Genomic DNA, 72089 nt, shown 5'->3' on the forward strand with positions numbered 1-72089 from the left:
TTAGCAAAATCGGTATCTCGTTTGTTTTTAAATGCAATAAGTTTTTTATGTATTATTAGCGGTTGCTTTATCCCTTCAGATTTTATTCCTGGTGGTGGTTTTATTATGGTGTGATACCAGTGGAGGCCGGTGAAAATTTTAAGTGGGGGTGCTGCATGTTAAAAAATTGCTTTTTTAACATGTAAAGTTCGTGGTGAGGATGAAAAAATATTTCATCCTCACCACGAACAAACACCAATAATAAGTTTTGTATCAATAGCAATGACAAGTGCAAACGAATATCGGCTTTAAATCGCAGTGCATTTGTTTCGTGTAACGATAATTGAAAAAATATAATTCTTTTCATATTTTCAACAGTGACGCTCGTCATAATTCAGCCATGTATCTATAATAAATAAATAATTATGTTATTTTAGCAAAATAAAATAAGATTTACAAAAAATAGTTCACCACACACACGCACCAATAATAAACGTTTCATATCTCACAGAAATAAGGCGCGTAAGCTTACTAAAAATACACTGCCGTTTGAGCAGTTACAGTTGGGAATGACGTAACGGCAATGGCAAGAGCAAACGAATAGCGGCATTAGATCGCAGTGCATTTGTTTCGTAATCTAAAGCGTTAATCGAACAATTACAATTATTAACTATTCAATCAATGTCGAAACATAAGCTGTAACCTTTAACATGATGTATTGCATTTATATAATGTTGTAAGCATTGTTATTATTTATACAAACAAAACAAACAAAATTTAATTTTTTCATTTTTTCCTTGGGGGTGCTGCAGTGTCGCAGTGCTTATGCGCGGGCCGCCACTGGGTGATACTGTTATCGTTAATAGTTGTTTTTATTTAAGAGTTGTATTAAATACTGTGGGTGGAATAACATTTAGGGAATCCCGTTCCACTGATCTGAAGACCAAACATTCAAAACCACGTCAGGATTCTGACAAGCAGAGTGGTAGTCTCACACCCAGTAAAGAAAGGCATCTTCCACCTTAAATATGACATCATTCTGGTTTATCTGTTCAGTATGGCCATTTCAGGAACAACGGTTTGTGGGGTCTTGTGATCTCCTACTATCATTCTCCATACGAGATCGCTGCGATTTGCCCCTTTACCAATCATCTCTTCACCAGTTCAGGACCTTTGCCATCGCTCTTAGCACAGTTTCCTCGAAATTTACGGAGCTCATCAACAGTCAACTTCCTGACACGTCAGCTTACCATTAAATCTTGACCATTGATACGCATTCGACTCTCTTGATCCACACTGGAGCATGTAACCAACGATAGTTACCTGTGGACACAAGCCACGTGTTCAAAGACCGATAATGTTGACATTTCCGGGTAATTTTATTGGGCCTGGTAGAAAACCACAGAGCGAACCATGTTTTATGGTTTGCCTTGCAGGTTCTGTCAGTTTCTTCTCAGTTCATTCAGTATAGATCAAAATGGACAGCTTCAAATTTCGCCACTTATGCCTGGGTAATTCAGGACTCCATATTTTCACCCACATTCTTCCTCCTCTGCATTGATGACTTTCTCTTCAATCTCAGCGATCTATGCTTCATGATCTTTCATAAACAATGATTTCACAGCATTCTCCAGAGCACGATCAGTAAATTTTATACTAGCAAGACAAAGACTAACTTCATTCAAGATAGATCTCCCTTATCTCTCTATATCTTTTGAAACTACTTAAATCTCCACAGGATTAGATTCCTATTCTAAGGTTCACTTATATCTCTAGCCTCTCCGAGCACAACACATTGCAGCGACTTGTCGTAGCCTCCAAAAAACATTATTATTATTTGGCACCTCCAGGGAGTCCAAAGACTCATCGAGGGAGAGCGTGCCAACAGCATCGAACGATTGACCCTTCCAACTACTAGCCGAGCTCAAACTTGCTTCACTTTGGTGCGCTTTTATCTGTACAACTGCTGATCTACAAAATGCACATATCTAACCAATCTTAGAATCCAATTCTCCAAATTTTGCGTGGGACCAGAAATATTACTAAAATTTTTCTTCTTTCAGAAGTGCATCTAGGTCCACTTCAATCACTTACTCAAGCTTTCTTCTGCTGCCTTATGTCTTTGAGATATACTTTTTTTTTATATAGCTATTCTTATAGGTGATGCGCCAACGAACTGGCCACCATCATTCCTTCACTCTTCTCTCAGCATAAACATCGGTCATTCGAAGTCTAGCTAACAACAATATCTTTTATCCTCCCATCTAGCTCTCCCCTGGAATAGTCTTCTCGACATTGTTTGCATTAACCATACACATGAGATGTCTCTAACAACTCCTACACAGAGTGTAATAAAATGTAAAACAGGTATCCTATTATGAGTGGATTCTCTGTGACATGATGTCTAAGTTATCTACTGGGTATCTAAGTTTGCTTGTATTGTCATTGTAATTCCTATCCTAATTAGCAGTCTATGTAGAAGAGGACACAGTAATCATCATCCCGTCCAATATTACTGCACCAAACAAAGATGTGATAGCACGTGTGATAATAATCTGCTCGGAAATGAACGGTCATCTTGAGTATAAATGAATAAAACTTGGACTGCAACTCATAATTATGAGTGTACTGGAAATTATGTTGCAGGTTTAAAGCTAATTTTGAATGTCTAACCGTTAGTGCAGCGTAATAAAGTCGGGTTGATGCAAAACAAACGGATTTGTTGGCGTTCCAAAAAACTTAATATTTTTTCTCTCTTTAAGATCAGTTTAGGAAATTAAATTCTCAGTAAACACATACTTCGAAATTAATTAACAGCAGAGTACCAGTTTTTTTTTTTTTAAACATTTTACTTCATTTTCGAAAAGAAAAAGTGGACAAAATGCATTATAAATCTTTTGATTTCAATATATTTATTTACTGGAATAACAAAACAGTAGGAGAGCGGAAATAAGTTGTTTTGGATATGTTTGAACCGCAACTAGTAGAACCATGAACCGAATCCGCATGCATTTATCTTACGCACCCAGTCCCCAAGCGCATGGGAAGACTAAATTGATATTTTCACAAAACAGCCTCTGCTGTGAATACTCCCCATAATTACAGTCTTCCGGACAATAGCAATGAGTAGTGACAAGCCAAATGAGGTGAAAACACCCATTTACTCCTTCCCAGTATTTGGATTCCACAACATGACAAACGCATCACGTCCGACATGCTTGGTGTAGCATCAGATAATCCCAGTAGAAAACCATACAACGTAGACATAGTTGGGATGTCATTCGAGATATACTGCTTGTTGCAGATTATAAAACAAAATAATATTTTTTTTTCTAGGCGATAAGATCTTATCATGATATGAAGTATCTACTCAGAGTGCGTACCTTCAAAGGGAGATCCGGAAGACTGCAGATTGTCGTCAACTGTCTTGTATGGTCTGCTTACCCATCAATTATCCTATGGTTTAAAATTGAGAAGTTTCCTCCATATAACAGGAGAAAGGGTTATCTATATTTTTTTTAATTAATCAAGCAAGCAAACTGTGGCAGATTTAATTAGAAATTAGACAGGCCCCAAATTTCTGACAACAGGTGATTGCGGAACAAATTATCATCATGGCATCGAATTAGTTATTTCGTGAAATTTTTTACGTTTTTTTTTTTTTTACTCTACCAGGAGGCAATTTATTTCTACATGCTCCATTGCATACAATGCATGTATTACATGTAGTTTCCACTACTGATTAACATGTATATTTCCAATTTTGTATCAATATTCATATTACATCTACAGTATATGTACATATTCCGACCTTTACATCCATATTTATATATACATGTATTTACACTATATAATTCATACAATATCAGTCATTTATGTTACTTTACAATGACTGATAGTTGATCTTATTAGCAAATTTAATTAGTTCTGAGTAATACTTTTCGATAAGTCTCTGTTTTGACACCAGAAGTAATGACGTGTTGCATTAGGGGCATCCGGATGGAGTCCAGTAGCTGACAGTCGTAAAGTATGTGGTCAACAGTCTGTTGAAGGTGTAGACTGCAGATGCATGATGGTGATTCCAGGATATGGAATCTGTGTAAGTAGTGCCTAAGTTTTCCATGTCCCGTTAGTAGCGTGGTTAAACTTGGAGAAATGGCGTGTTTTTTTTTCAGCCGGAGTCTGTTTCTGATGCTAGGAAAAAATTCTTTTTGTTGTTGATCCGTTTTTTGATGTTTTCCATTCTTCTTCCATTCTGCTGGGTGAACTTGATTTCCCCGAACTTGGGGAAATCAAGTTCACCCAGCAGAACTTGATTTCCCCATCCCGATAGAGTGAGATTCCAAACTAGCTTTCTTGTCTGTTCTATTAACGCTATATGGTTGTTCTGGTTTTTTATGCCGTCTATAGTGCTTCTACTGTCGCTGTAAATTACTGCTGTCTTTTGATGAGAGGTGTTGACTTCTAATTCCTGGAGATATGTAAGTGAATGAACTATAGTAAGTTGTTCTGTTTGGTTGTTGGAACAGAAAGGATGCAGTCTAAAGCAGCGTTCTTGTATAATGGATTGCCTGTTTTAGGCAATGAAAGAACAGCCGACATTCCCTCCGCTTTTGCTTCCGTCAGTGTATATATGGAATTCGTCACTTTCAGCGCTTTCCTTCTCCTTAATATTATGCGTGTGTCAAACGTGGCAGCAAATTTACTGCTAGTTTGCTATTCGGCAAATTCTTGCGAAACCTTACATAAAAGTATTTATTTTTCGCGAAACTCCCATGAATTTTTTTCAGAAAAAAATTATCGGAAAGGAACGATGATAATGAACTGTTACTGTAAAATACTTTAATAAAAATAAATAAAAAAAAACACACGATACATAATATTCCAAATATAACAGAGTGACATAATTGTTTTAGAAATAAGTTAATTTAATAACCCCCCCCCTAGAAACTACATCTAATACGTGTTATACATGTATTGGTAACCCTCCCTTACAAGTTTTCATGGAACCCCAGGGTTCCGCGGAACATTTTAAGAAACACGGGTGTAGACTACAATGAGAAGATGATTTGTTCAATCAGCAGAAGTGTATCCAAGTGATCTTAGCTGTTAGTCATCTACAAAAAGTAAATAAAGTTTCTTGATTTTTATTGATTCATTTAGTAGTATTCTTTCTCCTTATATTTCCGCGTTCTCACAATTCTCATTTTGCCACTTGATGACATTTTTTTTTTTCTGTAGTTAGTTCTTCCTGTTGCTTCTTAAACCATTCTTCGCATGATCTTTAACGACACGTGCTTATTAGTTCACGAGGAACTTTTCAACATACTTGGTATGTTGAGAAGTTCCACAAGTTTCAAGTACCATATATGGGATACTTTAAAACATTGGACCAAAATGAGTATTATCATTGAAAACAAGTTCACCACTCCACACCATCTTCCATTGCTCAGTCATTTACTATTTTCTTCAGACTGTAGTCAACTACCAAGTTTAGATTTTTGTTCTGAAACTTGTTTTCGAGCCAACATTTCCGTAAATCCATTCCTGCTTTTGTTTCACATTCATTAATAACTATGACAGAAAAATGAATAAAGTTGATCAGTTAATTACAAGATTCCTGTCAAGTTCAAATATTAAGCTCAGATAAAGAAACTGAATTATAAGATAACTCATCGTAATTATGGTTTCCCCTTCGTTGAGCACTAAAATAAAGCCTGTTTGACGTTTGTCGGTTATTTTCATCACTTATTTCACGCATCGCTTATTTCGAATAAATTATTCTGGATTTGGAATTTTATTTTGTTAGTATTATACAAGGAACAATCACTCGACCCTCGAAGTCAAAATTTTCTGCTTCCAAACTAGACTTTGGAAGCAAAATCAATAGATCAGCAACTACTTGAGTTTTACTGGGGGGGGGGGGGGGGGGGTTTCGCTCGTTATGTTACACGCAACTCGTCCCCTAAAAAAGTTTAATTGTAATAGTACGGAATTATATAAGCATTGTAATTACCTTGAAATAGTTTTCTGTCTTTCATTTCAATGTGCCGTCTCATATATTAATATAAACTTGAGATGAAACCGTTCGCGATTCAGTTTATAACAAAAAAAAAAAAAAAATCGATACAGTCTCAGTATTACGAGTGCAGTAACATTTGTCAATGCAAATGTCTTAATTAGGTCATGGGGAGCGAAATCAATATTTATATGTCACATTCATCACAAAGGAAAAGCACATCTACTGGCGTTTAATGTAGGGCACTGGTTTAAATGTTCCAACCCACAAGATGTAGGCATAGCCTCCGTCTCTGAATTTCATCTGATGGCTATAATCCCGAGGGATAGTAACACCATGTTTTGTTGCCAATATTCCATCATACTCATCGACGTAGGTTAACTCACTTATCTGTTGTAGACGGCATCTTCTCCTAAATTAGCATGCAAGATCTATTTTTCGGTTTTAACATCGAACCGAAAAAAATAAACGTGATTGTTATTGTGTGTGTGTGTGTGTGTGTGTGTGTGTGTGTGTGTGTGTGTGTGTGTGTGTGTGTGTGTGTGTGTGTGTGTGTGTGTGAACATTTAAGTAACACATTCGCTGTAAGTGCAGTGCTGATTATGAAAGAAAGAAAACAGTAACACAGATACATTTGAAAACAATCTGTATTTACAAAATGCGAATGTACATAACTGAGACAGAAGTAACAACCTGTGAAACAGTGTCATCTCCACACCAAGCAACATAAATATAAAAACAGATACATAAGGAATGTGCTGTTAGTAGAAGTTTTAAAATAACTACAAGAGCATGCATTAAATAACTGCCAAAGGTCAAGTATAATTACTGTGCTGAATATCAAATAACCCCGATCTGCGTTAAAATGAGAAACCGGTAGAGTTAGAGTGTGTACGCCTTCACACCAAAATCTTATGTTAATAAAATACAAAACTAGAAATTAGAATAGCTAAATTTTACCTGCTTTGCAAATTGCTTTAAGTATTTATGTTTATCATTTCTAGAGCTTCAGAAGGATCACATTTCCTGGAAAAACGGGAATAGGATAATTTTCCAAAATAGATAATTTAAACTGCTACCATTAATTTGAACCACAAACTTCAGACTACACTTGTACAGAACTCGTCTATGGACAAACAGTGCACTGCCTACATCTGATTTCTTTACAATAACAGTGAAAAAAAAAAAAAGCACACTTTTCCAAATGATTTCATGAAGTCTAAATGTGACTAGAAATATAACTGGCCAGCAGCACAAATAAAGAATATATATATTCTTCAACCACGCCTCAAAAATACAGTAATTCATAAAATATTCTGTACGAAAATGGTATGTATATATTTTTTACTTTTAATGCAGAAAATCATTCACTATCCAATATTAAGAAAGTTATCATTTTAATATATAAACATCATTCTTATTCCTTAGTAAACGGACTAGATCATTTAGCCTAAATTTAACATAACTACTGTCCGACCAGATGCGAGAACCCTGGCTGGCAGATTGCCAAGAAGAGCCAATTCATGTTGAAGGGGAGAAAGGGATGAGGCGATGAAGAAATTTGTCATCAACACGAGAAATCACGTGCTTTATACATACAATTTTCCAACTGTTGTACAAGCAAAATAGCTACCACTTTAAAAACTAGAATTCTCATAAAAGACTCATTTTCCGGCGTGTAATTAAAAAACACTCATATTACCCTATTATCAGAATGGATTCGCCTTCTTCTGACATGCGCTGAAGTGTCGAGGGGTCTCGCATGTGGTCGGACAGTAGCTGGACATAAAGGGAAAATGAGGGCATGTCCTCCTTTTATAGGTAACCATATGAATAATTTATTAATTTTTTTAAAATTTAAAACTAAGTTAATTTCAAGTATACTTTAGCTATTCTTAAAGTTATTATGGTTTATTTATAATTTGCAATTCTCAATGGAAAGAACAAAAATTTAAACATATATTTATAATGAAAAGCATCAGTAATCATATCTTCTTGTCGATAACACATTTTAAGGTATCCACTGCGCTAATTATTCCAAGCATTGGTGTAGTAGTTTTTCATCATTGGCCATCAAACCAAAATTCTATACAAAGCATTTAATGTGATCTAAGAAAAAAAACCTCTTTGTACAAGGATGTGTAATTGAAGTGTAATATGGCATGTATTTTAATTTTTCAAACAACAAGTCGATCAAAATTTGTATTTCTCGGGTTTCTGTATGTCACAAGTATGCCAAGAATCCTCGCAGTCGGAAGAAACGATATTTACGATTTCAGAGCACGCACTAATTGCACTGCACTTCTAGAAATATTTTTCTAATCGTTAATTTATAAGTAAGCTGAGATATCCATCTAAAACTCTCTGTAAGAATCAGATAATAGGAATAACTGCTGAATTTAATAGAATTAAATATATGCTAACACTTTTATTTATTTTTTTTACAATTACTATATGTTTAATATTATGATTTCAACTCCTTCAACAACAATCAGCTAAGCCTTGGAAGCTAGAAGTCATATCAGCAGACGAATCACAAAAGCGCATTCTATTATCTCAATGATATCTAAAATACCACTAAATTTTAACGTTTTGCTAGCCGCTCTCATCGTACAGTTATTTACAAACAAGATACAAAATCATGCCGATATACAACGGATAATCGTTGCTCAAAATTAACACGCCGTTAATTGAATTCAATCCATCCAAGAAGCGCTACTAGACGCAAACCCGTCGTATCTTGTTATCTAATGTGGTTGATAAAGACCGTTCTTTTTACTAATTAAGAACTTACGCATTGAGAAGTATAAGGTGTTTCCATTAAACTTCAGACAATATAACAACTACTGAGACACTCCAGTTACATACAACAGGAAGAAATCAGTTACCAAAACTTAATCGAATTAAATTACTTTAGGAATCTGTTTCTTTCTTTCTTTCTTTTTTTTTCCATTGAGAATAAGCAGAGAAGAACAAAACGGATTAATTGCTTATACCTCCATAATATTTTGAAAAAAAAAAAAAAAAAACGAGAACGAAGCAGCAATTCTGAGAGGGAAAAAAAAGTATTATGCTCTCATAAACGATAGCCCAACGAACAGTAACGTCAAGATAAATTAGGTCAAAGGCAACGTAATAATTACCCCATAATAAATAGACGGAACTTCGTTCATGGTTTTAGAAACAAAAGAAATCCTTTTGTGTTTCTTATATATGTTGAGCAAGTTCACAAGCCGGTTTTAGGATGAGTAAATGAATGCCAATCCCGTTAAAAGGTCAATGTATTATTCGAAATATAAGAGACAATTTTTTTTTTTTTTTTGTCTAGATCCGAGTTTCTAACTGCTCTGTGGATTTCGAGGATTAGGAGTGAGTTACTGCAAACGATCTCCACCAACGCTATACTTAACGTAACGTAATAAGATATTTTTTTTTTTTTTTTGTAAACTGATGGCAAAAAACCGACAATACATTTTATTTATACATGAGTAAAATAATAGCAAAGAATATATACTAATTTTATACTAGTATATCATAAAATTTCTTTATGAACACTTGATATTCTTTCCAAGGTATTTAAGCAACAAATAGCCTCAATTTTCAAAAAACAAACCAACAACAGCGTTCCTGTATCTCTCAATTTAAAGAGCCACTGGTAGGAACAATGTACTTTTCGCAGCTATTTAGTACAAGCATAATGAGAAAACCGATAGAATGATGATGTATCTGCATGTCAACTTAGAAAGCCACAATGCAAGGATGAAGCTGTCTTACAGTTTGATTTCTGTAGATAAAAAAGGCACAGTTAGTAAGCTCATTAGTGCAAATATGGCAGCTCTGAATCATTCATTTGCCGATCAGTTTTGCAGTGAAAATGACTGTTTCAACGACGCTTATGATATTTTCAGCAGCATGAAAAGAAAAAAAAGTTAATATCTATTTCTAAAGTTACAAAAAAAATCTTTTTTGTAACTTTGTACCGTATTCAACATTTTTTTAAAAATTTTTTTAAATGATTTTTCATATAATTTAACGTCAACAATATAATCTAAGAAATTCAAAACTGATCAGGATTAGAAACATGAATTTGACATTTAAGAATATCCGTTAAGTATTGTGGGCCATCTTTAAGTTGCTACCTACGCACATAAAACATACGCGACGCATGCGATTATGAAAGAAATTCAAAAGCAGACGATAAATAGAAAGATAAATGGAAAACATAAAATATAACGCAAATCAGAATTTCACAACTGATTCAAAACTATATCTAAAAGAAATAATTCTCATGAATTCAAACGAACACCTTTAAAATATTTATGATTATAAAAACGCAATGTTTTGCCCATAATTATGCTAAATAAAGAAAAATTAGTTAATAAACCAATAACTTTAATGAGTTCACAATACATATTAGAACTAAATTCGGAAAGTTTGTGTTTTTACAGTTTTCTAACGAGTAATTCACGAGTAGTTTATTAGGCAATAAATTTTAACATCTAAAGACACGTTTAACTACAGATAGTAAACGATTTTGTTACTCAACAAACAGGTTTTAAAGCTTAAACAACACACACACACATGCACGCACGCACAAACTGAATAAAAGCCTACGCTGCAAAAAAAAAAAAAAAAAAAAAAAAAACTAACGTACCACAAAACGCATGCTGCGTAAGTGGAACAACTCAAAGACGAGAAAGAGATAGAGAGACGAAATTCAATGCATATTCAATGAGTTGTGGAGAAAATTTTCAATACACTGTGAATAAATTTATTTACTCACCCTGAATAACGCCAAAATGTCACGGGTTCTGTACGAAATTCGCTCTAACACGTTGAGAAATATCTTCTCCCTCACACACATTATCAACTCCACTGTGTACATACACGCGCACGACTCAATTCGTTGCATTTTGCAACAACAAATTTCGAATTCACCGAGCGTAAAATATTAATATACATGTACATCATGATGCATTTCATGTCGTTCTAATAAGTAAAAATGTTCAACTATATATCTAATATTTACCAGTTCCTACAAATGTAATTTAAGGAGTAGGCATAACAATTTATAATTACTGTCGAAAGCGTTGCTCAAAACATTTTAAACAGTTAATGGGGAATAAATGCATTACAAGCTTTTTGAAGAACAAAAGCGTAAGTGGAATTTTTCTATTGCAGTATTAGAATTATTATAAGATCACTTCAGACATAATTATGAGCTTTCTTTAAGTGATCTTTAAAAGTGTTTCAAAAGAATTGGATTATATATATAGTAAAAATTTATCTAATAAGAGTTGAACGTGCACTTTGTACTAAAAGCCTTTTATAGTGCTTCTACAGGAATGTAAATCGGACGTGTCTGAATTGCACTCATTATAATGCAGGTCAAATGTGATTGTGACACCATTAAAAGGGAATGTGAAACTGCAAAGGAGTCCAACCTTTTTCAGGCATGGGTGCCCAACTAGAAGCGACTAGTGCGGGGCCATGTCAGCCTATCGAAAATTGCAGGACGGTAGATGTAGCCGAAGAAAACTGGCAACCGAATGCACAAAAATAAAGGACAAAATCATTCTTGGTTTAATTTAAAAATAATCTTGGATTGGTTAAAAAAAAAGTGTCAAATTGTAATTCGAGCTATCTGCTACTATTGCGTTGCAAAAAAATAATAGTGATCTGGTATTATATACTCTCGACTTACCAAATAAATAAATAAAACGGAATCCTATAACCCTGCTCTAGAAATTAAACAGAATATTTTATGCCACTCTTAGTTACCACTAAGAAAATATGGTGGCGTCATACCAGCAATAGAAATCATTTATCTTTTAAAAGTCACCACACGAGTGGGGAAACCTCGTATAGTGCATCGGTTGCATCCTATCCTGCTACATCTACTGGAAGCCAGGCTATGCTACTTTCCCATTCATATTTTATGTTTCCTCTTTAAAAAAAAAAAAAGAAAAAAAAAAAAAAGAAAGAAAACACCCGAATCAACGAAATATCGTAAATAAAAGAAACTGAACACAAAATAAAAAAAAAATTCTTGATTTATGTTTATAAGATATTTTATAGTAAACAATCTTACAACATATTCTTAGATTTTTTAAAATTAACTTTTATTCTGTGTTCAGTTTCTTTTATTTACGATATTTCGTTGATTCAGGTTTTTTATTCATTTCATAAAATATTCTATCTTGCTTACTATATAAAACAAAAAAGCAAACAGCCTTTAAAAATATCAGGTAACATTTAGTAAGCGTTCATTCTCATTCGTTCTCGATGTGTTTGGCTAGAAGAATATGAGTAATCATAAGAATAAATAATGCAAACTGATTTTTTGCTGCATTAGCCATATGTGAAATTTTAGCGCGCTTAAAATTGCATATTTTATGTATTAATACGAGATTTACGTAATTATGTGCGTCATCATACAAGTGAGATCGGTGATTAACAATACGAACAAGCATTCTATTTTCGACATTTTTTTAAAAATTAATAATGATCCCCTTTCAACAAGATTACTGCACAGCCTGTCCGTATCTAAATTTAGGTTTAAATCTTTCTTTTATGACTAATGAATAAAATGATGTTTAGATTTCTTCTTTTTTTTTTTTTTTTTTTTTTTTGAAGAATTAATTTGTTGTTTAAGTATTCAGTGAAGAGTAAAAAAAAAAGGCCTTTCTTAAACTAGCAAGATAAATAATGTTTACCCTAAGAAATGGCTGTCCTAAAGATTGTAAAATAAGATAACTGCGAGACATGTCTCGCAGTCTAATATACTTAATGGAAGAAAAGAAATATCGATGTTAAATTTCCTAAGTGTCGTTTAATTCGAATTATAAATAACAAGAAATGGATAATATGAGTTGAGAAGCTGCAATATTTCCATACGTATAACAGAATGGTTTTAATTTCGTCTAAAATTTACAAAAACTAGATAACATGTTCTGCAGATTGATATAAATAACGGAAAGAAAGAAAAATAGATTTTTAGGTCACGTTTTGAAGTTGCTACGTTTCATCACAAGTTGTTTGCATGCATTAAGGGTCAGCTCTGAAATACGATTCAGCTTTACAGCTACACTGGCTTGTTGTACAAATGAGAGTGACAAATAAGATCTCATTTCAGCGATCCACATTTGAGTGCGTTGACTCCACAAGCTGAAGGTTCAAAGTTTGGTATCTCTAGCGGGATTTTCGAATTAGTAAAGTCCCCTATTCATTGATAATTTAAAGATAAATGATGTGCCAGTTAAGGAATGCTAATCTTAAACACTGCCTGTTTTTTAATGGCGATGAAACACCCATAAAAGTTTTTTTTTCTTTTTAAATCTCAACGACGAGTTCGTGTCAGTAAACTACTTCGTGAGGAATAGTTCAACGTGTAACTCTCCACGAATAGTAGTTACTCCTTCTACACAGCAGTATATTCAAAACGTAACACCTGGAAAAATGCGTAAATTTCGCTTGGGAATAAACATTAAAAATTGGCACGTTCCAGCAGCTATCAAAACGACGATGCAAAAACAACAGTTGATTACATCATCTACCGCCAGCGATAAGAAATGCGATTGCCAACGTTATCTAAGACTTGTGAGTACGATGACATCGTTCAAGTCAAGTCTTTTGATTTTTTTTTTTTCTCTTCAAGAAAAAGAAAATCGTAGGAGAAAGAGGAGATGTGAAAAGGAAATCTGGAAGAGGAAGAGAGAGAGAGTATCTACAGAGAAGTAGGAATGCCACTTGAAGCGATTGTTACTACTGTTAAATCGGAAGACTACAACAAATGAATTGAAACATCAGTGGAATGTTGATGGAGCAGTCAAAGCAAGTAATGCTTCTGTTAGACAGCAACTCACAAAGAGCAACTTGAAAGTCGATAAAAAAAAAAAGTAAATGTTTCTCGTGAATTGAAGTTCAACTTATATGGCTGGGGAAACAATTCCAGAAGACCTAGACCTGGTGAGGCGTTTTATCAAAGCGGTTTGAAGAATAGGCAAAATTTCCTGCTTCCAGACGATTCGGTGTTTCTATTTCTAGTAAATGTCCATTATATTTCCTCCAAAAAACCAATGTCAGTGGCTAAGTCAACATCCTGAAAAGGTTACTGTCGTCCATATTGAAGTTTTGTGCCTTTGAGGATGCCTTTTTTTCAGGATGACACTGCAGCATGTCGTTGAGCTAAGCAGGTCAGAATTACTTGATACAATCTCAATGATTACTAACTAGAAGTGCAGGTTATTTTCGCATTTCCTCTAACATCCAATTTCCCAGGTAAAATAATACTTGTTACAGAGGCAAAACATCAAAATGCTGCAGTGGCCTGGCAATAGCCAGAATTCTGATATTCGATGAGTAGGGCAATAAAGAAGGCAACAAGTAAAAGATAAATGCCGGAAAATAATACTTGTAGCATCACGAACTCAATGCGGGAATTAGAAGCAAGCTAATTACTGCAGTAATTAATACAGAAGTCGATCCTACAGGATATTGAGTAAACAACAAACACTTCTGCTACATTCCCATTTTCAAGATGAATTTCATAGCCCGGTCCCACTTACTGGAAGCCTAAAGCAGCTTGAAAGAAGTTCGAACATCCTGTTCCATAGACCAAACATCGAATTCTGTAAAAACCAAATGAAACATTATACATATAGACTAAAAATCCCTAACTCACCTATGGTCCAAGTGTACTAAGTTTGCGACACACACCCTGCGTTCAGTACTGCTCATATAATACGGAAAATGCCGGTCACTTGGGGTTGCATGTTGTAATACTGCTTTAGGGCGAGTTAGCCGGTCTCATCCAGAAGCATTGTCTCATTGAGACCTCAGGTCTTTCAACCAAAGAACAATCACTGTTTCCAAGTGAGCTACGGAGACGAGATTAATACAGTAAACAGTTTATTATTATTATTTAATACTACAGAACATTTCATTAAGAGTAACTTTTATTAAGACTGTCGTGTAACATATTTTGACGCTGGTATTAAATAAGTGAACAAAATCTGAAGCTAATAGCATAGCATGAGCCGTAACAAACAAACATCTATGAAAGTTCCTGTATGACTGATGTCCAATTACGCTTTCTAAAAGATAGTAAGATTGTAAGACTAAATTACATGATAAATGAACGCATTTATGTAATACTGACATAAAAAAGTAAATATTTTTATGCATGCATTTTGCAGCACAAATGCATGATATTGGTTTAATCGATGATTTAAAAATTCTGCTCTGAACTACTATAAACGATGGCTATTGTCCAAAGGATATGCGTATATTATCTCAGCATGAATTTAAGAACAAAATATATTATCTCAGCATGAATTTAAGAACATAAAATAACATTAATAACTAGCCTCCGTATGGCAATCGGAAGGATGACGAGACCTCAGTCTTCTGGTCGAAAACAAACAAACTAGGTTTTTTGCGATAATATCAAGACATAAGAACCCTCTATGAAGTTATTGTCAACCTAAGGTGAGCGACTTTGTCGTTGTCAATAAGGGAATAGAAGTCTCTCCCCCCCCCCCGCCCCACTACCCGGGAAACTGTGCTTTTTCTTTCCACAGAAGAAGCAAACCGGATGACAATAACGCACGCAACTAAAACAGAAAGAGATAAAAATACATTTAATAGGTGTAATGAAGTTGAACGGAGTGTGAAGTAGCCTCTCGGGATGAGTTCATAGGATTACACGGAGGGACCTGAGAGCAGTAATAATATTAACATTCAGGTAGGACTTATATAAGCGTATATTGCAATGAATTATGGGAACGAGCGTTAATTTTTTTAAATTCGCAAATAAATGTTATGCAAAAAATTCTCTCCTAGAATCAGTTTTCTTTTCTTCAAAAGCTAAAATTTTAAGCCTTTGCACATGTCGCTGTGAAGCCTGTTTATAACGGGTACAAAGGTGTTATAGAGAATAAACATACCTCTGTATAAAATATAATCGTTTGGCCTAGTTTACAGTAATTCAGGTACTAAAAAACGAAGAGTGTGCGGTTGATTCTTACTCTACACAGGTGAGAAATCTATTTGCTTCGGGATTTAATATTCTCCGCCTGCTAAATGGTACCAGCTCGGTAAAACATCTCTGGAAAATGAAAAGCACTTATTTTCATTCCTTATCTAATGAAACGAATGTGTTCCAAGATAAAAGTTGCAATCTGTTCACGGAATCTAAAATCATTAGGTACTGCTTTAAATTTAGAAACATAAATTGAGTGACCTTCAACCGCTATATAAGAATACATAGCATGGCTTGCTAGAACTGCTTCATTCCAAGAACTGCCAAGGTTTTTTCTTTGTTCTTTATTTCTTCACAGTGCTTAATATTCTGAAAAGATATGCGATTACTTTGATAACTCCAACGCATATTAGAGATGCTATTTATACAATCCAGGCAACAAAATACAAAAATGTAGGGAAAAAAATTATTACATTAGTAACATTATTTTCTTTAGTAAAGATTTACGCATATCTGTCAGTTCTTAGTCAACCTTTCTTGACTGATATGCAGTAATCATCCCGCAGTACCTAACAGCAGGTCTCCCTTAATGCCCAAGACCTGCTCAGATCGGCTTTTGTAAACATAATTTTGAGGATAAGACGGTTAATCTTATGCCTAAATATATATTTTGGCATAAGATTATGTGTAAATTGCAAGTGCTTTCGGTTTCTCTGGATGGGGGAAGGGGTAAAAAATCCTGCTACAACCGTATTATACCGGCTAATTAACCATAAACGGGAAAAGCCCTGATAAAAGGTTCTTTGCAACTTAGACGGGACTCGAACCCATGTCTTTCCAACTAATTTCATCAAAACTAACCGAGCTGTGATGGCTCTGTACCAATATGCATGAATTTTTCTCCCCATTTTTAAATTATTCAAAGTGAATTAATTTATCTTTCCCATTCACACACACATTCATGTCATATTAATAAAGAGGTTATTAAGTTTATCAATAATCCTCCATTTGGTTTATTGATGGATGGATTAATATAATGAGACCAATAATATACAAAAAGTTAAATATTGAAATAAGCTTAAATAAAAATATTCAAATAAGCTTACTGATTTACATTCATTAAAATACTAAACAGTAAGTAAAATGAAGTAAAGAACCCAGAAAAAAACCTAAATATTATGATAAAAATGAAGGTTAATAGATTAATAATAAATCAAAGCCAATTTATTTATTATTAATATAATATTGCATTGCATCTCTTATTGTGATTTTTATTACTACATTTAACATTCTGGATGGCTGAGTGGTTAATGTACCACTTTCCAACCAACAGGTTGGAGAGTAATTGTCTTTAGGTGGGAAATGAACTTCATTCCCCAGCATGAGACCACCATCCCCCCACATAATGAAAGCCTGAAGTGACTTGGATCTCTAGAAAAGGGTTTCTAGATTATGTATAAAATAAATAAAAAGACAAAAATAAAATTAAATTAAAAAAATGATAAAAATTCCTTAGTCCATACTAATGCAGTATAGTATTATGACCTTTTGTGGTTGGACTCACTTAAAAAAAATATCTGTATTAATTCTTGTGAAACAACTAATTAGATCATGCAATTTATTAGCATTATTAGTATTATAATTATTATTTTCAACAACATTGAAAATTATTATTTGAATCATACATGTAAAAAAGCAACCTATTACTTTCCTTAAATAATTTTACTACAATAAAATTCATTGAAAGCAGATTCAATAAACACAAGTCCATGCACCTTATCAGCAAAGGACAAATGTTAGTAGCAAATGTTTTCATTTATTTATGGTACAAAGATTAACTATTTGAAATGTATAATAACGTGATTGTGAAAAATCGCTAATTTCAACTTAAAAACAGTTTAAATATGTTCATTAAATTATCTTTCAGGATAATAAAATTAGTTTAATCCTTTATCCAAGTGTGAGCAAACAAAGTTTGCGCCTGAAGTATCTTCAGGACTAGGGTAAAGTGATACAACACCAGGGCAACTCTTTGCAAAGGTGGAGAAAGCTACCAACACTCCTAACTCAGTATCTCCTATAATGCAAAACACATCTCCTTGCGGATATGTCTAATGTTATGCATTAAAGGAAGGGCCACTACCCAGACTAGTTTCGACCTTTATTGAGGTCTCTTCAGTGGGAGCCAGGCCCTAGTGGAAATACCAGGCAGAAGCATTAGCAGGTCATCTCTACCTATAGGAGTTGCCAAATGGTGTGCCACCCTTTTTTAATAAATTACTCTGGATTTATTATACTCTAACCAAGTGAAAAAATAAACTTTCAACATCTTTCTCTAAATCCAGAGTAATTTATTAAAAAAGGGTGGCACACCATTTGGCAACTCCTATAGGTAGAGATGACCTGCTAATGCTTCTGCCTGGTATTTCCACTAGGGCCTGGCTCCCACTGAAGAGACCTCAATAAAGGTCAAAACTAGTCTGGGTAGTGGCCCTTCCTTTAATGCATAACATTAGACATATCCGCAAGGAGATGTGTTTTGCATTATAGGAGATACTGAGTTAGGAGTGTTGGTAGCTTTCTCCACCTTTGCAAAGAGTTGCCCTGGTGTTGTATCACTTTACCCTAGTCCTGAAGATACTTCAGGCGCAAACTTTGTTTGCTCACACTTGGATAAAGGATTAAACTAATTTTATTATACTCTAACCAAGTGAAAAAATAAACTTTCAATATCTTTCAGGATACTGTTAGTAATACATATAAATAAATAGACAATAAAAAAAAAGATAAATATTTAATCGGTTGTGTATCGATTTGGATGCAACAAAACCCAAGCCTAATTTCTTCAAAAATATGAGTTTAAGTCAAAAGTCTAAAGTCTTTTTATTCCCCAAAGAGAGTAGGCAGAAATCTTCTAGCCCCATCTTTTAGAAATCAATATCATTATCCATCCTTAGTTGTCACCAGATAGCTGAACTCAAAGTTATTTGATTCACTACCCTGCTTATTTGAGGCCTAAAATACTTGTATTTCTTTCTTTATTAAAGAAAATCACATATTTCATAAGTTTGAAGTACCAAAAACTTTTTTGTATGAATATACAAAAAAAAGTCAGTTACTTAAATCAAAAACACAGAAAAATTTGTCACTCAATGAATTATTAATTTTCATCTACTGAGTTACTGCTTCTTTTCATCTACTGAGTTACATACAAGATTTTTTTTTTTCTTGGAAGAAGAACAGAGGTAAGTAAGTTACTGATGAAGCATACACTTTACTATTTAATGCTGTATTTAATTAAAGCAGATAAAACATTTGAAATTAAATCCTTTCAATCTTAGGGGAAATCTTCGGAAATGGCAAGAACTAACTTAATATGTTGCAAATAATTTAAAGCATCTTTAGATTACAAATAAAATAAACTGTTGCTACTGTGAGAATTTAGAAGAGTAAAACCAACTTGCAAAAAAAAAAAAAAAGAAGCTGATTAGCAACAGAAACTAAAGAAGGCAGCTTAAGTAATGTAATGTAATGGAAAATAAAGAAAGCAAGCCATGATTAATTAAATACCACATATTTAAAAGTCCTAAAGCATTTAGAGGCCTCAAAATGCCAATACACTTAAAAATTAATAACTTAGTTAAGTATAAGCCAACAGCCAAATCAGATTGAATACACTGGTTCTTATTCAATTATCAAACTAAAGCAGTATTGGTTTGATCAATACTTGTAAAAGTACTATCTGGAAACACTCACTACTGCTTCTTTGTTATTAGCCACCACTCTCTTATCTACATGCTATGAATTAAAAAAAAAAGTGGCAAATGATTTTAATCCTATGGGATGAGCCCTTGCTTACTAGAGGCCTGAAGATCTTAAAAAAACACACACAGCGTTTGGTTTCTGGAGGAGCAAGGATCCTGATTTATTTAACCATCAGTGCATCTACAGTGCTAACCATTCATGGGAGAGATTACCATAAAATATATTACAGAGAAAAAGTTATTCTGAGTGCATAACAAAAGATATAAATATGGTTTTTCTGTAAATATCAATTATTATGCAAACAAAAACTATAACTACAGAGGGAATATTAATTTCTAGGGATTATGACAAAGCATTTGCACTGTTCTCAAAATGCATTAACATTATACCAAATAAAGAGGCTGTTCATTGTCTAGAAAGCCAATATTATAGGTTAAAGAAATGTAACAGAGATATGAAGAGTATATTCTAATATGATATTATTAAAAATGGTTACAGAAAAACAAATAATAATAGGAACTACATCTCTGAAAAAAAAAGTTGATTACATTACAGAGCAAACACATTATATATATTTCTGAACTCTGAAAAAAGTAAATAAAGAAGATTTTTTTTTTTTTTTTCACTTCTGGCAGAGAAGAATCACATATATATGACTCTTTTTTCTTGGGACTTGTAAAAAAAATTTCATGCCTATTTCTTCTCCTGTACCATTATACTTTTCTCAGATGCAGTGCTTTGCATACCATAATATTTGAAGTAGTTCTGCAGAAATGAGGAGGCTGAAGAAAATTCAGAGATAGGTAACCAAGATAATTCTGCATCAGCAAATGTTGATTACAAGGTCAGATTAAAGATGTGAGCTACAAAAAAAAAAAAATATGATAGACACACAATAAATGGATTTTATACAGTAGATATAGGTGAGATTTATCAGTCTATGGAAAATGAGGTGAGAACAACGGATCATATCTGGAAGTTGAGTAAGACTATATTTAGCAAGCAGACTGGAGTAAGACTATGAGTAGCAGGTGGGAGGATAATTATTTATTTACTTTTTTTTATGGAAGTGGTGTCTGGGATGAATTCCCAGAGAGAATGGTGAATGTCTCATCGTTGAATGAATTTAAAGGGAGTTATAAAAAGTAGATCTCCTACAAGACTTTGCAGAGATACACAAATAATAATTTCTATAGGCTATGCATCTAAGTATAGTTCACAGTTTTTTTTTATATATACTGCATGCAGATACATTCATCTTTTACATTCAGCACTAAACAGAGCAAATTTTAGGATATTTTGTAGCATTCCTTTACAATATAAGCAGTAATTTCCACTAATCCACTGCTATATCAATTAATGAATTGAATTCAGGGATACCCCTAGGGATTTTGCCACCCTGTGCAGTAGCATATTTTGCTGCCCCATGCAAATACACGTCTTGCACCATCAGTAGAGCCATCCCTGATTGAATCAATACTCTAGATCATAGTCAAACATCTGTTCCAAGTTTGTGATAATTCTTGATCTCTTTGCTACCTAATGAGTTTTTGTGTTTACCAAAAAATTACAATATACAGTCTTGTAGTTATTCTTTGTGCTTATCATTTTGCAAGTAATACTTTGTTGAATTTTTTGTATTTTTTTTTCAACTGCAAAAGAATATGATATAATATCTGTTTAAAAAGGAAAAAAATCAAACATAAAAATCAATGGAATTGATTTTATAAAAATTATTATAAAGAGGATTTAATCCAACATGTTCTAATCAGATATAAACTGCTATGATGATTTATATCTGATTAGATGGAACTTACAATATAACATAACAATAAATTAATCCACAGATAAATTTTTTACAGGGATAAAGATAAAATAATCGGTAGCAAATGATTATTATTCCAACTAATTTACAGATACCAGTAAAGAAATATACTATATTTTTTGCGTCTACATAAAGCTCTGGAGAGCAGCAATTTATTATTTAAAAGTGATTTGAATGAATAATTAATTTCATATATTTATCTTTATATAAACAAATGGGCTATCATTTTGCATACAATTAATTAGACAGAAAACAGCATCATGACGATGAAAACGTTTCAAAAATTTAATATATCACTGCAATCAGCTTGAAGGATTTCAAAAATAAAACCAATAACAGCTACAGAATTCTAAATAAATCAATATAAAAGAATGAAAAAAAAATCCAAAAAATCTGACGGAATTTTCATGTTAATACTAAATTTTAAGAGTTGGTGAATTTTCTTATTTGCGTTAATGCATGTATTTGACTTTTGTTCATTTATTATCGCTGCCAAGAGTGTATATCGAATTCATGAAGGGGGATCTAAAAAATTCCTGATGAAACAGAATTAAATAAACGAATGCATTAGAATATTACATTTTTAACTTTAACGTCCAAAGATATTTTCTTAGATTAGAGCAAGTATATAATTTCATAGAAGAGGTAAGAAAACCAAATTACCAATCTTCAAAGCGTAAAGAAATGCGTTTGTTATCGAAGTTTTATGTATGGTACATAAAATATTCATTTATAATACAGGTAGATGGTTTGAAACACAACGCTTCCAGGCTAGTCAATAGTACATTCGTTAGCAGGTGGAAGTTTATCAATTTTTTTTTCTATTTCCCTCTCTATCTTCTCTCCGCGTCTTTCTGCATTTGCAAAACCAGTTAATATTTTTCTTGAATCACCCCCACTTGCTGAAATGCAAGCATAGGTAATTATTTAACCCAAATAAATTAGTTTTTTTTTAATTTTTTATTATTATTTCAAAAAACCCGAATTTCGTTTGCATTAAACATTACAGCTGACAATCCAGTTAACATCAACGGTAGAGACAATTATTCCAGTTGCTCCATATTTTTCCTACGCAATTTGTCTTGTTTACAATTTGAACTGCAGTCTACATCGATAACATCGATGCATTTTCCCAACGCATACATGTACACCGCTTGCATAGCGAACACGAAACTCCAGGCTAATCTATCCTGGTTTCTTGCGCAATGTGTACGTGGTATTAAACTAAATTTGTTTCTATTCTGGTACATACACTGACATCAAACAAGCAGATCGTATTCTAATTGTGTCAAAAGGGTTTCTAGTTTAATCATCTTCAACCAGTTGTCCAGTTGTAGAATAATAACTATCATATATCCATTACCAGGCCTAAGTTAATTAATAAACTGGTGGGATTTCAGTCAGTTTGAATCATTTTCATCGCTGATTAAGTTTGCATATGAGTGAAGCTAAACATCAATGGCGGATATAAGAAATTACGCCTAAGTGGCCACAGTGCAAAGCATTCGGGATTCGAAAGGAGCTTAGCTGGCTAGAGCCGCCTACGCGAGTTGTTAAAACCGTCACTGCGAAAGACATGCAGCTGATGCTACAGCGATAAATGCAAAAAGTACCAAATATTTTGTTGCGTTTTGATCACTAGATTATAATAACAACCATCTTAAAATAAAAAAATGGCTTCATCGTGTTTAATAATGACAAAAATATATAGTAACTTACTGAAAATTTTGCAAACTTAAATATTTTGAAGTTTATTTGAAGGTCTGCGGTAGAGATAATTTTCATCTCAGTGGGCATCTTAACAGTAGAGCTTAAAAAAAAAAAAGAAGCGGAATTTTTCTACTCATGATGTAATTTTTGAGTTGAAAAAACAAGGTTTAAGCTAGGTGTACTTTACTTTCCACTCTTCTATCCATGATTAAATAATTATTTATTTAATCATGGGTAGCCTTTTTATTTGATTTTTTAATCGCAATAAAAAACAAATAATAAACCTATAATACTCGTAATCATAGCAAATACGAACTGATCAGTTCAGGCAATATTGATTTTCAATGTGCTTACCATTTTACAGCTGTAATAGTAAACGAACAATTTTTCTTAATTAAAATGATATAAATAAAAGTAGGCTGCATTTCGTAAAACAATTTACTTCAGAAGAATCCAAACATTCTAAGCAAGTCTTCCATAAGTGTCCTGTGGCTACCAAATGCTTATTGATAATAATTATTATTAAGTGACGCCACCACTTAATATCCTTTGCTAGACAACCGTACCAAAAGAACGTTAAAAAATATATTAAATTAGATCTGAAACAAAATTAATTTTCAGAGTAGTTGCCTGACAAAATATTACATACTTATCGTAAACTTGCGATGTAGATTTGAAAGAATATTCAACAAGCTAAAAAACGTTAATTCATTTCAACTGCTGCTTAGTCTGGCTGCTACTTGGAAATATTCGTGTTTTGTTTCGTATCCTTAAAAACTAACTTCATTTAACCTAGAATGGCAATTTTATGAAAAGAATATTACTATTATGATTAGATAAAACATTGACAATATTTTATTACCTATACAGAGTCAAAAAAAATCATTATAAGGTCAACCTATATGATTTAATATTTGTACGTAACAATTTCCAACAGTTATGATTACATGTCTGTAGACTCTGAATAAAGTCCAAAAACATTGCCGGACAAACAGAATAGCAATTATAGTAAGAATAAAGAAATACGAACTACAGGTTAGAGTATACATTGAAGTGTTCTTTTAACAACACCTACTAGTCACGAAATACGAAACTGGGTAATATGAGTATCGGCAAGAGTTGCTTGCAAGCGTTTCAGGAGCTATTTGGTTAAATGAGGATCGTTAAACTCGAAGATACGATGGTTTGAGTGCAGTATTTCAAAATTTTATTCTTCAAAATAAAATATATAAACTAATGTGCTATACAAACGATATCATTAGCTAAACTTAACGGTTATTAACGATATCACGAATATAACTATGTAAAGAAACAATTTACCTGACAAAAGTATGATTTTCCAGTTGAATGCTATATTATAGATATCTAGATTGGTTTTACAAGAAATAAATAAGTAGATACAACATTGTTGAGGTGCTTGTCAAATGAGATACAAGAATTGACAATCACCTCTTCGTCATTCTGTTTCAAAGCTGTACAAAACATAACACTACAGAGATCGTCATAAGCAAACTTCAATGATGTTTATACAGTGGACGAAACTACTTGAAAGGAAAAAAAAAAAAAGTCTAAAAAGAAACTTGGCTACGCACGTGTCACACATATGCTTCAGCACCACATAGCCTCTGTCTAATGCGAATATATACATTCCTCCAAGAAGTAAAAGTTTTACCAGACCATATCCAGAAACCAGACGTGATTCCTACTATAAGTGTCATCAAATATTTAATCATAAACACCGGGAAGTCTGGCTTTGGCCAATAAATTTCTGGTGAATTGGAGGGTACATCTGGGCAAGGAATGCTATACCAAGGTCGCTGGCATTTCTCCCTCTGCCAAGACAGCATCCATGTATCAAAATAAGTCTGCTCATAGAAGTAGCATGCCAACACAATAATAGCAGGAACAGTATAAAGAACAGAAAACACTCCGATGCGAATCATCAACTTCTCCAGCTTATCTGTCCTCGTTCCATCGTGCTTCATAACAGTTCTGATGTGGCACAACGACACAAATCCCGCCAGCAAGAATATCGTGCCCAAGAACATATACACAACCAGTGGCGCTAACACAAAACCACGAAGGGAATCCACATTCCACAGTCCTACAAAGCAAACGCCACTCAAAACGTCACCTTCTACTTTACCCATGGCGAGGATCGTGATGGTTTTGATTGCAGGAATGGTCCAGGCTGCTATGTGAAAATACTGAGAGTTATTTTCGATTGCTTCGTGGCCCCATTTAAGTCCTGCAGCCAGAAACCAAGTTAGGGTTAGTATCACCCACCAGATAGAACTGGCCATGCTGAAAAAGTAAAGAATCATGAATAGAATTGTGCAACTCTTCTTTTCATTGCCTTGCGTTATGGTTCGTATCATTTCAACTCCACCTTTCTGGTCGTCTGGTGGAGGAAAGGGGTCATTACAAGACACCTGCTCACCCATAATGAATCCGATAACGTAGGTGAGAGATACCATGAAATAGCACACGGAGAGAAATATTATTGGTCGTTCAGGATATCGAAATCGTTGCATATCTACAATGAACGTCAATACAGTAAAAAGGGTCGATCCCATACACAAGATTCCCCAAACTCCAATCCACGTGCGAGAGAACTTCCGCTCCTGCTCAGTAAAGAACATACCGTCACATGGCGCTCCGCAATCTCTCTCTTCACTGTTGCCCACTCGCAGCACATAACCCAAACCCCGCGGGACTTGAAATTCTACGGGACATATAAATTTCCAACCTCGGGATCTGTTGTTGTTACGAACTATCGGCGGTCCTTCTTGGGGTGGCTCCCGAGCGCGTTCCGTATTATTCTGTCCGACGCACAACTGTTCGCCACCCCCTTGAGGTAGCTTGTCGCAGTCTAGACTTTTAGGCCATTCGAAACCGAAATTATTCATGAGCGTTTCGCAACCCCTTCTGGCGGACAAACACAACGATCGGCAAGGCGGAATAGCTTGATCTATAATCGTGCAAACGGGCGCGTACATAGCACACAAGAAAAACTGTAAATCCGGACTACACTGTACCTTGACCAAAGGAAAGAATTGATGAACTTCTAAGCCTGCGTCTTCTTGTTTCTGATGGTTGAGAAGATTCGGCATGATTGTCTCATTATAAGGAATATCCTTGCACAGAGGAATGGTGATGGGTTCACATCTTCCGTGATGCGGGATCACACTATCGCGGTCAGAAATGCGAGAGCTCACCACTTGGCCGGCTGCCTGTCGTCCATGTTGAATGGCGATGACGGCAAGGAACAACGTTCTTACCAAACGTTGCGCCATATTCGCCGCAAACGCAAACCGAAGACAATGTTAACATTCACAACAGTTCATTCACATCCAAGTCATAGCATCTCCTTTGTGTGAAACGTCCAGATATAACCACAACTGCTGTACACAGACATGTCACGATCCACACCATCGTTAGTAGGAAATGCCTCGTTAACCGCTCTTTCCAAACAATCGTCACGGACGAGCAGCCAAGACGGCCTTGCTCGCAGGCATGCGTCGTCATTGGCTGGTGGCGCCAATATGCTTGAACCTGCGCAAGAGTCGCCAATTTTAGCGTTTAGTAGCTTGAATGTTAGCAGTCTGACAAAACGTGTTCTGCAGAGGCAACATGGGATTGGTCTAATTAAGGGTTAGCTTTAGGTTGATAAGGAGCATGTAATAAATGTTCTCACCTGTCACTGGGACGGTACGTAAGATTTTGAGCAGCTAAACGCTATCTACTAACAATCCATGAGAGAATTTTCTTTACAATAGCCCTTGCGAAAGAGCTATAATAAACATTCCCGCAAAGTTTGCGATATCAGTTGACTATCTTAATATTTTTAAGAAGTCAGGATGTTGTTATAGAGAGAGACGGGTTGATAACTCCCTCCCCCCTCCATTTACTGCCTTTAGATAAGCACATGAATTATAAACTGTGAACTAGTATTAAATGCCATCCCTGCGTTCTTTCTTTTTTTATTTCTTTTTCTTCAAATGTTTCTAAACACCAGATGGCTTTCGAACTTTGCTGTGTATTCAGCTGGAAATATATTTAATATAAGAATAATACCGTGATTGCTTATGCACTTATCTTTAATCTCATAAATTATTATATTTTCCAATATCTATCAAACACTGAACACATGTCGCTTCAAAATTTTGACGCGTACGAAATTAATAATTACAGTTGATACTTTGCCGTTATTATGTTGAAGAAATGAAGATAGGCATAAAATAAAATAAAAAAATAATAATAAAAATACGGCATAAGGCCTACATGGCAAGCAGCAGTTTGATAATTACATACTGCATTATTATTATTATTATTATTATTATTATTATTATTATTATTATTATTATTATTATTATTATTATTATTATTAAAATTCAATGTGCAGTTGCTGCAAAATGGAATTCTTCCTGACATTTAAATACAATTTAGCTGACAATAGTGATCATGATTACTGCGCCATCTGAACAATAAAAATAAATAAATAAATAAAACAGCGAAGAGAGACTTACTTTATTCGAGTGCAAAACCTGATTCAGACAAAGGTTGTTACACTATTATCAGACAGACGGATTCTGAGTTTAATTTTGGCGGGAAGGATATCGCTAATGTCTTACAAGTTTTTAATTTGTATTGACGTATTAGAGAAGGACGATCGTCTGCTCATATAGATCCGCCATTGATACCACAACCTCTAATTTATGTGGTAGGTTAGTTTCATCGCCCGGTGTTCAACTGCAATGCTTATTAGAGGTTTTATTTTTTTTTAACTGTGTTTCCGGAGCACAAATATCCACAATGATATGGATATTTGTGCAACTTTTTTTTTTTTAGGTCGCCAATGATTTTCAATGTTCAATGACAGACTGCTGCCTTGCTTATTGTAAATGGATAAAAACATCGCATACTGTTGCAAATTCGTCCTTATTACTAAAATGTACCACGGGTTTCTAAATTGCGTAAATAGGATTGTATAATAGATAAATAAAGAAAGAATTATTTATATATGTTTAATATATAAATATATGTTTATATATTAATATAATATATATGTATATATTATATTTGTTTTTAATAATCCACTTTTTTATCATTTTCTAACTAATTTCTTTCTTTCTTTTAAATCACATTCCAAACCTCTTCTTCAGTTTGATATATGATTTCTAGAGTTTTTACATATATGCTTCTTATAGTAAACCATATTCAATTTCATCAGTATTTTAAAAAAAAAATACGCTTCAGTAAGTAAGGCAGATAATTTCCTCCATCCCATGGTCTAACCTTGTCTATGCAAGTATATATTATTGTCTGACACAGTGTGAGTTATATGGTCGATTTTCTTGAGTTTACGGGCCAAAAATATCCCGATTGCTCATGTCAGTGATCGACTAAGTCGGGAAACGAACTCTGTGACCTCATGAAGTTCACATGGTTCATTTCTACAAAGAACCTTGCAACCATGTAAAATTATTTGAATAAACCTTGTGAAATTATTCCATGAACCTTGTTCATGGAATAATTTCCATAGTCACTGCTTGGAGGAATCTTTCTAAGCCTTTTTTCAGCTGGTTTCTGGATCAGTCAATTTTTGCTGCTGAACAGTATAATTTTTATCTCTTGAAAACTGTTTTTTTTTTAAAACTCTGCATCCCAAAGGCTTGGGTTAAATTGATTAGAATGCTTTATAGAACTTGCACACTTACAGATAATAATACGAGTGAAGAGATTTAGAACCACAAGATCTCAGAAGTTGCTGGCTGTTCTCTCTCTCTCCCTCTCCCCTGAAAATCTCAGTTCATTGTTAGTTTACGCCCATCTGATAAGGCTGAAGGATAGAGACTGGCTGCCAGTCTCTCTTCAAAAAGTTAGGGCTAAAGGAGCTCTGCCTACTCACTGTTTGGAAATAAAAAATATGTGAGAGGATTTATTTATTTATTTTAAGATTGAGAAATATGTGAGAAGGTTTTAACATTTCTTCTTTTATTCATATAATTTATCACCAGTAACATTCATTTCAATAATTTAATTGGTGTTATGATTTTTTTTAAATAAAAGAATATCGATTGTTTCCCATTTAGGTGTGTTTCTCAAAATATTAAATAACTATAGAGTCATAAGTACAAATTTTAGAGATTCTTATGAAATTTCATCAACATCCCATATTTGAGACTGAACGAAAATTTGTTGATCAATAAGTTGTTTAAATCAGATCATTTTCCAATGCAAAATTTTGCCAAATTCGAAATTATACAAAGAAACTTTGATTCGGTTGAATAGATCGGAGTTTCATTTCATTTATTTATTTATTTAATTGAATATTCGTAATATTATCTTGTTTTTCTTTCTTGATACACGAAAGATTTCTCCTCTTAACCACCATCTAGATTTGTCAGTGACTCAATGGTCAACAGTTATAAACAATACCTTGCTTTAAATGAGGTATTTCACTTAACTGAAAAATAAAAAATTAAGACTATTATTATTTCTCAGTAAGAAAAAAGAAATTCTTCGCTTGGAAATAAAAACCAAAAGTTAGCTTACAAGTTTACGTCACAACAAGACATTCAAAACTTCCAACTGAATGAACTTTGCAACTTGGGCAAAGCCGTGATCATATCTTTCTGTATAACGATGATTGGACTCCATTTGGAGTACTGTATTCAAGTTTGGTATCCATCTAAAAAAAAGAATACTGGTATATTGTAGAAATTAAAAAAAAAAACCTAAGAAACATTCGCATTGAACGTATGACGGAAGCAATTCTTGTAAGTATGAGAATATTTATTATACCCATTACATTTTAAAATCCCTATCCCCATTTTTTTTAAAGAAGCCTTGATTTTCCAAGAAGAATCCATTGTGACATCGATATCTATTTTTCATTTCCACTTTATGCCAAAGTCTGAAAGAATTGGTAACAAACGGTGAGCACATCCAAAAATGGTTATGAAAGGGCTAAAAGCAAAGAAACTTGCATCATATCCAAATTGCAGTCATGCTTTCTGGTCTCTTGCCAAAAGTATTGACGGTAGCTTTTGTCCAACCCTGTTTCTATCTATTTTGGTAGAATATGGTATATCTTTTTATTTTTCTTCAAATTCTTGCACAGACGATCTTCACAAATGCTTTTTTACTGTTTCAAAAGGACATAACTGTGGCACATTTAATTTATCGCCAAACGATGATCTGAAATATCTTATCCATTCTGGATGCCAAAACAGTCCCCTGATCTTTGTCGCATTTCTCCAATTGTACAGAAGGTTTGCACACGAGGATTAACTCTTGTTCTATGTCGCCTTTTTTTTTAACTATCTTATTCCAATAGCATCTATCAGTCAGCCTCGAAATTACACCATATTCAATTCATTCGTAAGAAGGGAGACACATTTTTACTATCGACCAGTGTTACCAGTATACAGAGAATTCATTGAATGGCAATTGTCATCAAATAACAATTAACCGAAATAGCAATTGACTGATATGCAATATTAGTCAATTGCTATTTCGAATAAAAATATTGAACGGATGAAGATGGTGGTTTAAATAGTGCTGGACTATTTAAATCATTCTTGAAGGGCTTCGTTATAAATCATCAGGAAAAAAGGAAGCCCAGGTCGTCCATTGAAGAGACTTATTTTACTATTTTTATTAAAGTGTTCTTTCATTACATATTTTTTGCAATTATATATCTACGTTCTGCACACTTTTCAGCAACAAAATTATCAATAAATCAGAAAGTCAGGAATAAGTCACAAAAGTTGTTAAATTGTTTTCACTTGTAGTAATTAAAGAACCTAAGTGTGCATTTTAACTATCACTACTTTTTCCCCTTTTTTTATGTAAACGGGTGCAAAACGTGTCATATGTTCATTGATATTGGATTGATAATTCTGAAATATAACGAAATTACGACTGGAAAAACAGAGGATACAATATTTTTTTAAAAATTATCACATCAAGCAATTTAGTTCTTTCTCAAGTAGTGAAGAAAATCAATCAATACCGAACTTCTTCGCTACCTAGAAGCCTCTCTCAACTAATAAAAGACCTCCAGAGTGGATTCAGCCGTTGTGGATCTTCTATTTATGTTACCCACCTTTAAAAAAAATGCCATGGAAAACTTTGGCTGAATTTGGCACTGTGGTCTCTATAAGTTCCATTATATTGTCCGTCTTCTGCAATTGGGCAGAAGGAGATGAATCATTAATGAACTTACTGTTCGTTTGTGTGCATCACACGTATTTGTGATGGCAGATGGATCTTTATCCACATTTAAAACTTCCAAAATAATTTCTACAACCCTCATCTCTGATCGAACCATTTTTCAACGGCATGCAGGTAACCTTGTTCATTTCTGTGCTAACAAAACCCAGTCCGGTTTCAACTATCGCAAAAAAAGAACCCCTTTCTTCATCATTTTACTTTTGACAACATCAAAATCTTTACACAAGATAAGGTCTTTTTCAAGATGACTCTAACCTCCAATCTCTATTAACTATACAAATTATAAATATATCAAATCACAAATCCGCCCAACCATTGAATACTATTTTTACATTTGGAGTGGTGCTCCTAAGAGCTCCCTAAAAATAATAAATACTAAGTACGGAAACAAGTAAGTAAGTTGATTAATAACACATCTCTCACCATTTCACTCCGTCCTCTAACACGCAAATATTTAGTTTCTGCTGATTGCGTTTTCTACAAAATATTTCTATGGTCCCTATTCATCAAAATTGGTATCAGTAATTCTCCCACTCTCTTCTAAAGCTGTTAAAACGTAAATAACTCATTCTTAAGGAATAATAAAGAGAAAAACTGCTCTTAAGCATGGGATATATATACAGTTCGGCCAAAATGTTATAACACTTCCAGTTATTTCATGATTGGCCATTCCACTCCCCGCCAGACGGCATTCATAAATGGCAGTATACATGATGATGGAAGTGTGTGACATACTCTTCATTCGAAGTTGCTGATCGATATGAGCAAGGGAAGGGATCTCGAAGACTTCGTAAATAGCATGATTGTAAGGTAATGGATTAAAAAGGGGGAAGGACAGGCTCCAGGATACTGCCATATTACAGGATGTTCACGGAGTAATGTATTGAGTGAATGGAGTTCTGGGAAGAACAATTGCGCACGGATAATGTTGGATGCTCATCTATGTTTATCATGAAAGAAGGTTATCCAGTCTTGTACAAGCCATTAGATGGAAACTTGTGGAACGGCTGACCGTGGAATTTAGCCACAGAACGAATGGCTGTGTTTCACAGACCACAATGTCATTGGACACTGAAGAATGGAAAAAAGTTGCCTTTTAGGAATTAGGTGTGAGAGGAATTACCCCGATGCCATGGTCCAGCAAAAATAGATAGGAGGTAGCAGCGTTATGGTATGGAGAGACGTTTTCCTGGGAATCTCTTGGAGCAAGAGATGCGACCTATGAACTATTTGGACAGCGGTGTAGTCATAATTTTACTCGACAGTGCATGTGGAAGTTGTTTGGTTGTACGTAAGCTTTCTTATCGGAGGTAAGCATCGAGCTATCAGAGGTATTAGTTCAGTTGAAAAGTGCCCATGGAAGGGCAATACATATATAAAAATCATAAACACGGAAAAGATCTGTAGTAGAGAGTAGAGTAAGTAGGGAAGCACCATCTATTTGTTGATTGTTTTTTTCTGGAAACAATCAACAAATGAAAACTTGATGAAAACTTAGAGCCTGGATGTTCGTGATTTTTAGATGGAAGATGATTTTCCTTGCCTTTCCTTTCCACCACCATCGTGTTTATTGGAAAAATGTGTAAAATCATGCAACTGTAGGTTTATCTAATTATTTAGTCCTTGGTTTACTATAGTATGAATATGGTAGAGTTTCTCCATTTTTTTAGGCAAGCGTGCCATACAAATCATAATAAATTAACATAAATTAAAAACTTGCCACTTATAGTTGTGTTCTACAATATATTCACCACGAAAAAATATCTTTTAAAAAGATAAAAAGATAAAAAGATCTGAGTATTGTGATAGACAAGGATATGCGAAGATGGATTGTTCTGAGAAGCAAGATACAACCTCGTTTTAATTCAACATTGGCTTTGTTATCTATTTCCCACTGAAGGATCCACGAAAGATCTACAATTCATATTGGCTTCGCAAATATTTGCACACAATAATATCTGTAAAGTGAAAGATTGCAATAGGATAACTAACCTATGAATTGGGTTCCATTATTGGAAGAAGAAGATCACCGATATGTAAATGAAGTGATTAAAAAGTAGAGCCCTGAAGCACTTCTAATATCACAGTAGGAAAATAAAACGCCAGCCACCATCAGATAAAGAAGAAACTGTCCACGCCAGCTGCAAAAGACATTTGATAAAAGTCTGTTGGGAAACTTGACTATCAGACCTGATCAAATCAGGTCTGATAGTAATGGAAGGTTCATGTCCCATCTAAAGACAACCACAAACGTCCATGTCCACAGCAGGACTCGAACCGGCGACGTGTTGGTTAGAGAGGGCGTATTCATGTGTGTGTGTTGGAGCGGGGAGGGAACTGAGTTTCTGGAAGAGAAAAGTCCTGCCATCGTAGTATGAAGTCACCTAATACACCTTCATTTGAAAGGCCTCGATAAAGGATTTTCGCATTCTAGACGAGATTCAAAAACAGGTCTTTCTAGCCAAAGAGCATCATCGATGCATCTTTAGAAATTCATTCCTGAAGGAGTGCCAATGAAAAAATTTTAGATGCAATATACAATTTGTGTATATTATATATCGTGCACATGTAGAAACATCTCGGCTTTAAAAAAAATGGTATGGACAAATAAGCTATTTCATTTTTTTTTTGAAACCATAATGCTGCCACAGCTACCAAAATTTGGAATGTATAAAGCATATCACTCTTTCCACGCACTCATTAGAGTTTAGATAATACAGTTACACCTTTATTACCAGACAGTTGGTATTATTATTATTAATTAAAATCTTAGGAATTTCACACTTGTGCAGTAAAATAGTTAGCGATATTTAAAACTCTCAACAGCTTTTCAAAAGTGAGATTTACACGTGGCAGAATCCATAATGCAATTCGCGTATTTCTCATTCGAAAAAAAAAAAAAAAGTTTTTTTTTTTTTTTTTTTTTTTTTTACCCCCGGGGTTGACGGAATCGACTGCTGCCGTTCCACCAGATTTGCATACACAGGAGGATCCTGACACAAACAAACATCTTGCTCCCCTAATTCTAAATATCCTCAACAATTCATATCCTGTTCAGTAAGAGGATTCTATAATGTCCTATCTTGTACTATGGCATTATCTTCTTGAAGTATGCATCACATGCAGGATAAATTGCTAATATGAAAGAACTGGCCACCATGTATTTGAGACTGTGGTGTTAGGTCGGTCGCACAGTTCGGCCTTTGTTTAAATGGTATCAAAAAGATCCAGGGGGGGGAAAGAGAAGCATGATAGGTACATTCGCAGTTCCTAGTTGTGCCACATAGTTATTTGACCAGTTATGCGCCTGTTGAATTTTGGGATTCTGTTCATCCTTCGTCTACCTCTATCAGCTGTTTCCGGAAATTCGACGTTGACTGGTTGTTTTCTGTTTAATCCGTTTATTTCTGTCAACCATGGAAATATTTTCTATCTCAATTAATGACCCCAATTTTTTTTCGTTTTTCATGACGAAAACTATAATCCTTATTTTTAATCATGGTGTCTACTTATAAAGAAGGGTACAATCATATTACTCTATGGTACAAAGAAAAACACTAAAACGAATAAAGTTGGATTAAAGTTTTGCAAGAAGCTTACACAGATTAATAAAAAATAAAAAGAAATAAAACTAAAACTTGAATCCTTTCCGGAGAAAAACAAATTCTTGCAATTCAACAAGAAGGAAAATATTTTTTATTTATGCTTATGGTTACATGAAAAATACAATCGCAATTTCCAGCAACAAATGATGAAAATCTTAACATATAAAAGTTCATTACATAAAAGGCACAAACCAGCTTTCTAAGTCTTTCCTTTTTTTTTTTTTTTAAATATAAAGTCAAAGTAACTTGTCATCATTAAGCCAGGGACATTTATCGTCCTGTTGCAACAAGTATGACAAGGCTGCATGTCTCACAACACTTCACAACATAAAAGTAGCTGTATCCGAGGTTTAAGTAGCGAGCAGTTGTGTCTTGTGTGAGAAAACTTGATCCATTACAGGAGGCCCATTTCACACTATATCATCATCTTCTAACATGAGGAGGAGTTTTGCTGATACTATGACGAAAACTATGAGAGTAACTACGAGAATAACGCCTTTGTGGGGAGACGGGACCATGATCTTCTGTTTCCTCCATAACCACCGCCACCACCATACCAACTACAGGTCAAGGTCCAGGCTGGAAAGCCAATTCAAGGCCTTATCCGTCACTTTGAGGATGTCTTGTAGGCCACCACCGTGAAATTGGCGCCTTGGGCAGTTGCACACAATATGATTAATCGTCTGAGCCACGAGAGAACAATCACAATAAGGGTGATCTGAAGGAAGACCGTTGTAAAGGAATCTTGGCCTGCTCTTTTTTCTGCCAATATGGACCCGGATCTTTCTGTTGGAGAGAATAGATTCAAAAAGTTGTAGAGTTTTTTAATGCTTTATAATATTTCTTAGTTTTAGGAGAAGTCCCCTGATCCAGACAGTGTCATAAGCAGATGTTAGGTCAATAAAAGTGGCTCCAGATTTAAGTTTCTTCTGGAAGCTTGCTTCAATTTGAGATGTCAGGGCCAGGACCTGGTCACAGCAACTTCTTCCTGACCTGAAGCCAGCTTGTTCAGTCGGGAGTGCTCTTTCAATGAGTGGTGAAATTATTTTAAGGAGAATTCTCAAATAGCTTAAAGGTGGTACAAAGCAAGTAGATAGGTCACAGGTTTTTCACTTCATTTGGATCTTTACCTGGTTTGGGCACGGAAATTATTTTAGCTTCCCGCCACAGCTTTGGTAATTTACCAGTCATGATGATATTTGAGAAAAGGCCAGCCAGCCATGTTTGGCCATGTTGACCAAGATGTTTTAGGAACTCAGAGAATATACCATCCACTCCTGCTGCCATTCTTGGTAGGTTTTAAGACTATTTGTATCTCTCCCCGAGATATTGGGTGTACGAGTTCAGGAAGCTCGGGTTCCGTCTTCAATATTGGTCTGATGGAAGCTTGTACGCAATTTTCGTAAGCTGGGATTAATCTTGGAGTTTTCAATAAATGGTTAGCCATTTGATCAGGAGTTATCTCTGTTGTTTTGTGTGTCGTTGGCTCTGATCCACCTAATTTTCTCAGAAGTGACCAGCTTCTCCGACTAGATGTGACGAAATTGAGTTCATTGATGGTTGAGATCCATCTTTCCTTTCTGTTTTTATCCAGGGTTGATATGAGCTCCTTAGCAATAGCTGGATCTTCAGTTTCGTCATATTTGGCTAGGAGTTCCTCACTTTCTCTACTCCAACATGGGATATATTGTTTTCTGCAGCCTCTAGGGATAGAGGCTTTTGCTTTAGATTTGAGTAGTTTAACAAATCTAGGATAGCAATTAGGAGTGAGTGGAATTGCTCTAATGGTTTGCTCGATTTATTTCTGAAATGCAGACCAATTAGACCTGCGGAGATTGCATCTAACGATTGGTGTTCCTGATGACTGGGATTGATGTTCCTATCTCTATTAATGTAGGATGATGTTGACTATTAGGGAATCTGTTAAGGATGGTTCTGGTTGGTGGAAGAGGGTGGTCTTCGGAGCCTTTAGTGACCATGCACAGATCTGAGGTGTAGGTTCTGTTCCATCTGGGTGAGTAAAGAATGCCGTCGTGCTTGGCATCATAATTCAAATACAAATTATATGTATCCATCCAGTTAGCTAGATTATTACCATCCCGGTTGTTAGAGGAATTGCCCACATGGGAATTGAAGTCACCAACATAGATAGCAGGATGAGGAGGAGATCGGTCCACCTGATCAGGCCAGGATTGCGATGGAGGTTTGTAGACATTGTAGATGGTGATATTTTGAACTTTAATACCTATGGAGTATTCTGTATCAGGAACACTTTGGGTTATATCCTTGAGACCAGGCTGGATATAGGTTGATAGAACATGCTTGAGGTGGCAGTTATAAGACACGAGGAGAGTTCTGGGATCTTTAGTCTATTGAGGGCTGTGTCTCAGGCACATGGGTTTCCTGGAGAGTCAAGACATCAATTGCTTTATCTTTGGCTATTTTGCCGATGACTTCAACTTTAGATTTAGATATCCTTTCTATGTTTAGGGAACATATCTTGAGGTAGTGTTGATTAGGGGACTGTAACATACTTTTCGAAGCTTGTCCTCCACCTAAACAAGCAACGCGATCCTTGTTTTTCCAGGCGACGATCGAGCCGGCATGGAACTTTTTATGTTTTGTATTCATCATAATTGTAAGTAGTCCAGGAGGCTTGGAAACCTTTGGACGTCTTGTTTGAGACATTAGCTTCATGTTGCCTGTGATTCATCTTTGGGGCTTCTTTTGTCTGAAGCACCAACAATGTACCACAAGGCAACACTACTGGCGGGGAGGGGCATAGGAAGGCTCTCTCTCAATCCCCCCATGAAAATATTGAGCAGCTTATTACTCACCTGCTACTAGCATTAAGCCGTAATAATGATTAGAGGAAAACCATTCAGAGCTACTTATACCGAGATAATGATGTATTTCAAAGAATAGCTAACTTCAAATTATACTCAAGAGCCAGACGGGTTTTTAGGTCACCATTTAGTTTGTGTATTTCATACAATTCTACAAACAGATTTATTTTCAAGACTTGAGAGGGCGCTGACCGTCTAGATTATTCTCTAAACAATCTCGCAGTGAATAAAAATATAAAAACTGCAATAAAAGTGTAAATATGCAATAAACATATAATGCAATAAATAAATATGAAATATAAAAAAATAAATAAAATCGAAATGATTACATTTTATATTTATTCAAGTATATTTTAAGTCATTATATTGTATTAATATATTTATATTATAAAATGATATCATTTATAAGTTACAGAATGCATCTGTAGTCATAGTAACATCCGTGATACTAGAATGATCGAAGACATACTACATGGGTTCGACCTAGTGAGACTAGAGAAACTTTCTCTAAGCTTTTTGTTGTTGTTGTTGTTGTTGTTTTTAGGCGGTTCCCGTCGTTCTTTAGTTGTTGATTGGGCGTCAGCTACAAGGACAATCGGTTACTCTCCAAATAAGTACGATTGGAATAGCAAAGTATCAGCGATGCTTTATTTATTTCTCACTTTCTCTCACTCGCTACTATATGCACGCGAAACTGTAAGCATAAACTCTATTATTCAAAGTATCTGCTCTTAATTGATCAGTTATCTTGCTGAATTATTTTTGTGAACAGTGCCTCAAAGTACTATATGTACAAAGAAGAGCAGCATGCAGTGATTCCATTTTTAAAAGTGTAGCAATTGGGCTGCTAAAGAATTATTCATTTGTCACAAAATAATATTCACAGGGTTACTTTAATTCTCCAAGAACAAATAAGAATTTTGAAACACTATTTGTGGAACAAAAACTAGAAATCTTTCTTTATATTAGTAACTATGAGAAACCCCACTTGGATCACGCAATTATGCCTAATGGAGCTGCCAACGGCGTAACTTCCTTCTTCCCCACGTTGCCTGCGCAGCTATAAAACTGAAGCATCCCTTTGCCAATCAATATAACCTATCGATCAGGCTTGCAGTGGTATTTTCAGTATCCCCCTTTTATTCTAAGGGTGCATTAAGTTTCTTTGAAAAGACTGCTCTATAGATTCTTAGTATCTTTCAACACTGTTTAACTAGTAAATGGAAATTGTATTTGTTGAAGTCGATCGTTTTGAAAAGTTGGATATTATGTGAACATTTAGGGTTAAGAAATATCATCTTTGAAATCGCAAAAGTGTAACCATTTTCTCTACAGCTATAGCATTAAGATCTGTCACTTCTTCAGAGAACGTAGATATCTTAAAATCTATCAGTTTCATTTGCAGATTTTTTTTTTAATTTGCCAATTTCATACGCTTTGTTCTATATGTGAAGGAAATAAACTTGCCTTCACAAAAACATAACTTCAAACTATGATAAATCTGAATAAAATGAGCAAGCGATTTGTCTTTGTAAAGCAAAAGATTCGAATTGTATTTCATCTATCAGAGAATCATCACTGATGAAATTGCTCGCTGCGTCCCCTATCGGTGAGCATGGATTGCTTTTGAAAGTAAAGAATAAAAATATTCCCATCTACATCAGTTACGTTTGGAGAGGAGTGAAGTCTAGAAAGAGGCAAACTAAGATTAGTGTGGGAGGGGGAGGGAACAGAAATTTTTATTATTTTCTTCTTATTTTAATATACTTTGCTTTCATTCTTTATTGATTTTATTAATGAAATTTTCACTGATAATTTGATAGCTTAATTTGCAATAAATAAAATTTTAAAAAAATCTGTATAGTAGAATTTTTGGATGTCTCACATGCGATGTTGTGATGCGAAAGACATGAATTTAGGTTGGCTAATGAAAGGCTGTTCTCTGGGAAACTCGCACAAGAAGCTGCCAAGCAGGGGTGACCTCTGACCTCTATGGTATGATACTATAGAGATAGCCTCTGCCGTAGAGGATACGAAGAGGTGACCTGTGGTATCTTATACCATAGAAAAACTGGCGAGTAAGTGAAAAGAGCTATCTTCACATTCACATTGATGTGTATTCTTGCTGTATTCATGTGTATTCATTACTTACTTCAAATCACAATATACTGGCGGTGTGACGAACCAAGGGAGGAGATTTTTACTGATCCTATACATTCCAGTATAGTGGGATTCACAGGATCATTGTACAAACATGTCTCGGATTATTATTATTTTTTTATGGTGATGTTGTTCGCAGCGAATGTGAGGATGGCCCACTGGATACAGAACAACAAGAGGAAGGGAAAATCAATAAAATTTTGAGAGATGCGATTTCACATGTGGTAATTTACGAAAACGTCTGTTTGTGTTAATCGAATAGCAAACAATAAAAATAAAATTTGTACTAAATATGTTCCAACAGAAACTTATGAAACTTCTCTCATTCTAAATCAATAAAAAAAAAAAAAAAGAAACTAGCCAAAACCTAGTCTTGAAGTCTTACTTTCTTCCAATATAGGATTTTTATTTTATTCTGGCGCGCAACATAACCTCCTATAGAGGATAGAAATAACACTAACAACTAGCTGCATTTGTATACTTTCTGCATTCCGAAAATATTACGTTATAAATCACACTGACTGGGTATGTTTGCATTTGTAGTGAAGTTTACGATTCTATAATAGAACATGTTTTATGGTGACGCTATACAGTCTCGCGAGGATTAAGTTGCGACAGGAATATTTGCCGTTCGCATTTTCCTTTATAATACATGGAAATGAAAGATATTTTGCGTTGGCCAGTAGCAAAATCATTCATCTACTCTTCAATGCAGAAAGTAATAACGGTATCGTCTTTTTTTATACCTTGAATGCATGTGAAACACCGTTCCACTATAGTTTCCCAACCGAGGATATGTCGAACTCTTTTAAGAGAATTTCTAAAAATAAACATGGCTGCGTAACGAGACAAAAAAGTAATGTCGCTGTAGTAATGTCTTATTTCCCATATGATGAGTCGGCTGACTACTGAAAATAAGAGCTATCGTTTTATTAAGCCCGAAATCGGAAGAAAAGAGAATAAATTATTCACGTCCCCCCCTCCCCCCCTCAAAAAAGTTGAAAGTCTATACTACTTTAGTGCCGTGAGTAAGCTTGGGATTTCATACACCAGGATCAGGAAGATGATGACAATCTAGAAGTAACATCCCAATAAATATAAAACATTTGAAGAAGAATTAAAAATGGAAAAATAGCCGAAATAGATAAAGTTACTAAAATATGGAGAAAAATAAATATTTAACTATCGTAGTGTTTTTTTTTATTTTAATATATGCCAGATAAGTGGATAAATATATTGCAGTATCATTTAAACAGGAGATAAAGCATCAAATTCAGGTAACCCTCGTATAACGCGGATGTTAGGGTCCGCAGAAATGCCGCGTTGTATAAATCGCGTTATGCGAGACTCAGATCACATAGAAAAAGTGGGGTTAGGTTCCGAAATCGTTTTTTTTTTTTAATTATATAAACAACAATGACATATTCAACAAAAAAAAAATATTTTTATTTAATTCAGGTAATTCGTGTAAGTTAAAAAAACATAAACTATGAAACAAATGCATAGTATAAAAGTATAAAAATTACAAATTGTGCATAAACTTCATTGCACATAATGCATAAATGTTTTAGGCAAAATAAAATAAAGTGCATATTTTAATCTTTCATAGCACGAGGATTTGAGGATTGGTTAATAAACACTGGTTTTGTCATGTAATCACCTGATGCATTATTACAAAACAGTAGAGTAATTCTATCTTTGGAAACTTTGAATCCAGGAGCTGATCTTTCATTTTTCAAAATATAGGTGCGTTTTTGCACTTTTTCCAATATAACCCGGATTCATCCGCATTGAACACCTGGTCCGCACTATAAATGTTTATAAACTTTGAGAGTTTTTTGTTTAATAAGATTTCCATCCAGAGGAATTTTCTTTGAGGTGCAATCTTCTATCGCAATCATTAGAGATTTCTCCATTTTTCCATTAGAATATCGCATACACGAGCAACGCGCTTGCCACTTATCGTTGACCCAGCAATAAACACTTTCTCGGATTTTATGTTCATTTTGTTTGCTTGTTCGAATTCTTGATTCATTTAAATTCAAAGTCCCTGCAAAAACTTTTGGTTTTTCTCCATTTTTCAACCGATCCAAGATTTTGAATATTTTTCTTCGAGAGAAATTAATTTTGTTTTCAATGTTGGTTTTTCCCTTTCGTTGCAGTTTGTGGCCATTACTATAAATTTTTTTTTTTACACAAAAAAAGCAAGCATTACATACTGTATGTAACTCACCAGAAAATAATAAAGTGCTCAGCTTGAGATGAACACACTTATGATTTTTGATGCATATAATTACATGCGGGATACAGGCAGACACACATTTAACGAAGATAAAATTTGATTTTTAAGTCGCGCGGTGAAAAACATATGAAAACATAAAGGGTTACTACAATTTGTAGACCGTGTTTTTATCGGAACCGTGTTGTATAAGTACCGTGTTATAAGAGGGTTACCTGTAATTATAGAGGGATCAATCTATTCCCAATCACCTTGAAACATCTGTACAAAACTTATTCAATACGTGATGAACAACAAGATTTTAAATATAAAAGATCATACACAGACGCAATCTTTTCAAGAAAACAACTAATAGAAAAATCGATAGAATATAACACTTTTCATGGGTTTTATGGATTTACATAAAGCATTCCATAGCAGCGTAAAATTAAAATATATTTTAATTATAGTCTGGAAATAAAAATATGAACACAGATAATAACGTATATCAAAGAGACAAACGTGGAATTACAGACATAACATAATAACAGACATAAAAGATAAGAAGTAAAATGTAGTAAAAACTTATAATAATAGAAGAAATGTAATCTTGTAGACTAGTTTTAATTTATGCATCTGAAACTAGAGCTGAAATGTTTAAGATACTATAGGAAAGAAAACACTTGGGGAACTTATGGGAAAAACAATTTTGACCACATAAGAAATAAAGATATACATTAAACGTGTGTTTTATAACACGATAAATGCAGATAACAAACAGGAAAAAGGGAAAAGATAAAATAATTAGAAGAATAGAAAAAATGGGAACCAAGTGCTAAACAGACCGGTTGAAAAACTACGAAAACATGAAAAGATTGCAAAGAATATTGGTGCAACAAGTCTAAGACCTTAAGTATAAAAAAGGAAGAATATTGCTAATTTCACATGTTAATAATGTTGATAAATGTTTTTATTTCATCCTTTAAAAACCGTATGTTTTCATGGTTACCCTTCCCCTACATATATAAATGGTCATTACTTTTCAGTATTAATGTTAGTCGCATTTTTATCAAGCGCCTCCATAGCAGTTGGAAGAACAGTGGGACGTTGTGCCCTTCTTTGAAAAAGACCGGAGTTCGATTCTCATCGTGACTAGAGGAATTTTATCTTGTCATTTTCAATTGGACGTGAGTTAGCAATCTCAGACGATGGTAGCGGAGATTTTTTTCCTCCCGAAAATTCGCGTTTTTCATCCCACATACAGGAAAATCGACCAGAGAACTCACACAAATACAAACAAAAATACTATTGTGGGTGGTATATGGCGTTGTGTGTAGAGGATTAAGTAATAAAGAAGGTGGAGTATGTGGAGTGGAATGGCGTGCCCTTCCACGATGAGTCCTTGGCCTCCTGTTTTATCTTCTGTGGCAAATGACAGTTTTTGAGCTTCTAAATATTCGTCTGCATTACAAAAAGTGTTAGGAATAATAATTCTTTAAAAAAAAAAGTAGGGGAAATGAGGAAAAATAAGAAGTAGGAATTGTATCATTCATTTTTAGCTTTAAAATTTATTATTTTAATTTTATTTTTAAATATTTCTAACAACGCTCAAGAATAATAGCAAGTAGCAGTTATATTCTTTTATTATTATTATTATTATTTATCAAATTTTAAGCCTAAAACTTCTAATAATTTGAGAGTTTTAATTTATCGAACGTACTAACGTTATAAAACTTCGATTAAAAATACGAAACTAAAGAAGAATAAGAAGATAATAGAAAAAGTAAAGTAAAAAAGAAAATCGATGATTTGAGGAGAAAATACATTTCGTAAAAGAATAAATTAGAATAAAGGGAAACAACAGCCTATAGGAATGGGATATTTCAAACGAACTAAGTGAGAGAGAAAAAATTGACAAATGAAAATGAAGAAAAACAGAAGAATAATACTTAAGGATAATTAAAATAATACTTAAGGTTAATTTTAAGGATAATTAAAAGTAACGTAATACAACAACAACAACAACAATAATAATAATAATATTGTCCTTTGATGTGAAATTCCCCTAATATTCATTAACGAATTTTGCAGAAAAAAAATTGATTAAACGTCAGACGACATTATAAGAGTAATTCAGTCTTATTTTGTTTTTTTCAGCAAACGAAATATCATCTAACATCGTTTGTACCATTTGCTATTCGTACGATAACAATCCTCCAGTTGAGAAAATAAGACCCAATATACGGCAGTTTGTTTGCTATGATGAGTCACTACATGAAAACAAATATCCACTCCTTCGAAGCCACTGGCCGTTATCATCGTATTGACATTCGCTTCGCCTTAGCCGACCTTCGACGAGATTTGTTTTCATCAAAATTTTATTCCCTTTTACGAAAACTTCCGAAATAGCTCAAGTTCGTTTTGTTTCTTTAGTCAATTTCACTGAAATGAGTAAATATTTTTTCGTCTTCTTGTATCCAATCACAGACGTCATTACAGTGACGTCATAAATTATTCAGAGACCATGCGCCATCTTGTTCACCGTTTCTAGTGATAGGAAAATTGGTTTTCTGTACAGTCTTAGAGATGTATCTAATTATAGCGTGATCCGTGCATTATTAAATGGAAGTCTTGGTACGTTCCACTTCACCTCGTCTATCCATCTATCTGACTGTGTCCGTCTGTCTAATAAATTATCGCCAGTGGCAAAGATTTTTCCATAACAACATTAGCGAATGCTATTCAGATAAGCGTAATAATGAGATTTATTTCGTCGTACGTAATTCTTTATCGTGGCCATTTGGGTCAAATAAATCAAACGTTCACAGATTGTAGAGAATGCATGCAGCAAGCCTGGCTTCGATAAAATTAGAACTTGAAATATCTCACAATCAGAATAACAACAGGGATGGTAAGTACTAAAAATACAGTTCGATATGTTCTGTGTGAAAAATTATTTCAAAAACAGATTCCTAATTTCTATAATTAATCCAGGCTTTATTTAGGTTTCGTATGTAAGCATTGTTATTTATATTTACTTTATATTTATCGTATATAATTTCTAAAGTGACTTGTCTTATTGAAATTTTAACTTACCTCTATACTTTTTTTTTTTTTTTTTTGTATAGAAATAGCATGGGAAAATAAACGGCAATATATAACTTAGAAAGTCCAGTGTGTCAATGTTAATGTCATAATAGTAAAATACTTGTCTCTTCAGAACCAAAGTCGTCATCCCATAAACAATTTTTCGTATACAGTACAATATACATGCGCTGTATACACATTGTAATATGTATACAGCGCCACCTCAGTCGATTACGATTTTTTTTTTTAACTTAAATTTCTTTCAGCATTAACAGGTGCCGGTGTACGCCTTTGTAAATGGAGTTTGCTTCCATAGCGCTAGGCTGCTGGAGGAAAGACTATTATAGATTTGATTTTTCACGCCAACTTGAGGAACTATTTTCTAAGAATTTCTTCGGCTAGCTCTTGATTTAGTCCATCCTTTGATTTGACATGGGTAAGAGGGTTTTTTCTCCTGTAAGCTAGGATTTACCTATAGTACCTCTTTTAACCCGCTCTCAGAAAATCGACAACATAACTTACAAACAATAATATGAGTATGGCTTAAGGCCACAAGGCTGCCGTTGTCTGTCATACATTTTCTGCCGAAATCAATGATATCTTCTCGTCGTGACGAGGGGAATTCTCATATGGGCTTTTTCAGTTGAAGGTGAGTTAGCCAATCTCATACAGGGATAGCAGAGTTTTTTCTCCGGGAAACTCGGGTTTTTCATCCCGCATACAGACAAATCGACCCTTCAGAACACACGCAATTTACAGATAAAAAATTGTTGTTGGTGATGATGGGCGATAGATGGCAGTAGTATCGTAGTTAGAGAATTAAGTAGTAGTGGATAGGATGAGATGTATTTAGCAAAGTAGAGTAGTGTGCCCTCCAACAATGAGTCTTTGGACTCTCTGGAGGTGTCACGTAATAATAATAATCTTGAGCTCACTATCCGTGTAGGGAAGGATGGAGTGCTGTTGCTCACTGTCTTCAAGAAAGTTAATTAAGGCTAAAGGAGCTCTGCGTACTCACTTTTGATAATAAAAGATTTTAGAGAATTTTTCTATGTACCTATTATCTTGTCATAACTAGGCGGGTGCAATGGGTGCACAGGCACAGGACCCAGGAAGAAGGGGGTCTGAAATCGGGTATCAAAAATATAATCAGTATTATATTTTTATTTTCAAATTTTAAATTTTGCCGGCTTGGGGGAGAATTCTGTAACGTTTTTGGTTAAAGTTAAAGATTAACCGATCTCTTTCTATCATATTTGTTCCCCCCCCCCCAAAAAAAGGGGGTGGGATAGCCAAAAATTAAATTTTGCACAGGACCCATGAAAAGCTAGTTACGGCAATTATTATTATTATTATTATTATTATTATTATTATTATTATTGACATCTTCAAGGAGCCCTCCATCGCCGAAGGGCACTATACCCGCACAACCCACCGTTTACATGACTTTACTCTTCTATCACATTATATGCTACACCAGGGCTGTCCAACCTTAGGTAATCCGAGAGCCACATTAAAAAAAAAAATTTTCCGAGGGCCGCATCGCAATGCGCATCTAGTAATTTGAGCAGCAGCGACAAAACCTCGAAAGCTGAACAAACGAACAACACTAATCGCGCGCTCAGGTTCCCCGTAAGCGCCCGGAGCATGTGCGTTGGAACAAAACAGTGTAAGAACTCTTCTTTGACATATCTATTATTTGAAAAACACGTGGGTATATAGTGATGTAAAAACACCAAATAGAATTACTAACATCGAGATTATCGATTAGTGATAGAATTGAAATATCTAATACGCATTCGATTCAAATGGTTAGTTTATTTTTTCGCTAGTGAAAATCGAAACCCACAGATGGGCCGCATCCTGTCCGCAGAGAGGATGTGGCCCGTCTTTGGACAACCCTTTGGACAACTTTGGAAAGCTTTGGACAACCCTTCACTACACCATCTATCCTCGCTAATGGTGTTTTTATCTGTTTTAACTGCGCATCTTATCTGGTCAATTAGTTTATGTGAGATGAAAATCCTTTAAAAATTCTGCTACTGCGTACGAATCGATTAATTTACCGCATCCGACTAAAAAAAAAAAAAAAAAAAAGAAGATTTCTGCCGTCTGCTCGAGAATTGAACCCAGATGTTTTTCTAATTTCAGCTTTTCAACTACACTAAGTAGGATTTGATTATGCTGACTGTTATATGCATATCAATAGTAATATTAATTATATTTCAATTTTGGGAATTATATTATCCTGATAGCATTCCAATCGATGAAATATGACCAGAAAGTTATTTCGGGACACGCTGAGAATTTGCCATTCTCTCTTCGTGTTAATACTAGCAAAAATTTACAATGCATTAAGAAGTTAAAATAACATTCGATATCGTCTTAAAGTTCATCAACATAAGCTGATTACCAAATCAAGTTAACAATGAAAATAACGTATAGTTCTAGCTTTCTCTCTAATTATTATTATTATGTTGTTTTATTTTTGACGGATATATCAGAACACAAAATTATAAGTAAATAATTTTTGTGTTCTGATATATAAATATACCGTCAAAAATAAAACATGTACGACGAACACAAACCTTTCTACACGTTTATTATTATTATTTTTAATTTTATCGCTATTATTGTCAATATTATCTTTGAATATGGCAAAACGATTTCAACGAAAGGTAAGAAAATAAAAGCAAAAACAATTCATCTAACTCCCTTTGATTCCCCCCTCCCCCAAAAAAAGTAATGGAACTCTTGTAGCTTTAACTAACATTTTGATAGCCGTAGGCAGCCAGTCTCCATTCAGAGCCACGATTTTAAAGGCATTGGGGCGAGAGTAAGGCATTTCGGGATCCTAACAGTATTAGTCCTACGATTGATTTTTCTGAATTGCGTGGATAAAAATCCCCTTTTTTTCCGGTAGAGACCCCTGCATGACTTATACCTTACGTTAAATCAACAGAATGATAAATCTCGCCATTCTTTCCTTGGCATAGCTCATTCAGTATTCACAACGCTCTTCGATTTCAAAGATCTGGATATGAATCCCGGTTAGTATCAACACAGTAGTACAGATGACTCGATTAATGCCTTATATAGCCATTTTATTCCCACTCCATTTATCATTCATTCTTACATTCAGTCTTCACTGTCTTAACTTCGTCTCCTGAACTTCAAAATGTAATACTGAGCTGATACCAAGAATTCCAATCAGGACACCGTATCTTATCCATTATATCACCTTTAATACTTCATGGATATCAGCTTAATGTGTAGCTTTTTGTCAAAACACTTTTTGAAAAGTCGTAAAAGGTACTTAAATTGTTAACAAAGAAATCTCCAGTTATCAACCCAATCCTTTATTATAGCTGAAGGAGACTTTTCCATAACCCTTCGGTACAATGTCAGTCGGTATAGACGAAGCCCTTTGGTAGGAAAGACCTGGGTTCCATTCCCGTCCAAGACGTGAGGAACCTTTATCTGGCCTCTCAACTAAAGGTGAGGTAGCCAGTCTCGTACGGAAGTATGGACTTTTTTCACCCGTAAACTCGGGTTTTTCTCCCCCAGAACAGGCAAACCAGCTTCGTGAACACGCGCATCTACAGACACACTGGGAAGCACAGGGCTAGCCACCTTATCCTCGAAGCGGTCGCGGTTTCAAATCGTAATACCATGACTAATAGGAACGTAACGGGCCTCTAGTCCTAATACGCGAAAGGAGGAGGACAATCTAGAAAGACTCTGATTGAACAATCACGTGATATCCACAGTTCTGTTATTCACAGGTTTAGTTGATCAAACACTACAAAATATCTCGGATTGAATTCTTTATTCAACTTCCATGTTCCTATCCGATGGTATGCAAGTAGCATAAAATTCAATGACAAATAATCATTAAATACTTCTACTATCTCTTCTGCCACTTCATTTTGCAGTACAAACATCCGTACTGCTATTTATTTATTTTTGGCTACTAATATTGGTAATTTACATGATGTATTTTGATCTTTAGTTTTACATGCATAGGGAGTCACTGGTCATGAATATTTAAAAAGTTAATGGTTCCATTTTTATATGATTACCCTACAAGAAAGAGAGCGAATAATGTTTACCAAGACTGTACAAGTCCGTAAGGTTAAATGACTCCCAGACAGAACATCCGGCTGGAAGATGGCTGACTCCCAACATGAGGCAGCCAGGAAAAAAGATTTATTGTTTGAATAAACATTCTCCTTGACCGACCTAATGAAATTACTGACACACTAAATGGCCTTCGAGATCTAATTTGAGCCTCAGGTCAAGTTTCTTGATGTGTTCCAGAGAAATTGCTGGGTTGTAAATACTGATTAAATGCAATTATCTTGGTAGGCCTACAGAGCCGATCCTAAATTAGTTACTTTTCGAAGTAAAGGTTAATTTAAATCACGACTGAAAAATATTTAATTATAATCCTCCATGTTTTTTCGCCTTTATATATATTTTTAGTTTCATGACGTACGTTGTATAAAAATACTGTATATATGTTTTCTGTGTGTAAAATTTTTTCCATGTATAATTTTCTATGTATAAAAAATTGTAATTGTTGTTTAATCAAATCATAGTGACTTACAGCAAGTTGCAATTAAAAAAAAAACACACAATGAATTACTGCTATATGTTTCCATAAACTTTAAATAAATCAGTCATCAAAACGCACGCCATCTATTAAGAGGAGCAGAACTAATACTGATGAATAAATCTCTCAATCGATAATTAGCGTCTGTTTGGAACATTAAAAGTTCGTGATATTTTGGTTTTGCTACGAATAGATCCACAATGCTTCTTCGATGTTTATTTATTAGATATTTAGGCATATAGTAGACGCTGGATCAACTGCTCACAAACTAATAAACGTGAGACATTAATTTAGAATAAAACCTGAAAATACGTAAATAAGTAGGAATCCTGTCATTCATAATAATGTTGTTGAAATAAATAAATAAATGCACGTATATAAAATGCAAGTAAATTTATTTATAAACAAATTAGATTATTATTCTTTTAATAGACTTACGTGGTTAAATTAATATTTATACGTTCATATTTCTTTATTTATAATAAATGAAGAAATATGATCATTTATTTAATGTTCATATGTGTCAGAAGGAAATTGTTAACGGCGCCACAATAAAAGTTCCTCGTGCATGTAAATTTTGATGAATTTTGTATGGATGGTTCGCATAAAGATAAATAAATGTTTATGTATAGAGGGCGCTGTTCTGGAAGTAATTGTACTTACGCTTCAAAGTTGATTAAGTGCTCATGAAATAAACTAGTCAAGAAGATATTCTGGTTTCAGAGAAAACGAAAAGCTGTCTGTATTAATGAATGGTATTTATAAGTGCTTTGCTTGTTATTATATTCTTAATATAATAATATACGAATAAACACCTTTCCACGCTTCGTGGAAAGATGTTTATTCGTCGTTTATTGTGTTACTGCATGTTGCAGTTCTCACCCCTTGAAATTATGTTTGCGCCGCTTAATGTAGGTGCTAAAGGAGAAATTCTGATGTATATTTTTCTTATTTACCTCTTCGGTTATTAAATAGCTTACTTTAGACATTAAGAGGTTTTCTTATATCCCAATATGGAATAACGAGCTAAACGAGACATTTATCCCCATGATCGAGATTGTCGTTGCACAATTATAGCATTCTAAACACTTAAATTTCACTAGAATGGTAAACAATTTTCTCATGGTAAGCGTTTGTGTTTGTGTGAGTGTATTAGAATGTATCTTACTATTGTCTCCCTTGATGAGTCTTGACTCCAGGAGGTGTTGTATTATAATAATAATAATAATAATAATAATAATAATAATAATAATAATAATTTGCTTCCATGGTTAATCCAAGCTAACACTTTATCTTCATAGATCAAAGAGTGTACTGTGGTGCACTAATGTAGCAATATTCACGAAAATATAATTGTTATAATTTAAATATCCACGGCTAATGATTAATCATTGATATTTAAATTATAGATTTCACAACACTCCTACTATCGAATCGCGACACCTCGCTTGTAGAACGGTTATAATTCGTACTTATATTTAGAAATTTCTTCTCCTAAAACAGACTTAACATTTCTCTCCCTTGAAGTGTCCTATTGTGAATATTGTAAATTATCGTGAATTTATCCAAAAACAAGAGTGGATTGATGATGTAAGGAGTGGCGTAGAAAGCATTTGCAAGGTTGAGCCACCTGGAAATGGGCAAAATGGTATGGGTGAAGGCAGCCAACTTGCATCAAACACACAGCATTGGACCTATGGGCATTGATGATCATGATGACCCCTATATATATATATCATCATCATCATCATCATCATTATTATTAAGAGAGACCTCCAGGGAGTCAGAGACTAATCGAGGAAGGCCACTGAATTCATTCACACTGCTTGCACTCACAACATCCAAAGGCAATCCATTGCAATCACGCACCATTCTCTGAGAGAAAAACATTGCCCTTACCCCTTCTTATAGTACGCCCACACTTTGTAGAGCTTCGCTTGGATTTCTGCCAAGAATAGTCGATTCATTCTGAAGGGGAGAAAGAAATGAAAGATGTACGAATTGGTCGCCAACATGCGAAATCACGTGCTTTCCGACCTGTAATAATAAACAAACTCATCCCAGAAGTTTGTTTACTTATTGATTTGTTTATTGATTACCCTATTATCGGAATGGATAATAGGGTAACCAAGCATGCGCAGAAGTGTCGGTTTCGAATCTGTGGGCGTACTATAGCAGCCTTCATTCTCAGCTTCCAAGGATGCCTTCTTGTCCTTTCCCCACCCTCCATAAATTGAAAATTTCCATCAATTGAAATTTTGTATGACCCTTTAAGAAGTTTGCAATTCTCAATCATATCACCCCTCTTTCTCCTGTTTGCTAGTGTCTGCAGTCTACTCAATATGTCTTCATAATCAGTATTCCACAATCCTGATATTATATTAACACTGCAAATTTTCTCCACTGTATCAGAATCACCACGGAAACAAGGAGAGACGAGACCTGCGCACAATAGTCCAAGTGAGGTCTTATCAAGGACTTGTAAAGAGGCAAAATTACTTCCTTATCTTTATGTAAAAGTCCGTTTCAACATTGCAGTTATCCTCTTGAGTTGTATTTGCAATCTTTGCTACATGGCCCATGAACTTCAACTTCCTATCTATTAACACCCCAAGATCCCTAGCCTCATCAGTTTCTTCTAGCCTAATCCCACCAATATAATACGACATTAGATATCTAATCACGCCGGAGTGAATGCCTTTACATTTACTGATATTGAACTTACACCCATTTTCCAGTGCCCACAATTCCACCCTATTCAAATCATTCTGCAAAGACTGCATATCAGCAGCATTCCTGATTACCTTACCTATCTTTGCATCATCAAGAAATAGCAGTATGTCGCTTGTTAAATCCTTCCCAATATCATTAACGTACAGATTGAATATCAGCGGATAAAGGACTGACCCTTGTGGTACACCACTCGTTACCTTAAATCTTACAGACTCACATCCCCATTTCAACAGATACTCTAAATTTAGTATACAATGACATTCAACAAGAAACTATTATTACTATTGTTATTACGTGACACCAGGAAGTCCAAGGAGTCCTTGGACTTCGACTCATCCTGGGAGGGCACTCCACACAACGCCATTTTATTGGGCCATAATGCGAATGGGTAAATTCATGTTGCATCGTACATATTAAAATCACATATTCTAATACATAATTTCTTGCTACACTTCAAAGATCTTGTGCAACCAAATTAAATTGCACAAGATATACGCAATATGAGTGTCTTTATATTGACTTTTTCTAAGACTCTTTCTGTTAATTGCTCTTGATCCCAGTCTTTCCGAAAGGACAAATGTCACAAGGACTCATTTTACGAATAGTTTCTACGGGAGTTAAATATCGCTTTATGAAAGATTATTTATTGATGTGTTTGTCGTCAGGTAAAAAAAAAAAAAGTTTGACATTTAGCATTCCAATTTCTATTTTCACGGTGTTAATATAATAAAACAGTTTTTTTATTAATCTTTAATTGCAGAGAGTTAAAACTTTTCTAGTAATAAAACTTTGTTTTGCAATCATGGCCACAGTAAACTTTCATTTTGAGCCATTTTATGGATCGTAATGACATTTCCTTCGTTTTATGGCTTAATCAAATCATGAACCAAAACGACGCATGCGCATAAAAATCCGTAACGCTGGGTGAAATCAACTGAAAGAACAGCCAACTTTTTTTTCTCATCCTGAATAATGTTACATAAATTTTTTTATCGAGCAAAGGACATGAATTTAACCAATTTCATTATGTTTTCTGAAAGGTCTGGTGACACTTGTGCTTTTACAGTATTCATAATTATAACCTGACAATAATCTTTAATCATGCTTTATAGTAGATTTTTTTCATAAGAATAAAATGAATAACCTACGAATAAACTGGAAATAGTAATAATAACAATACCAGATACGTTCGCAAAACATTCATACAAGGAATGTATATTTAGGCCTAAACACACAGCATATTCTGGGGTGTACATTACACGTGTTCTGGCCCATTCGCGAGATCAAAACTAGACTCTTCGACAGGAAAGTCTTACGAGTATCATATGAGGTCCACTATCTCACTTTCAGTTGAAAAGATGATAAATATTCTTCGAGTCCTACACCGGATTCGAATTCAGGTCTTTCAGCCAAAAGGCATTGTCGATAATGGCTGAGTTACTCAAAATGACTTTTATTTTGAGAAAATATAAGTAGTCCAATGTTATGAATATTATGTTGAGGTCGGTTGTAATTAATATTTGTTTTGTATTAAAAAGAATCAGTTGCTATTTATTGCCATTCGTAACACATGTGAATCGTAACTGAAAATTTAATGCACCCGATATCAATATATTCAGAGCCTTGCAACTTCACCCGCTATAAAAAAAAAAAATATTACGGGAGAAAACGAATTATCGTGAGTGGGGATAAAATGATTATCATTTGTAATTATTTTGTACATGAATTAGAGCTTTCGTTTTCTGTATTTGCTGTAATATTTATAATAATTTTCACTCCTGATCGGTGCAATTTAAAAGTGCCCCAGGAAAAGACTAAATTTCAACTTTTATGTCTAATTAACTTGGGAATAATCCTTTTGAAACGCAACCTTGTTCACTAAAGGAAAAAATAAAACACCTAATAAATTTAACTAATTAATTAATAACGGTTAATTTTATGCAGTTTGATTTAACACTTTTATCGAAAGCGGTCACCTTCATTATTGTTGTGTCAACTGTTTATGACATTTGTTTCATTAGAAGCCGAGTTATAGTGCCAAGATTTTGTGTGTGTGTTTTGACGAACAGTCGGAAAATGAGTTTCAAGCAGAGAGCTGCGATTGACTTGTGTGTTAAACTTGGTAAACGTTTTATCGAAACGCATCAAATGCTTCAAAAAACATACAGTGATGGATGCTATTCCCGTACTCAAGTTTACGAGTGGTTTAAGCGATTTCAAAGTGGTCGTGAGATGCTTGAGGACGAAGAAAAGCTGGGCTGTCCAAAAACTGGACTGAGCGAAGTCAACATCCGAAAAGTGCGTGATTTCATCAAAGAAAACCCGAAATCGTCCGTGAGATTGATTGGAGATGAATTGGGGATTCCAAAATCAACCGTGCACATTTTGACCGAGAGTTTGGGCGTTCGTAAATTGAATTCGCGATTTGGTCTCCACAAGTTGACCGACGACCAAAAAATGTATCGAATTTAACACTGCGAGGATCTCATTAAAACCCCTCGTAAGGACTCAAACTGCCTTGAAACGATCGTTACTGGTGACGAAACGTAGTATTTTGAGTATGAGCCCGAAACAAAACTCCAGAGTGCTGAGTGGAGACCACTAAAAGAGGGGGGCATCCGAAAAAAAAAAAGAAAAAAAAAGTCGTTTGGAGAAGTCAAAAAGTAAAGACAATGCTGATTTGTTTCTACGATTCCGAGGACATTGTCCACAAAGAATTCGTTCCGCCTGGCCAAACGGTCAATGGTGAGTTTTATCTCGAAGTTTTGAAGCGATTCATAGCGAGAATTCGTCGCGTACGGCATGAATATCGTGACGACCGACCGTTCGTCAAAGCACACTGTCACTCTTGGCACTATAACTCGGCTTCTAATGAAACAAATGTCATAAACAGTTGACGCAACACTAATGAAGGTTGCCGCTTTCGACAACAAAAAGATAAAAAACAGGTGGCGCCACTAGTTTCTTCTATTTTCGAAAAGTTCGGTTTCTTTTTCGGACAGAGGGTGTATTAAGGCGGAACTACGAGACGAGATTATTTCCTGAATACTTTCTCTTCCTGCTTTTAAACTGAGTAGACGATCGCATTTAGAAGTGATGGGATTTTTTCTCGCTAAATGTTGCTCAGAGCAATAGTCGCTTGTCAGTATTTCAAGCAAAGGTCGAAATCAATCTTTCGTGGTGCGTTGTTATCCCCAATCCAAGCGGTAGTAGATTTTGTAGCTCTACAAACCAAATGGAACTTTTCCAGGCCACCTCGGAAATCCAATAAGCAGAGGTGGTGGTGGTCATACAGCACACGATGAAATTCGTTTGTCACTAAAAATGACATTCACAAAAAAATCCGCGTATAAATGGACCCGCGCAGTTCAAACCCCCGTTATTCAAGGGTTAACTATATATAAATGTAATTCTTATGGAGTCAACGATTCTTCGAGGGACAAGTTTATACAAGTACAACGAATGATTATGACAGCAAATCTTCACGGAGTCCACCGATCGTTATGGAAAAATCTATTTGGACTGCAACTTATCTCTCGCACTGAACTTTAAATTTACTGATTCATTTCATCCTCTTAGCATTCACAACACATTTAGGTATCACTCCACTTGCCTACTGCTCTCCACCTAACAAACTTCCTCCTCATTCTTATTAACCACTTCTTGGGCAGCCTCTACGGGAAGCTCCTTGTTCTTTTCTTTAGTTCTACGTTTCGAAAATTCCCTCCTGTATTCATCAGGTCGATACTCTCAACGGAATAAATGTGTCATATTATTTCATCTTCTATCTACCAAACTCAGAAGATTCCATGCTTTAATCTGCCTTCATAACTAACATTCCACAGTTCCGACATCGTTTTTGTCAACTGCTTCTGCGCTATACAGCAATTACAGTATGTCCCTTGAATTTCAAATTCCAAGATCCTCTTTCTCCATCTATACTTCCAGAAACAGTAGCCTCCCATCTGCGAATCCAAAGTTCAAACGTATTATTATTAGCATTATGTTGTTGTAAAGCATATGGGGGTATGTAACATTCCACTACTGGTGTTTGGATCCTCGATGAAGTACTCGTCAGAAGTTACTGTTTCCAAGCTGGGAGCCAGTGGAGGCTATCATCATCCACCCGAAGTGTTCTATATCTGTAGATATGTGTGGTCACGGACAGATTTACCTCTTTTGATGGATGGAAAAACCCGAGTTTCGGGAGAAACAAATCTATACCTCCATATAAAACTAACTCACCTTTACTCCGAAAGACCTGATAAATGTTCATTGAGTCTCAGAAGGGAACGAACCCTCTCTTTGGTCTCAAGGGCTTCGTCTATACCAACTAAGCTACGGAGGCTCTGTTATTATCGTTATTGTTACACAGCACTTTCCTGGACGCGAAGAATCTTTATCAGGGTTTTTGATGTCAAGGTGAGTTAGCTTTCTCATATGGAGATAGAAGTTTTTTCTCTCCCGAAAGCTAGGGTTTTTCATCCCGCATATAGGCAAAACAGCCTGGAGAACACACACACACACACACACACACACACACACACACACACACACACACACACACACACACACACACACACACACACACACACACACACACACACACACACACACACACACACACACAAATTTACGTACAAAGTATACTTCTAGGCATAGAGATAACCATCTTATCCTGGAATCATGGGTACGAAATCTAAGGATACAGTCGATGGTTATGGGAACTTATGGGCTCATTAAGAACTACAAGAACAAGAAGAATCTCCATGGACTTATCGCGGGAGGCCACTTCATTGCGCTAATCAACCTCGCGAATGTTCGTGTCTCTTAATTGCGTGCGACCCATGCCAGTTTGCCTGTTTTGTTTCGGAAAAATCCTGCTACTTCCTTATAAGACCTATTATAAATAAATTCAGTTGAAATCCCCTGACGAGAATCTTATGTCTTTTACAACATGAAAAAGAAATAAAATTGTTAAATTTAAAACACAAAATTTCAAAAACGAGTACGTCTGGGAGGAGATAAGTCGCCAGTAGCGTTATGAAAGTTAAGAGAGGCAAAAATCACTCATTAAAATAAATAAATAACAAAAACAGCAGTGACAGCTAAGTAAGAAAATGCATCTTTTTTACTATTACAGTAAACCCTCGATTTCACGGACTTCGGATTTAACGAACAAAATTTCCGGTCCGTATGTCACATGTGAAAATTAACACCCTGCTAATTTTAAAGTGCTTTTAACCAAGATTTGCTTATAATTAAATTAACGGGTTATTTTTTATTAATTTCATGTTATTTTTAACAAATTTTAGCGAATAGGCGAATGGAAAAACTGTAGTAATTCAGCCGACATAATTGAGTCACCACTCATAAAACCATCTTCAGCGAATGATTAGCACGTGATACACTAATCGCGCTGTAATTGGTTCTTTTGTCGCGCGGCGTAACTTTCTGTGGCAGTTTTATTACACGCATTTTCCTAATTTTAGGGAGTTAATTATAAAAAAATAGCAGAATTAAAGTTCAAAAAAAAATAAAAACGATAGTTTTTTCAAAGTAGGATTACCTAAACCAAGCACCTCAACATTAACTTATCTAAAAGTGTGAAAATTGTGTTAAAAATTGTGTGTTAAACATTTTTTTATTCCAGTGCTAATATTGATAAAATTGCTGTATAATGTTAGAGATATTTTTATTTTAAAAAATTAGCGATTTAACGGATGCCCCTTAGTCCCTATTAGTCCGTTAAATCGAGGGTTTACTGTATTTTGAAGATATAACAAGTTCAGAAAGCTTTTAAAACTGTACTTTATTTTTCTTAATAAGATTCCTACTATTTATTTATTAACATAATCGATACACAGTCAAAACAGGATTTAAACAACATTATTTAAATAACAATTTGACTGGTGATACAGAACAATTCAGATTTTACCCAAGAATCTAAGAATAGTCCGTCAGGTAGCGTCGTAAAATATGGACTGTTCCAAGTCCTTTTTTTTTTTTTTAGGTCATATGGGGTCACTTCATTGATTTTTAATTACTGTATATAGTTGGACAGCTTCTTTGAAGTTGCACCAAGTGCACCGATAGCTATTGGGATGACTTTGGTGGGTTTAAGCCACAGCCGGCCAACTTCGATTGCCAGATCTCGATATTTAGTATTTTTTCCCAGTTCTTTGTTGTTAATGTTGTTATCACTGGGTGCTGCGATATCGATAATCCAAGCCTGTAGATGTTTGATAATTGTAATGTGAGGTCTATTGTGTTCCAAATGTCGATCTGTTTGTATTCTAAATTCCCAGAGAATTTTTGCTGTTTCGTTTTCCACTGCAGTCTCTATTTTATGCTGCCACCAGTTATCAGAAATATTTATTATTATTATTATTATTTTGGCCTCGCAGTCTTAGTTGCTTCGTCCCTTAATTCAAAAGAACAGCCGAGCAGCTTTTTTTTTTTTCTTTCTAAATCGAGCATTGTCCCTGCTAATATATTCAGTGTAGTTTTGCAACCTTTGAATGCAATTAAAAATTCTTAAAAATGCGATTCTAGAAAACTCGAAAATAGCTCTGCTATTAGATTCTTGTAATTTTAAATGGAGCAGGTTTTCTGTAGCGAAGGTGAATACAGAGGATTGCAAAACAGCAATTTGTCGGATTTTTTTTTTTTTTTGTTTATTTAATAGTGCTGTATTGCACCGAAATGCAGTTACCACGTTTCGTGCAAAAGCAATCGGACGCAGACAAGGAAGGTTGTTGGCCATAACTATATGCGCGTGTCACAAAGTCTCGAGAGGGATCTGTTCATAAATTATCATAACAGATTGAACATTTTCGTGATCTCAGGACGTATGACTCTTCGCTCTTATTTGCATATGCGTCCCGATGGGTACGGAAGCCTACTTTTAGGTGAATTCGCATGGAAATGCAAATGGCCTCTGTGAAAGAGTACAGACAGAACCTTCGCCTACTGGTAAATAACAGAAGAAACACAGTCGCGATTATCCGAATTTATTTCACTGCTGTGTCTCTAGTAACATTAAGTTATTTAAGATCTGTTTGCTGTATCCACTTTAGTGTAAAAAATTAGGTCAGGTGACAGTGCATGTTTATGTTTGTACATATCTATTGAAATAAGAAAAAAAACTTGAAAATGAATTTCATTTACTGTAAAAATAAACTATATTATTATTCCGATGAAATTCAAGGAAAATATCTAATTTCTTCTTCATTTATCTGTTAGGCCTAGTGACCTATTACGGCTAAGACGCATGCGTTCTTATAAACCTATATCATCTCTTTGTTTGTTTGCAATGTAAATGGGCCACATCATTACGTAATACGATATTCAATAAGATATCAAATTAAAGGATACTAAACTCAATATTTTGCTTTAGCCAGACATTGTAATTCACTTGAGCAAATGCTCTACAGGATTCCTTCATTTAAAGTGAATAAATATGGCAGCAAAAATACCAAATGACAGTAGTAGCAAAACAGCAAATATTAATGGCATTCTAAAGATGACAAAAATTGAATAAAATATTAATCGATCGAAATAGGAAATGATAGATCGCTAGAATTAGTATTTGAGACATTAATATAAATAGAAAATAGGAAATGCCAAAGTATAAATGCCTTGATGCAGCAAGGACTATTTTAGGAGCAAACAGTAGAAACGAATTATATCTACGAGCTATTATTATTATTATTACGGGAAACTCAGTCCTTAGACTCATCTAAGGAGGCCCTAAACATCATGTCAAGAACTATTCAGCATTCACACAGCATCTATCATACTTTTCTTTGAACTCACTCACTGCCATGGCACCCACAACAGACATGGACTGTTTATTCCACTCATTCACCACTTTCCAAGTAAAAAAAATCTAGTTCTAACACCCTTGCTAACTACACTCTTGCTGAGTTTCCATGGATGGCCCCTAGTTCTCCCATCACCAGACCTGTTCTGAAAAATGTAGTTGGCATGCAAAACATTTAGCAGGCATGCAATTTCCCTGATGAATTAATCTTGTAAATTTTAAACCCAGGGGCCCAGATCTGGGCACAGTAGTCAAGATGGGGTTTTATCAAGGCTCGATAAAGAGGAACAATAACCTGCTTGTCTCTGCGCGTCAAAATATTCTTCAGTAACCAATTTCAATTTCCTATCCACCGACACACCCACCCAAATCTCTGGCTTCGTCAACCTCCTGGAGTACACTTCCACCAATGTGATATACTGCTACTAATTTTTTCACCCCAAAATGCATAACCTTACATTTTTTCACATTAAACTGACATCTATTCTCATTAGCCCAGTCTTCCAATCTATCCAACTCATCCTGCAAAATTTTGACATCAGCTGCATTCACTATTGCCCTACCCAACTTTGCATCATCTGCGAACAAATGAACTGTTCCTCTTAGATCCTTCCCTATATCGTTAATGAACAAATTAAACAGCAGTGGTCCAAGAACAGAACCCTGCGGCACACCACTAGTCACAGGCCTTCTTTTGGTATCTCTCCATCAACCACCCTCCTATCCATCTCACCAACCCTATATCCATCCCCATCTGCCGCAGTTTACTGATTAGAATTCCATGTGGTATCCTGTCAAAGGCCTTAGCAAAGTCCAGCAGTATCACTGTAAATCCATTACTCTTATCCAGTTCAGCCGTCACTGTGTTATAATACGTGAGCAAGTTATTAGGCATGAGCTACCTTCACAAAACCATGCTGTCCTCCATACAGTATCCCGTTTTCATCTATCCATTCCTGTATTTTGCTCTTGAAACGATAAATCTGGTAGAGAATGTTTATTAAAAGTTATAAAATCTGGATTTTTACGGTATCATATAAACTCACTCTTTAGATCGGAGATCATAATTTCAACAATAAATTATTTATTATTATTATTATTCAGCTGAAATTCAGATGAAAATAGAAAACTTGTTATTTTATACATAATGTGTAAACATGCAAAAAAATGTCTGTAATAATCATCGGTAATAAAGATATGTATGTAATTTATCCGAGACATTATCATATTATTGTTATTATCCATTATTCAAAAATTCCGTGTAATCTTATATTAGAAGAACACGTGTTGTAAATATAGATGCAAAAAAGGATTATTATCAAAATTTTAATTGAAATGCAATGTAGAAAATGAATCGCATTGCAGCACTTAGTGCTGAATTTTGTAAAAATTACAAGTTGGAATTTCACTAAAGCTGATTATTGTAATTGTGTAAATATTTTAGAAATCAATAAAAAAAAAAAAAAATATTATTAAAAAAAAAGAAGAAAATTATTCCGGCAGGCAGCTTTCTGACTTTCATTACAGCGCATGCGCACGCACTTTCTCCGAAGCCATTAATCTTATTAGATGTTCGGAAAGCGAAATAATCGTCTGCTCTAGTGGGCCATTTCTAGTTCAGATTGATTTGCGTTCGCTAAATATGGAAATCTGGAATTTCGACATTTCATGTTTCTCTTAGGTTTTCGAAACGCCGGATAGTATTTTTATTCAGAACGAAAGTGCATTTCGGTTTTTATTATACACGATTCTTCCCCTAATCAGTTTTTCCTGTGCTATATCACACGTTTGGGATTTTCATATCAAAGAGTTATTTTATTCTATTTTTTATTTCTCGATTTTAATATATTTCGTTTACCATTCTGATACCGATGAAACTTATTATACAGTATATCGGTATAACCAGTTATTCTCTTCCGCCATCTATCGGAGAATATCTGTACTAAACGAGGGAAATTTTCTCCTTTTATAGTGAAAACTATTTTGTAAATATTAATGAAATTAATTGTTACATAAGATTAAAAAAGTGCTGGAAGATTGAATATTCGTATTTTCTATTCAAAGCGTTTTTGTTTGATTTCTTATTTGCATTACGCATTTATTCCTTCATAATAATATTAAAATTGCAAAGTGAAAATTGTAATGGCATGATTTCACCTTTTCTGTTTAAGAATACAAAGTATGGATTGCTAAAGCATGTTTTACATTTCTTGCATTAATATACAAGGTCCCGTAATAAAATAATGAGACTGATTTTATTATGGAACATGCGGCAGCAACAGATTGACAAACGGATTATGTCTTCTTCATGCTTAAAGTATTTTTAACAGTTACGTTGTTTAACGCTTTGATGTGTCGCTTTTTATTGAAAGTAGTTTTGAGGTAATGTTTCATATTCATGAAACTAATTCGGAATAATTTTTTTTCAAATTAATGAGATGCTCCGCTAAAATTATGATGATGACTTTCACAATTTGTCTTTCTGATTTTTATGGTACTTCGCATGTGTGAAGAAGTAATGTTGGATGCAGTAACGCTGAGGTTGACTAGGGGAAGTGGTAGTGAGTCTTCAGATTGATGCTGATGTTTAGAGTTAATTCGGATTCCTTGTGATGTAATGATATCTGGAAAGGCTTTTATAATATGATCGTTTGCACCTGTTAAGATTGCTTTTTTTTTGCGTTGGCGGTTCTAGGGATAGATTAAAGGTTTTCTATTTTAGGTTCTGAGTCAGGAGGTTTCCTATTAGTGTGGAAGTTGAACAATGGAATTTTACCAGGAGATGAATAGCAGTGTTTACCAGATCATAATGCAATATATCATCGCATGGCTTCCGAAGCAGGCTCCAGTCAAGGTACTCATGCTAACGCCTAATCATTGACGAGTACGTCTACAGTTTTCATATGAGAGACGTCTTTGGACCATTGAGCTGAAAAGCGTTGCATTTTTGATGAATCTCGTCTTCCACCGTACCATATGGATGGTAGGTTGAGGATTCGGTATAAACATAAGGATAGACAATACTTGAATAAGGATAGACAGTGGTATTCAATCATTGCTTTATAGCCACACTTCATAAATGAAATGATGAAAATAATCAAATGGAATGTCACAAAAGAGTATCGGGATTATAAGTGTGGTGCACATTTGCTTTGCGATCGACACTACTCAGAATTACTTCCTTTTGTCATACCTCCTTACATATTGTATTAATAAGGGGAGTAAATTTGAAATAAGACAAGATTGGGAAAACGAAGAGCAACACGGTCACTCTTTGCCATGGGCATGTTAACTGCTTTATGAGAGACTGTTGTCTGTCTGAATAAACCAACAGAAGCACAGCAATAGAACTTACAGCTGAGCATATGATTGGAAACGAATCTTTATTGCAATTAATGCTCATATTTGATACTTGAAAAAAATCCAAAAAAAAAAAAATGTATATATATATATATAGAACTCTCTGTATACCACTTTGACAAGCAGACATATGGTTAGTAAAGGAGTATGATAATGAAGCTGGAAAATATTTAACAGACTTGTTTTAGCTTAATTTTAATATTTTTGTTATATATATTATTAATATATTATTTTTTTCTTATCGACGAAGCTTGATAATATATTATTATTATTAATAGAGACCTCCAGGGAATCAGGGACTTATCGACGAAGACTACATGATAAACGGAGTAGATGTCATACTTGAATTCATTCCCACAGCCTGCACTCACAACATCCAATGGCAATCCATTCCAATCACGCGCCACCCTCTGAGAGAAAAATCTAGCCCTCATACCCTTCTTGGTGGCCTTCATTCTCAGCTTCCAAGGATGCCCTCTCGTCCTTTCCCCACCCTCCATAAATTGAAAAATCCCATCAATTGAAATTCTGTATGACCCTTTCAGAAGTTTGTGAGTCTCAATCATATCACCCCTCTTTCTCCTGTTTTCTAGTGTCTGCAGTCTACAAATTCCCAATCTGTCTTCGTAATCAGTATTCCACAATCCTGATATCATTTTTAACACACTCCTTTGTACTCTCTCCAATATATCAAAATCACAACGGAAACCACGAGACCAGACCTGCTCACAATAGTTCAACCGAGGTCTTATCAAGGCCTTGTAAAGAGGCAAAATAACATCCTTATTTTTATATGTGAACATCCGTTTCAACATTGTAATTATCCTCTTGAGTTGTATTTGCAATCTTTGCTACATGGCCCTTGAACTTCAACTTCCTATCTAGTAAAACTCCAAGATCCCCAGCTTGATCAGTTTTTTCTAGCATAACATAATCCCACCAATATTATTTAATATGATATTGGATATATCATCACACCAAAGTGCATGACTTTACATTTACGAACATTGGAATGACAGCCATTTTCCAGTGCCCAAAATTCCAGCCTGTTCAAATCATTCTGCAAGAATCAGCAGCATTCCTGATTACCCTGCCTATCTTTGCAGCATCAGGAAATAGTTATATGTCACCTGTCAAATCCTTCCCAATATCATTAATGTACAGATTGAATAACAATGGACAAAGCACTGATTCTTTTGGTACACCACTGGTTATTTTTTTTTTAATTTTTTCATTTTTTTAATTAATTTTTTTACTGGTTATGGGTAGTACTACCCTTACATCACGTCCAGACATTCCATCCAGACTTGGTATAGGCCTAAGCCTTTACAAGTGTTTTACCTTTTGCCTGTTCTAGTTATCATTGTAGTCATTCTCTGGTGGCAACGCCATGCCACCAGTGTGCCCTGTAGGGCCCCCTCAAGGAAAGAACTTTTATATCCTTCTGCGTAAGCCCAAGCTGTTTTAAGTCCTGATAACTATCTGCACTCCATACGCCATGTAAAGAGATGGTGGCGCTGGTAAACCTCGGAGTTGCCCCATGCTCCTCCCTTATCTTACTAACTGGATCTGGGTTATTTTTATAATAATTTACTTTATTATTATGGGTATAGGCTAGTGGGCGCCCTGTTCCCACCACCTGGGCATCAACTATCCAAATCACCATCTCTTTTAATCACTAAGTCCGGCTTACGCAAACCCGCGGAGGTCCTATAATGTGGTCCCACCTCGGTCTCCCAACCTTTGTTCTCAAAGCGGTTGTTCAGAGTGGAGACCACCGCGTCATGCGGGTTCGAGTAGGCAGGGCATTGATCTTCGTCCTGATAATGTCAATATACTCGAACTCAGGGAGGAGTCTCGTGCCATCCCTTACCTAACATTCTGGGGAGGCACCAGATATGACTCTATTAAAGGCGCACCAACTACAGAATAGTGCAACAGAGATGCCCATCTCTTGTGTTCTGCGGGTGTTGACTCAATAACGGTACCTTGGTAATGGGACCAGCCTTTAGCCCGCCTAAAGTCTTCTTGTAGTAATGGGCTATAGAAAGCTTCTCTGCAGATGGGGGAAGAAGATAGTTCTAACTGCGCGATTCTGGACAGCCGCAGGCAAGGGATCAGCCATCTAAGTGATGGAACCCCAAGCCTACCATCCTTCCCCCTCGCATGGAAATATGCAGTAGGAGTGTCAGGCGGCAGTCGTAGCCATGATCTCACGGCTGAACGGATAGCCCTGTCCATTTGGGACAGTACCGAGATATATATCCTACCAAGCACCAACTTGTGGGAAAAGCGAGGTAGGAGATAGTAGGAAAGGAGAAACAGTCTTTGCTGGGGCATGAGAGGAGCTTTCCTCAAAGAAGCGATCCCAGCTTCTAGGATAGAAGACCTTCCCTTTGGGGTGAACATAATACCGAGGTATCTCCACTCTTCCAGGATGGTCAAAGCATTCAACGGCCTCCCGTGCAAGGAAAACTCTACAGTCTCGACCTTAAGCTTCTTGTCACGACCAGAGGGGACAAGAGCTAAAGAGCAGGACTTCTCTACATTAATAGAAAGGCCTCGAATAGAGCAGAAGTCAACTGCCGGGTCAAGGAGTTCCTGCCAGCGTATCTTAGTAGAGGCTACGAGAATAAGATCGTCCGCAAAGGCCATAGCATTAAAGGAAGAAGCGCCTAGAGAGTAGCCTATATGGCTAGGAAGAGAATGAAGAAACTCATCTATGACACAGTTAAAGAAACGGGGAAATAGAGGATCACCCTGGTGAACACCCCGTACTGCGGGAATAGAAGTTGCACGGGACCCTGTAGTGATAGTGATGGAGCTACCCAAGCATAGCTCCATAACATAGGAAAGAAAAGCTTCTGAACATCCAGCAATTGACAGCGCTCGAAGGAGAGCAGGAAGGGAGACGTTATCAAAGGCCTTTTGGAGGTCCAGCGACGCCATGTATATGTATAGAGCTTAAGGCGGCGTCGGGAATCAGAGAGAAGAGAAGAGAACAGAAGAAAGAAGATATATATTCTCGGCACAGCCGTCCGAAGAGACAAAAGGTCTCTGTCTATAATCATGCTGTAAGTCGTTTAACTAAGATTTTATGATAGAGTCCAAGTAACACGGGGGAGATGGTAACAGGTCTAAAGTCTGATGCACGGCTTGAAGATTTTTTCTTCGGAATTAAGATAGATCTTGAAGCACGTAAGTATGGTGGTATTACTTTACTCGAAAGGAGAATGTGCACTAAGTCTTGAAGGATCTTCAACGGCACCTTCCGAAGCCTAGACGCAGGAAAGCCATCAGGTCCGGAGGCGGAGAAATTGGATGGAAGAGCTGCTTTGATCTCCTGGATGGAGACAGGCTTGTATATTTGAAGGGCAGGAATGGACCTCAATATCGTAGGTTGGTCATCATAATCAGGGAAGTGTGGAGGTGGAGCAGAAAAGACTGTACTCCAGAATTTGACAAAATAATCACGTAAGTCTGCTAGAAGTGGAGGGGAAGCACCGTCAAGGATGGTTTTTGCACATTGCCCTCTATTCTTTTTATAGAGGGCCTGCATAGCTCTGCTTCCTATTTGACAAAGTCATTGTAGAATGAGACGTAGGCTGATGTTGACGAGGCATCAAAGTGTTCAGAGAATTCAGCGTGGAGTAGTCATTCAACTGATCTGTGGTATCTATTTCCAGAAGATGAGTTGGATGAGATATTTAAGAATTTGATGGTTATATTCCGGAAGAGGAGGATCATTTTGAGATGATGTCAGTCTGAGAATCAACGCCCCTTCTTCAACAGCAGGATGGTGGCTGGAAGATGGAGAAGCAGGGATAAGAGATATTACCTGTCCCTACCTGTGGCGGATGGGCTGCCAATTCTTGAAGTAAGGCTCACACTTGATGGCATCCAAAGATCTTAATGGGAATGCCTTAAATAAAGCCTGATTGATTTTCTTTATCCCTCGAGCCGTCAACTCGATCTCACGAGTGGCGAGGATCTTTTCTTCTTCAGCAGTCCAACGTGTTTTGATGCGCTCTGTTCTCATTGCAGCGTTGGCTTCGGCTGCATGTTTCGAGGGGCGATGCACGCCAAGGCCAACTGGGGTAGAGAATGCGCGATCGCAGACCTGACATATGAAGTGTCTGAGATTGGGAACTCCTTGACTGCCAGAACAAGCATGATGAGAACTTGAATAAATGGGTTGATGACAGTCTTTGCAGAGCGTTCTTTTAAATTTCTTCCTGAGGACGCCGCTGGGACGTGTGGCAGGATCACCTCCAAACATCTGGATTCACACACAACCCGAAGGTGTCCAGGAATCGCCCCTAGGAGGCCGCATACTGCCGCACTTGCGAAGTGTCTCAGGGGATGTGCAAGCCAAGACAACAACCCTTCGGATTCCCAAATCTTGCAGACTCACATCCCCCGTATACCACTTTTTGATATCTGTCATTCAGCCATAGTCTTATCCACGCTAATATTCTCCAATTTATGCAACCGCCTACCCTGCTGTATTCTGTAAAAAGCCTTACAAAATCCAAAAGTATCGATTCCCCTTGTCTAGTTGAATGGTAACATTGTTATAGAATGTGAGAAAGTTGCTAAAACAACCTTTCCCTAGTAAACCCCTGTTGTTCATTGGAAAGTGAAGATTCGCTGTCAACCCATTTCTGAATGCAAGTGCTAACCAACTTTTTACAGTCTTCACCACCACTATTGAGATACTGTATGGTCGATAGTTGGAAACATCGGTCTTTGCACCACCCTTGTGCAATGGAATTGCCATACATTCTTTCACTAATGTGGAATCTTTCCTGTTCTGAGACTCAAATTGTATCGTTTGGTGAAAGGAATAGATAGTTCGGATGAACACTCTTCTAGCAATCGTGCTGAATTCTTATTCAGTTTGTGCAACACTTGAATACCTCCTCCCCACACACCTGAGTTTCTAAATCCAGTGAAGAGGTAGCAGTGAGCGAAATGTAAACACCGCCTTGATAGCTTTTAGCAAAATGGACATTGATTTGTTGAACAACCTCTTCTGCATCTATCACTCGGACCATCTGCATTCAGTAGAGTTTATTCTTTCATATTCATTCTTTCTTTTACTTGCAGTATAACGATACAATTCTTTGGCTTGATTTTATGTTACGGAGCCAATTATTATTTTTTTTTTTTTTTTTGCATACTCAGACTTAGCTTTCCGTACAACATTTGAGACTCTTCTGCTCTGCTGCTTATAATTTTCTTAATGCATATCATCTTTATGTACGCGATATTCCTTCCACATTATCCTTTTCTTATGAATCTCTTGCTTGATAAGATTAACTCCTACCCTATTTATTCTTCAAACTCTCGGGTCACATTCTGATATTTCATCATTTAAGTATTTTGAAACACTCCTAATGCATGTTGATATCTTTCCCATCCAATAACTGATACCACGGCGCATAATCCAGCATACACCCTTTTCTGAATTTATAAACTTAGTCACTTCCCAAGTGTGTACCGCAAGATCACTGTCCCCAACCGGAGGCAGAAGAGTTACGTCTTTAACTGAAATGCCCTCTGACACTATAATCAAATCTAACACTGTTTGACCTCGAGTTCCTACTGCCACATGCTGCTTGAGGAAGTTGTCTCACAACAGCTCAATAAATCCATTTTCATTCTTCTCATGAGATTCTACTGCTACCCAATCAATATTTGGATAATTAAAGTCTCCCATTATGATTACTCTTTTCGCGTTCACCTTTTCTATTTGGTGATGCATTTCTTCATCACCAGCAACCGATCCACCAGGTCTGTAACTTAACAACACCGCCACTATGCAATTGATCTTGATAGTTTCCACCTCACAGCAGATGGCTTCAAATTCGCTGCCACATGAAAACCTGTTACTAATATTGCAGTCGTAGCTCTCAACTGTAACTGGAGTCAAGATATTTGATATCATTAGCACCCCCATCTCTCTCTCTCTCTCTCTCTCCCCTGTCTATCGTAAAAATAACACTCGATACCAGTTAGTTTATGTCTGATTCTAATAGCCACGTCTCACTAACGCCTACAATCTGAAGGACCGACATATTCACCAAGGCAACAAACCCTACCGCTTTGTTTCTGATGCTCCTATTTTTTGTATTCATACGTTATGAGCTATCTGCTTGTTTTTTGTATTCTCTTGTCTGTAGTCTGTATGACACAGTTGAGAAACTTGCAGATCTCTGTCCTTATCTAATGTCTAATTACCATCTCGTTTAACTTTTCTTTTCCGTTTTTGAATTGCATGCGCTATATTTTTAAATTTTACACCAGGAAAACTTGACGTTATAAACTCGCTCATCAATGGCGTGTTTTATGATGGAGTCGCCAAACCAAATAACATTCTTTTTACAATCAACGTTGCTTACTGATTTACTTGATTCCGTGCTTTGTTGTTTCTTAATTTGCTGTTTATTTTTCTTTACCTCCCTATGTTGATTTAACACCGCTTTGCTTTCTGTAACTCCAGCGCCATATATATACATATATATATATATATATATAATAATCTACTTTAATTTCACAATTTTGGAGGCTAAATCATTTTCAATAACCTCCTCAGCGGGGCAGGCCTTCTTGTTCTGGACTTCGCTGTTCTTCTTAGGTTACGTTTCTTGTGCGTTTTTGGCGTCATTTTAAAGTACATTTAATATCGCAATATAATAATAAAATGTGTTATGAAACGCTAAATACTCTGAAAACACGAATATCTACATTAATATACTATAAAACACTAATTTTCTTGACCACTCTCGATATAGAGTGATAATCACGCTAAAAACCAAACACAAATATTCTGTGAAAAACTAGAGACGTTTCTAGAAGTTAAGTCATTCAGTGTTTTGTTTTAATAATCATTTCTTCAGCATTCTGTCAAAACACGTTCTGAAGTTGTCGTATGTGGCTAAATGTCTCTAGACGCGTCGGCCTCAAATCCCACACCCACTGAAGGCGTCTCCTCAATTCTAAAGGGTTGAAAATACGTTCCAACATTAATTCCTTCTATCATTCCATTATTATTGATTTTCAGCCCAGTTTCCTCCAAAGGTTTGTCATGTATTTGAATGAGTCATCGTGCAAAGGATGTCAGCTACCCGCTAAGGAGTCAGTAGAACCTTCGCCTTTTATGTCAGTATGACTCACAGTTATCGGAGATTTAAAAAAATGATAACAGAAAGAAAATTCTATCAACTTAAAAATTTCTTTACCCTACGTTTCATTGTATTTTGTAATTCAACAATACTTTAAGATGTTGAAATGAAGTAAAAACTCTTTCGCAGTTAAGCGGAAAAATGTATAAAAATATATACATTGGAAACAACGAAATATGGCTTCCTATTCTGTAGGATGGAAAAAGCATGCAAATTAAAACAATCATGTTCTTATTTATTTTTATGAACTTTTTCGTAAATAAGCACTAGTTAACATCATTTTCCCATCGATACTGTATATACAGGAATTTTAGAAAGATCCGACCTTCTCGAAAACCTGTACGAATGCTTAGCAGCCAAGTATCACAACAAATATCCAGTCGGTATTCAAATTCTGATGAATCCATTTACCGGTGCAATGGCTTTATAAATACTTTCTTCTCCCATCCCTCACCAACACCAAAAGCCCATAAAAATGAAGTCAAGTGAGATCAGCGTAAAGAATTGGTCCTACTATTTCTACCCGATATCCAATGACTAGTCATCCAGGAATTATCACACTCTTCGTGAGAGTATTCGGGTAAAGACCCAATCTTGTTGCAACTTCAGTCTTTGAGGACTTCATTCGCAGTTGTGGTCACAGTCAGTTCAGCATGTCCGATTCGATGGTCTTTGTAATGGAAGGCCTTGGCAGAGAACAGTCCATATACTTTCTACCAGTGGCGCACGCAGAGGGCCCTGCCCCCCTCCCCCCCCCAAAGAAAAAGGAAAAAACACTACACAATTTTCCAAAAATCTTTTTCTAATTAATTAATATATATACGTTGTATTGTATCTTCCATTTCTATACTAGTTATGAATTAGCGATCATTGCAGATGCTCAGTCGTATGCGATGCGTGGTGTGTATTCTCAAATCGTCTACTCAACTCGT

At 35.4% G+C, this 72089-nt stretch overlaps 1 protein-coding gene across 1 annotated transcript; it reads right to left on the reverse strand.

Annotated features, from left to right (window-relative positions):
• Positions 1-24470: 24470 nt before the first annotated feature.
• On the reverse strand, positions 24471-26740 carry LOC150093139 (frizzled-2-like). Its single transcript, XM_090414194.1, has one exon. The coding sequence runs from the start codon at positions 26574-26576 to the stop codon at positions 24876-24878; it is 1701 nt and encodes a 566-aa protein (XP_090270320.1). The 5' UTR covers positions 26577-26740; the 3' UTR covers positions 24471-24875.
• Between the last annotated feature and the right edge of the window lie 45349 nt (positions 26741-72089).

The sequence above is a fragment of the Typopeltis vanoorti genome, chromosome 24 (genome assembly GCF_054136105.1).
Source record: "Typopeltis vanoorti isolate ZY-2024b chromosome 24, IOZ_Tvanoo_1.0, whole genome shotgun sequence".
In the NCBI taxonomy this organism is placed as follows: Eukaryota; Metazoa; Arthropoda; class Arachnida; order Uropygi; family Thelyphonidae; genus Typopeltis; species Typopeltis vanoorti.

Coding starts and splice junctions, on each gene's coding strand:
- LOC150093139 (XM_090414194.1), bottom strand. CDS start 26,576: ATGGCGCAACGTTTGGTAAGAACGTTGTTCCTTGCCGTCATCGCCATT.